At 38.9% G+C, this 60,948-nt stretch overlaps 1 protein-coding gene across 4 annotated transcripts; it reads left to right on the top strand.

The window, feature by feature from the left end:
- The first annotated feature begins 1,710 nt into the window (after positions 1 to 1,710).
- On the top strand, positions 1,711 to 47,576 carry si:dkey-40c11.2 (drebrin-like protein A). Of its 4 annotated transcripts, XM_021315809.2 has the most exons (19): positions 1,711 to 1,780; positions 1,864 to 2,079; positions 27,070 to 27,125; positions 27,282 to 27,394; positions 29,782 to 29,856; positions 38,236 to 38,379; positions 38,583 to 38,660; positions 38,795 to 38,946; positions 40,738 to 40,795; positions 41,057 to 41,131; positions 41,292 to 41,400; positions 41,542 to 42,006; positions 43,029 to 43,610; positions 43,688 to 43,786; positions 43,876 to 44,000; positions 46,284 to 46,335; positions 46,451 to 46,587; positions 46,752 to 46,797; positions 47,149 to 47,576. In XM_021315809.2, the coding sequence occupies exons 2-17, from the start codon at positions 1,988 to 1,990 to the stop codon at positions 46,585 to 46,587; spliced, it is 2,412 nt and encodes an 803-aa protein (XP_021171484.2). In that variant the 5' UTR covers positions 1,711 to 1,780; positions 1,864 to 1,987; the 3' UTR covers positions 46,752 to 46,797; positions 47,149 to 47,576. The 4 variants fall into 4 exon arrangements, with proteins under 4 accessions (XP_021171484.2, XP_021171485.2, XP_021171483.2 ...); XM_021315810.2 differs by lacking the exon at positions 46,752 to 46,797; XM_021315808.2 differs by having other exon boundaries at positions 46,752 to 47,576.
- Positions 47,577 to 60,948: the final 13,372 nt, after the last annotated feature.

Raw genomic sequence — 60,948 nt, 5'->3', positions numbered from 1 at the left:
TAAATACACTTTTTAAAACTGTATTCTTAAAACATTTTGAAAAAAATATATAACTGTCTTGTTGATTTAATACTTTTGCAAGACTGTATATGTGAAGTGAGTCTTTTTCTTGCAAGGGAGTCATTTCTTTTATGAGAGATTGCACGTGTGTCTTCGTCAATCCTATGTTGATCAGAGGATTACTCGGGCATTGTGAACTCTTTCCACATAGCTCTTAACCTGCATAATGGCTCATAATGAAAAAAAAGAGACAAATTTCTCATGAATAAAATAGGCGTGAGGCCTCAGAGTATAAAAACCTGTGACTTTTATCCTCTGCATCTTTCCTGGATTATCTAAGAATGGCAGCTAAGCAAATTAAAGAGCTCAGGAACGTTCACATAATCCACGATCCTAAACCCTTGTGCTAGTGACCCACTGCCAAATACAAGTGCATGAGTGCCCACAGTATGTGTGTGTAGCACAAATGGTGTCTATGAGTCTGTGTAAGTCCGTGTGACCGAAAGGCCCCCAGTTGCTCTTTAAAACTGAGACGGCTTGCTTTTTTTTTTTTCTTTGTAATAATCAGACCCAGTTCCCATGAAATTGGCCCTTCTGTGGCTTGTTGAGAGATAGACTGTTCTGTAATTTGCTTTTCTGCAGTCTGCCAAGGCCCACTGGGGGCCGTTTAACGGACAAAAAAAGGATAGAGAAGGCCTTTCACAATAACCAAATCTGCTGTCCTTACCACTGCCGCCTCTCTCAACAGCACACTGACACCCTCTACAAGGACGTTAAGCCAAAAAAGGTTCCCAGTGAAGAAGCTAGCTTTTCACAGCGTGTTGTGTCCAATCTGGTCGTTCAAATGTTATGACTACCAAATAAAATACAGTTTCTCCAATAATTATAATTGTATGTAAACCCATTCTTTTCTCCTCAGCCCAGGTATGAACCTTCTGGCATTGTCTCTTGTCCAGGAGTGGCTCAACAGCAGCAAAACTAAAATTGTAGCCCATGCCTTGGTTACATCTGTGTGTGGTGGCTCTTCAAACACTGACTCCAGCAGACAACATCTCCTCCAAGCTTTTAAACTGAATGTGCTCCACAGTCCTCTGCATATTAACCATGTCGCATGTAAAACGATTTTTTAAGACATATTTCTTTGGTTCACCAAATTCTCCATTAAGATGATTTGTTTAGAGCACCTTGTGCATGGCCAGCTTCTTTTGAACTGACCTGGGTTGTGGAAGGTGTCAATGACTCACTGCTGAACCACTGTTAACGTGTTAAAACTGTGTATGTCAGCATATCTAGGATATTCATTTGATACATTTTTTGTATATAAAGAAATTTTTTACTACTCTTATAATATTCTACTTTTCGGAGAGAACAGAACTATGTTTTTTTTTTAATACGAGTAAGCCATAATCCATCAAAATGAGCAAGAAAACGGTCTGTTATATATACTACTAATATGTAATAGCCTACACAAGTTTCAGTTTTGTTACGGGATTACTAAAATAAATACATTTACTTTTCGGTCATATAATTTTTTTGTTGTTGTACAATAGCCAAACATTTTATATATACTAAGAAGTGACTTTTACACAAGCTGCGTTTTATGAACCGAGAATACTCTCCGTTTACTGACATTGCGCTGGAACAGCTTTCCTCCAAATGACCCAGCGAGTGAAGTCATTATGCTTTCCACTCTCTCAACGGGAGGTGGGGCTTTCGGTGAAAACTTATTCCACCCAGCTGCACAAAGACCAGCGTGCAGTCGCCGTCTCCCCTCCAAGCTGTGAGTGCGCACACATCGCCCGCTCCGCGTTTTGGAACTACTTGCCTGAATCTGCATACTTTCTCTGTGCGTCTTTTTTCCAGGCCGAGCTCAAGCTATTCTGTGGCCGACTCCAACAGATTGCCCCCCTTCCCCAAACAAACCTCCCACCGGGACCCCGTGAACACTTGAAGCTGTGCGGGAGTGGTCCGGGATCTTGTTGCCACAATGAGCAGGCAAACGGTCAACCTTGACACCTACAGCCTGTCGCTGCTCACAGCCAAAGAGGACATCCTCAACCCCCGCTCCTCCACCAACTGGTAACACTTTTTAATGCGTTTAGTCTAAAAGCGAAGCTTTTTTTCCTCCTCTTTGCTAATTTCACGCCTTTGTTGAAACTTCCTTGCTCTTCACATTGTTTTATAGTGCCAGGGTTATGCGCAACGAGAGTGCGCACGCAGTTGCGTAATGGTGGGGTTTGATTTGAATTAATCCAGTCGGGGATGTAGAGGCCAACTCAGGGAGCTGCACGCAACCTCTGCTATATTTACTGGCACAGCGGTAGCAAACGTATGCAAAGCAGGTTCACAGCCATAAGGTGATGATGCACCGACGCTGGGGAGAGCCGCACCTGGCCCGTAGCCTGCTGGTGGCCTCACCCTCGCCCTGCGCTCTGGGGCTCCCGTCTCTCCAGTGGGAGTTCTCCTGGGATCGTGTTTCTGCTCGTGTGCTGATCTCTGACAGGGCTCGTTTTTCAGGGAGAGACTCTTTAAATTTGCAGATAACCCTGCATGCGTAAAGAAACAATCATGCAAACTAACACACGACACTGGTTACACTGTAGGTAATTTATTTAGGGTGAAATGTTCAGTTAGTTGAATTCAAAAAATAGTAACGGACCTAGATAACCTATTTTCCTTATTTTGCTAGTTTATCATTCTAAGTTGTAACCTGACCACCTGGTGGTTTGCTCGAGCTTTTCTCTCTGTCTCTTTGTCACAAAGTTCAGTTTGTCCACTGTGGCAACATATCCATCTTTCCAAACAAAAGCAGTCTGTTTCTCTGTGCATTTTCTTCCTTTCTACACTTCATTTATTAGGAGCTAGGTCGTTTTCAGGTACAAACTGGTGATCTCTAGCTATAATCAGTAGGAATGTTAAAAACATATATACATTCCTTAACAGGTAGACCTTGGTAGGACTGTGTTGGGCCACCTTTAGGTGTTACAACAGCCGTAATTTCTCTTGGTTTGCATTCAACTATGTGTAGGAAATGCTTCTCATCTTTATTTGGCATCAAGAAGGTTTTTCCGCAGTACATCCAGGACATTTGTCTCCAGTCCCACCCCATCCCAGAGGTGCTCTGTTGGGTTGAGTGCTGGTAACTTTGAGGCAATTGATGTACAGTGAAGTAATAGCCATCTGCAAGAACTTTGTTTGAGGCGATTTGGTCTTTGTTACATGGTGCGTTATCCTTTGGTTATCCTTTGAAAATGGTGGCCATAAAGGGATGGACATGGTCAATAACATTACTCTGGTAGGCTCCAGCATTAAAACATTACACAACCAAGAGGCCTAAGGTGTGTCATGAAAATAGCCCCCACACCATTATACTATTTATACATTTTGAGCTCACACAACATTGAAGTTTTTTCCAATTTATTGAAGTCCAATTTTGGCTAACTTGTTCAAATTATAGCATCAGGTTCGTTCATAGCTGACAGAAGTGGCACCTGGTTTGGCTTTCAGCCGCTGCTGGTCATTTGCTTCATAGTTTGAAGTGTTGCATTTTCAGAGATGGCATTCTTGATACCTCTGTTGTAATGACTAATTATTTGAAATGCTTTTGCTTTTCCAAATTCTCAAGCTAGTAATTTCTCCTCTGACCTCTCCCATCAATGAGGCATTTTCTTACACATCTGCCACTCCCTAGATATTAAGCTGTTGAGAACATGCTCTGTAAACGCAAGAGATAATTATGTGTGAAAATCCCAAGAGATTTGAACAGTTTCTGAACTACTCCAAACTGCCTGTTGTGCACCAACCACTCTTGCATGTTCAGAGACACCTCAACCCGCTTTCTTTCCCATTTTGATATATATATATATATATATATATATATATATATATATATATATATATATATATGTAAAGACAAAATGTAACAATAGATTATTACATCAGACCAATAAAAAACGATTTTAATGTGGGCTCAATGAAAGGTATGTTTAATACATACCTTTTTCCAAAAGATAAGCTGGAAAAATATATTTCAGTTTATTGAATGTGACTGTATATACGCTGCAAAAAAGGAACTAAAAGTAAGTAAAATTTTGACTTTAAATTAGTGTATTTGTCCTTGATTTTAGCAGGTAAGATGATCTGCCAATCAAATAAATTTTTTGACCCCTAATATAAGATAATTAGATATACTGCACTTGATATAAGATGATGGAGAGGAGTTGTTCCTATTTTAAGTCTTATTTCACTGGCAGATCATTTAAACTTGCCTGCTCAAATCAAGGACAAATACACTAATTTCAAGAATATTTTACATACTTTTAGTTCCCATTTTGCAGTGTAAGGGTGGGTCTAAGCTGATGACCTCATGTGCAACTGTAGGAGTAAATCTGATGTGTTTCTTCACCAACTCTTCTTTTCTGACTTAGCTATTAAGTATGATTAATTTGAATTCAGGAAATGAGTTTCCTTATGAAAAGCCAGTCACTTCATACTGGTTCCCTGCACTGAGCCAGTATTTCCATGTTTCAGGGTGTTTTTTTCTGCATAGATGGCAAAGAAATAGGAAAACAAATTCCTTAACATCTACTTGGTAATGTTTAGAAGGCTGCATAAGCGAGGTTTGACAGGGATTTGTTAATGTCTGAGCTCCATCCTCTCTTTCTGTGTGCTTTGGAAGGATTTTCAGATTGAGCTAATATGTATTTTTTTTTTTTATCTGCACATGTGTATCTGGAGACGCTGAGGAGTTTGTTTAGAGCAGGGTGGGAGGCACGGTTCACTGAATGATCCCGCCCCCCCACCGTGTGACCTTGGGGTCCTTGTGTGCTTTATCTAATGACCTTGTCTTCTGAATGGGAAACAGGGCTTTTGTGAGCAAGGCTCCCAAAAAAGAGGAGCGTTTTCAATGCATCCTTCACTCACAACTCCATGCTCTGGGTACGGCTTTGAAGGTCTCCGCCTGTTCTCTTTGAACGCCAAGAAGTTTGTTCCTTCTGGGCTGGAAACGTGCACCCTGTGCATATGTTATGTGTTTGTTTGCGAAATAAGAGGAAAGAATAAAAATGATCTGCAAACAATAAAATAAAAAAAGTGATTCTATGATCCTTTGTGCAGGAAACCACCACAGTTGTGCGCACCAGAGATTTTATCATTAGGAGCATTTTAGATGTAAGACAAAGTTAAATGCAACAAAGAAGCATACATTACCAGGAGAGTCCCAGTGAGAACTGCTAAACCGAGTCCTGCAACAGCTTAGCCAAACATGTAATAGCAAAAGGGTGGGAGCGTGCAGACAGATTACAGTATAGTTTCAATATTTAAAAGCATTTTACATGAGAGATCTTATCTAACAATGCTTTAGAATGGCTAATTAGTATATTGAGATTGAGGACCTTGTGGGCTGGGGCAGAGTTCTTCAAAGGCGTCTTTTCTGCAGGACACTTTGATACTGTGTGCCAAGTTTGTGGAAAGTTTTTTTTTTTTCCCCAGTAGAGATTACTGCAGTCAGGCACAGACACATAAAGTAAATATGGGATTTCATTGCAGTAACACTCAGTAACTCGGCTTTGACAGTTTATTCCTAAAGCGAACAATGCAGGTCCGCTTTGTTTCTGATGGAATAACAGCTCTGCTGTAACTACTGTACACATTTTTTAACTCACCCATTTTTCTATAACGTGCTCACACAGACACATAGTTTCACTTTTATGCCAATAATTTATTTGATACGTTCATTCAAGGTCCACTCTTTCAATCCATCTGTTCTCTTCCTGTTCCTTTTTGGTCTTTTAAGTAAGTCGTATGTTTTATTAGATTTGTACTTGGAAGACAGAGTCCAAAGCCAGAAACTTGGAAAGTTGAATATTGCCAAACACTTCTATATTAAATCTATGGCTGCGGTATGTATAGAACCTAGTCTCACTTGCAGGAATCAACTGCTTATTTGCACTCCTGATGGTCTGTTTCACACTGAAACACTCAAAAGTTTTGAGCAATATCTCATTGTGAACATGTGACTTCAGCGCTTCAGTGCGTACTGTGGAATAGCATTGTTGTTGGCTTGTAAAGCTAATAGTAGTTAGCCTGGTCACTGACTATGCAAATGCACATCCTACTGGAAGGTGCATGGTTTGCATGTAATGTTATTACGCGATCAGAGTTCTGATTTCCAGGACAGCTTGAATGCAGCCGTAACGCTGACTAAATCATCCAAGCAAAAAGCAGAAAACACTTAGAAACAGGAGTGATAAATCAGAGTCGCGCCTAGCCTATAACAGACAACCTGGCAAAAGAACAAGCTATAGTTGCATCTGTGGGCACTTTGTTAGAGACAGCCTATTAAGAAATGAATACCTTACAAAATAAGAATAACATAAGAAGAGGGATGTTTTAAAACTGTTAACAGCAAATTAACAGTACTTGATGAAGCAGAAATATAAATCCAGGAAAGACAAATTAGTTGCAGTGCCTGTAGGTGCAGATTACCTTGCCTTACCTTGCCTTACCTTATGTGTACGTTGTAAGAGGGTTTTCTAGCTTGAATGGCTTTGGTGATCATGGTTAAATTGGTGGATAAGCAAATCATTCTCCTGAAAATAGTCAGGTACAATGACTGAAATACATATTTTCAGAAAAAACAACTGGTACCTGAAGTCCAACTGGAAAGGTTCAGAAAGAAAGATAGTCTAGAGTTGGTTATTTAAAACTATGGAACTAGGTGTGGCTCAAGACTTTCCTACAATTCTTTAGCTCTAGAATAGGGGAACATATTTCCCATTTACGTTCAGTAACGGACATCATTTATTGAAGGGGTTTTGCTGGAGAAGATATTGCTAGATGGAACAAGATTGACTGATCTTTCACACAATGTGCTTTCTCTGAAATGTCTTTCTTTACTCTATAATGCTTTCTTTTTTTGTTGTTGTTGATGTACAGTACTTTTAATCGTCTTGTTACTGAAACATGCGTTGTAAATAAACATGCCTTACCTAAATGCTTACAATTGATTAAGAAGGATCTAGCACTTAATCTGTGAAGCCTTTCAATCTGAACGTTATTGAGGGTTCAATGCAGTACATGCTATTATTACATAGAAATAAGACTATTGCATTCATTACAAAATCACCTCAAGCAGCCCTGACAACGTTAAAGAGTTTGACAATATATATATATATACTCTCCATCACCATGAACTCCTGAAGTAAATTACCCTTTTAAATTGTTAGAGCCTCTATTTCAGACCTGGGGTGTGTGTGTGTTGCTGCTACTTGCCAGAATTTCCACAGGCTCATGCATGATTAATTGATACCTCAATAGTCCTTAGGTTTAAGGTTACCTGCTACGTAAAATACGCCTGTGGGCATAAAGAGAGAATAGTAGGGAGGAAGACAAAATGTGTGTGTCTGCTTAGGCATCTGCTCATAATTATAATGTAGGAAACAATCAAAACGGCTTCAGTTTGAACTTCTTTTCCCAGGCTCTGCTTTTTTGTTCTGTCCTGTACCTATTCACAAAGACTGATTTGTTAATAAGTCATATTAATGTCATCTTTTGATATGTAGCCTATTATGTAATCCTAATGTGAAGCTGCATAAAATCTTGCTGATAACCTTGCTGCAAGCAGGTGAGAAAGTTTTAAAGTTCGATTTCCCCATTTTGTCAAGATAATGCTTCTAAAGCTGAGCACATTGTCCTTCTAAGGGAACTAGATTGACTGATATTTCACACAAATAGCAGCATAGTGTAAACGTGGCTTACTGGAAATGGGAAGTTAAAAAGTGTACACCTTGAACCAATGCCCAGTCCACTCGCTGATTTTGACTCCCTCCATGTTTGCTTCTTACACAACGCCTGGCACCGGCGGCCTAGCCTCGTGAGACCATCCTGATCTCGCGAGCTTTCAAGGTTTCACTCGCAGATCAGTCTGGATACTCTCCGTTGAAGAAAATTTGGAGCCGTTCACCAAACGAACGTCCAATCAGCGTTGGCTTTGAGGCGGGTTGAGGTGTGACGCAACGGGAAGCGCGTCAGTTCAGTCTTAACAGCATGGCGGCTTCAGCCGATGAAACTAGCGTTAGCGTGGCTATCGAGCAAGTTTTATCGGAATTACAGAGTATTTCTTTGCTGAGCTAACGAGCCTTTACCTGCAGCAGCAAGAGTAGCTTGGCTTGTGGTTGTGTTTTCGTCGTCGCTCTGTTACGAGCGACGACGAATCTGATTGGTTCATTTGGCCCGTCTATCACCAACATAGGCCAATCAGCTAACCAGTATTTTCGCCCCTTCCCAAAATTACTTCAACGGAAGGTTTCCAGATGGATATGCGGAGCAAATCTATCTGGCGGAGTGAGGTAACCGGCGGCCCACCTGACATTGATCACCACTTATTTGCAAAGAAAAGCTTGTTTTGCTTATCTCTTTTTTTACATTGAAACCCTTGCAAAACCAGTTTCTTCTTTATTGTTGACATTTGGTCATAATTGAGCCCAGTTAAGGCTTGTAAAATGAGTATACGCAGGCCTATATGCAAGAAAATGCCTTCGCCAAAAGCAGTGAATTCTAAGTAATCAGGCCACATTTCTCCAGTTTCAAAGAGTATAAAGCAAAGTACCGAACCAAGTGGGTTGCAACTTTTTCACAATCCTCAGAATGCCCTGCTGCCTGTGGGTGGCCCCTCTGAAATTATGATAATTTTGGTATAATGGCTGTTATACTGTGCTTCTCTGCTTAGCCAAAACTTGCAGTCCGATTTCATCACTTATCGCTTAACAACTGCTTTCTACTTGCCTAAATGTTGTTTAGATTAATTTAGTTGCCCACAACGGATCAGCAGAGTAATGGCACGCTTTGGGCATGATGAGACATGACTCCAGATGGTAATAGGGACTTTGTGATATGTGTGTGTAGTTTTTTTGCTTCTGTACCTTGTCTGGAAGACCACAAACAAAAGTGAGATTGCCACAGAAATACTTCAAAAGTAGAGAATTAAAACTTTGATGACTTTGTGGCACTCCCATGCTGTTATTTGTCACAATGTGACCCCCAAGGGCCAGAGTCCTGGATGTTTTAGACGTGCCCCTGGTCCAACATGGCAGATTCAAATGACATAATTAGCTCATCAGGCGTCTCGAATCAGGGAACATCTAAAATATACATGAGAGTGGCATCCGAGGCCTTAGTTTTTGACTTCATAGTTCGATGCAAAAAAGCACTTTATAACTCCTAGATTTAATGGTTCCTTATTGTATGTGTTGCTTAAGTAACCAGAATTGTAGTTGTTTTTTTTTGTTTAAAATGGAAATGAAAACTTCATGTTATGCACTTTTGTTGAAAAGCATTTTGTTGTTGTTGTTGTTGTTGAATGCTGTAACTCCTTGGTACTTTTGTTCAAAGTTATCATACCATGAGAATCTCATACCAGCCTGTGCCAAGTGGTTCCAGTCCTCTAAACCAATGTTCCATTAAATTCTCAAAAATCCCATAATATACAGAGTGCTTCAGCTGATTACAGTGCCAAAAGGAAATATTTCGTTGTTAGGCCAGTAGAAGCAGACACAACTAGATGTGTCATTACTTCCCATAGAAAAGGTTCTGTGGGAAGACTTTTTATTTGTTGAACTAGTTTTGTTTTTCCCTGGAGTGTAACAGTAGACAGAAATCCCATTTTGGTACGTATCAAAAGGTGAAACAAACCGTGGAACCAAATAACATTCTTACCCAGTGAAAAGTGGTTGATATGAAAATAAATATGTACTAATTTAATGTTGATTTAAAAAAAAGCAAAAAAAAAAAAAAAGCATGTTTTGAACATTGAACAGTACTGAACCACAGCAGTTCTTGTATTCAGCATTATCATCAGTAGAGAGGGCATCAGAATAAGCTTTGGATTAATAAGCTTGTACTGCCTTTTATAAAGCTGTTTACAATGTTGGTGAGAAGGATGTTTTTGTATTAATTCAATGAGCTGCTCCAATTCTTACACGTGCAGAAAAAAAGAAGAAAAAAAGACTCCTGTCGAGTTTATGACTTTGGCCCAGGCTGAAGTGTTGGCAATGTCTGAATGGCATACACAGCTAAATTTGTGCTTTAGCTTGTTTTCTTCTTCATACCAGTAATGCGCACACTTGTGTGGTGCCGTTTTGAGTGATACATTAACTTAATTGATCACTTGATAAGTACCTGATAGATGTAAAACATTGCTGACATAATGTTTATGTTTGATGTACATGTCTTTTTTCAATGTAATTCTAGTTAACTGGAGAAATCTAACACTCCAAAACACCAGATTGTAATTACATTGCATTTAGTTCCATACAATAAGGTACAAGTTGAGTGCAAGTTTAAAACAACAGTTTTTTTTTTTTTGTCAGGTGTCTGTGTGAAATTACCCCGATGGTCCATACCCAACATGTTTGTCACCATAATCACACCTCTAATTTTTTTTTTCTCTATCTAAGAGAGAATCTTCTTATGTGACCATCTGGTTTACTATAAGTGATTAAAACTAATTTGTAACTAATGTCATAACCTTCTCATTGTTACTGTAACATGTGTACAAAAAAGCTCTAGACACCTAAGTACATTAAAACTCATTTTCTAATGGTGCAGATGTTAGTGTGACTTCTTGTGTTGTTGCTAAGGATGCTCTTAAAAGTATTTATAATAGGCTAACCATTCTTCTTTTAGCCAACGCGTTGGTTCTGTTTTCATAAACTCTGAGCTGTAAATGACGTCACTTCCATGTTGACCACCATCTATTCAGAGGTCAGCAAATGGGAACTTAGAAATTCCTGACTTCTCTGTGTTAATCTACCCATCGTTTAGTGCACTTCCACGCGTGACGGCCTCCTGACTCCTGCTCTGATACAAAACCGGCATGTGATTCTGTCCTACCAAAATATTAAAGGTGTTAAACCAGCTTCTTTATGGGACCATACCTGGAAGTTTAGCTAATGCGAATCAGAGTTAAACAAACAATGAGGTGTTTTGTTTTTCAATACGTGTACAGCTTGTCATTCCTCACGGCTGAGTTTGACCCAAAGAGCCAGTGATCACAGATGTACAAGGATATCGTTCACTGCATCAGAAGCCAAAGCCTTGACAACAAAGAGTTTTAATGAATGTTGTGCAAGTAACCAAGTGCATGCTGAAACATTCTGTCATACTGTCAGTCAGTGCCAAGCACAACACAGCTATCATTCAGCGTTATTTAGCTTGTAATTGCACAATTACGAAACCATCACACACACACAGATACAGATACACACCCAGACAGACAAAGCACAAATCTAAAAGAGAAACACAATTTGTCTCGTTCTCATTGCTGTCCCGACAACACAGGTCATAATCCACTCTGCGTTTTTGGCTGCTTAAGCAATTGTTCCTGTGACTCCATGGTAATAGCACAGCTCCCTGGCTGCAGTTGTGAATTTCTAAGGGTTAACTGGCAATTCGAAGCAAAGTTACACTGAATGCATTCTCTAGGCTGAGAACTTTAGCTGCCTTTCTCCTTCCGTGTTTATACGCCTGGTTGGTGGGATTGAGGGGCTCCTGTTGTCCTGACGACCCCAGTGAGAAAGCTAAGTTGCCTGCCAGGAGAACGTGAATTAATTGACGGAGATGAGTGGAAAAGGAAGTGAAATTGGGCTTTAAGTGAATAGAGGAGGGGATTTCTTTGAGAAGGACAGAGGAATAACAAGACCAGCAGTGCCGAAAAAGAAAAATAATTCTACTAAAATGAAGAAGCTCATAAAACAGAAAAGTCGAAAATAGATTATTTTTACAGAACTCATGAGTGGAATAGCTGAAAAGATGAGGAATGAGGAAAAGATCAGTACAATGGGAAACGGTTGTAGAAAAGGAAAAAAAAAAGATACAAGTGCAAATTAGATACAAGTTTACACATGAAGGAAACGATTGGAGATAAGATGTCTTTTTTGCCTTTGCTTGGTCCATAATAAGGAGAGGGGGATGTTTGTGTTTAGCCAAGTCAGCATGAACAGGAAATGCCACAATGATCCCAGCAGACCATGATTTTAAGGGTTTTATCATCATTTTCCTCTCTTCTTTTCCTCCCATTGCCTTTGCTTTAATATGTACAAAAGCAAATTCAGACTCCATCGTCTCTCTCGTAACTTTTGGAACAAGCCTCCATGTCCACGCAGAGCCATAACAATTTACTAATATGTGTTATTTTCATAAAATCATTTGCCCCCGTTTACCACATATTCCTCCCACCCCTTTGATTCCTCCAATACACAGCAAGTGTTTCCCATTGAGATGCTATTGTGAGATGTGCTCCTCCTGGTAATGCCATTTATACCTGTCTACATCCCCTGGTGCTTTTCATAATTTTTCTCAGTGGGAACTCTGTTTTTAGTATCTTTTTTTCCATCCATCTATCGCTTGTTTTTAATATACCATTTTAAGCTCAGGCCCTCATGGCTGTAAACTTATACCAACGTCCTAAGCAGCAATTTCACATTGTTTTAAATGTAGAATGCTTACATCTTCTTTGACCAACGTGCGTGCACTGAAACATGGACTTTAGAGATGCACAAAGAAATTGGACATTGACCAAAACCGACCAAATTTTATGGTTGATCTGCTCTGACTGGTGAATATTTTTCTCTCTCATTAGTAGAACCCTATTCCCAAATGTTATGGTTAGTAGGTTTTAGTATTGGTGAGGCGTTTTAAGACAAAGTCAGAGGAATCACAGAAATACTAAAAGCTTTTTAGGTGGACATTATATTTTGTAGAACATGTTGACTCAGGCCCCATCCCCACGGAGATAAGATTAGAATCAAGAGAATCAAGAATATTTTTATTTGTCACAGCATTATACCGTGGCAAAATTTCCTATTGGCCACTCCGGTTCACAGTACTCATAATGAGGCAAGAACTGACAGACAAAAGGGCACTGAACAAGGGTTACTTTTTTTGTGTTCAGGGTGTTAGCATTAGGTGTATCTGCAACGGTATTTATTTTTAATTTTTTAATTAAGGCTGTTCCTCCACATGGATGTTCAAAACAGTGGTTTCATTTTTCCATGTGTTCATGCGAGCCGCATCTTTTCTTAATGCCGTTGTAACTTGGCCTTTCTCTGTAACACTCATGCGCCTTACTCTCACAAATAACAACAAAGATGGCGCCGTCCATTGTTGTGGTTTCGTTTTGGCTGTTAGTAGTGTCCTAGGACTTTTCTTTCTAACGAGCCCGCTCTACACATCTTGTCTCTTATGTGTGATCCCTGGGCGTGGTGCTGTATTTACTTTACATCCTAGTTCTCTGTGCTGCGCATTGGCCGGTGTTTTCTGCATGTTTCTTTGGCAGGGTCACAGTACCACTGATGGGCCCGGCAAACCCACTACAGCCTTTTCAGGGTTGTGCTTCGTCTTCTCACTTTTAATTGTTTATGGAAATGTACCGTGTTTGTCTACGTGTAGACAAGGCCTCACACTGTGACATCGAAAGAGAGAGAGAGCCAGATTTAAATCAGATAATAGGAAGGCTGAAGGTGTATCCACAAAGTTGTTGTGTGTGTGTGTTTTTTTTCTTCCATTGGAGTTTTCTAACTCTGTCATGAAACATGTTGGGTGTTGAAATGTTGACAGTCTGTTGAAAACCTCAGAATTAAGGTGTGTAAATCCAATTGGTTACTCCATGCAGGGTCAGTTGTTTTAACAATGCTGACCACATTTTACTACATTAGTCACTAATGTTGGCTGCTAACGATAATTTAAAATATCAACTCTTCAATTATGTGTTTGTGTTTTAAATGTGTTATACCCTGTTTTAATTTGCTGCTCTATAATTATTACCTGACTCCGCCAGATAGATTTGCTCCGCATATCCATCTGGAAACCTTCCGTTGAAGTAATTTTGGGAAGGGGCGAAAATACTGGTTAGCTGATTGGCCTATGTTGGTGATAGACGGGCCAAATGAACCAATCAGATTCGTTGTCACTCTGTTACGAGCGACGACGAAAACACAACCACAAGCCAAGCTACTCTTGCTGCTGCAGGTAAAGGCTCGTTAGCTCAGCAAAGAAATACTCTGTAATTCCGATAAAACTTGCTCGATAGCCACGCTAACGCTAGTTTCATCGGCTGAAGCCGCCATGTTGTTTAGACTGAACTGTCGCGCTCCTCGTTGCGTCACACCTCAACCCGCCTCAAAGCCAACTCTGATTGGACGTTCGTTTGGTGAACGGCTCCAAATTTTCTTTAACGGAGAGTAGCCAGACTGATCTGCGAGTGAAACCTTGAAAGCTCGCGAGATCAGGATGGTCTCACGAGGCTACTATAATTACCCACTCAATAGGGAAAAAAACTATTTCTAATGCTATTGCAACCTCTTCTTTCCTCTTAACGGAAAGAAGAGGTTGCCTCTACCAAATACATTTGGTAGAGGCAGGTAAAAGCTTTGCAAAAAGTGGAGACCAGAAATTCTGACCTGTGCATCTCTATCTTTCTGTTGAAGCCACTCTGGTTGCTAACATTTTGGTCACTTTACATACAAAGTAAGATAGAAATAGAGAAGGATACTGTTTCTATCAGTTTACTTTAAACTCGTTAGTCTAACTTGCTAAAGTCTAGAATTTTCAGCATTTCATGTTTTACATGCGTTTTCAGGTTATGCCTGAGATATCCACGAAATTCAGGCTTTCTCTAAAATAACACACCCTTATCTTTGGCGAGGGTTATGATTATATTAGATAGACAAGAATGGTAAGACTCTGCGTGTAATGGACGAGTGAGCTGCCCAGTTTGCACTGCGACCGTCAAGTTCTATCTGAGGATTATCTCAAGGCTGTAACACAAAACTGTTGTAACCCACTGTTGTCTATACTTTGGCTCCCCACCTGATAACGTAGTGCTTGCTTCTGTTTGCCTGTGTCATTAATCTTGTCATCAATGGTGTGTTTCTTCCGTGTTTCTTCTAATCTTGTTGTGAACAGTAGCCCACTTTTTTTCTCTCTTGCCCCCTTTTGTCTCCCCCTCACCATTTGTTTCCATCTGCCTTTGCAAAGGGAGGGCTGTTTTCTCTCACTGCTCCTTGGCAGTGATTTAATTACTTATTTGTTTACTTTGTCATATTCCAAACCTCTCTTGCTCCGTGTTCTGCTGAGAACAGAGATTTTCCTCCCTCCCCTCATCCTTCAGCATTCCAGCCAGTCCACTCTGCCCTTCAGCTCCTCACCCCCACTCTCTGATACTGTATGCAATCCATTGTTTACATTTGAACCAAGTTTTTCTTCAATTTACCGACTGTCACTTTTTGTTCTTTCATTTCCCCATCATGTCTGTCATGTCGCTGTCTATTTACTATTGCCTCGATGCCAAATAGTTTCAGCAGTCTGTAATAGTCTCCAGGGGAGTCTGATTTGTCCTCCACCCTGTCAACTTCTATACAGATCAGTCAGTGCTTCTCCCAGGGTGGATCTGAGCAAATGGTTCCTGGGATCAAAAAGCCAACCCACTTAAAGTATACTGGAACATGATTTGTCATCTGCAAGAGTTTTACTCTACCATCACTTGCTTTCTGTCAGCCTGAAAATGTTTCTAGACATTTTTTTTTTAGGTGTGCAGATGTGCCATGGTTCTTTTTCTTCTTTTTACCACTTTGTTTGGAAGTTGCTGTAGAGTTGCAAGTGTCCAAATAAGGTCAGTTGCTGTTCTCATTGTTGTTGGTCTAAGAAGCCCAACCTTTTTAGTTAATGGAAGAATGATGCTAATTCACATGGTACTAAAATACACATCAGAAGCAAGAAGCAGAAGAAGCACTCAGGGCTTCACTTAAATGTTACATTTTTATTTAGTCTTCTCTATTTTATAGATAGAAAAGGAGAAGTTTGTTGCCATGTTAGTAAGATTATTCCACATGGGTAGATGGGTCATAAAATAAAGATGAGTTATTTGTATATTAATTTCTGTGTGAAGCTAAACTCTACTGCACAGAAGATTTTACGCGCATTGCTTATCATGTATATTAATTGAAGTAATTTTGTTTTTTTATTAAAACAATGTCTGACAGTCACAAAGTTTAGATTTATATAAACTTTACTTAATTTTGAGTTGAAGGGATTCCCTATTATACCATTAAACCTTCCAAAACCACTTTTAAATAAGGATGCACCGATAAGAAATTTTTGGCTAATATCGATATCTGATATTAATATTGCTGTTATGTCCGATAACCGATATTTACCGATTTGTGTGCGCGTGTGTGTGTGTGTGTGTGTGTGTGTATATATATATATATATATATATATATATATATATATATATATATATATATATAATATCGCCCCAGTTTTATCGGACCAATACCAATTTGTTACAAAATGACTAACATTGGCCGATACTGATGCAAATGTCGATTTATTGTGCATCCCTACTTTTAAAGACATTTTAATTATATCCATAGTGATAGCCAGCAAGCCGTGCTTGCTTTTATTTACGCTTACCCTGTCCACTATAATCATGAATGTTTCATTAAAATCACCATTACATTTCAATGTAGTATCTGCAACGGGTGTTATTAATAAAAGTTAAAGTTTTATTCAGTGAAGCTCCAGTGTCATGGTTCCCAATTTTACTGTGCAGGACACCTGAATGAACTCTCCAAAACTCGTTTTGAGTTGAGGAGCTAACAAGTAGTTAATAGTTTTTTTTTGGGCACTCTCCTTCTGTGACCCACTCTCTTTTTTTTACGGAACGTGAAGCTGTGAAGCTTTTACATAAACACCATTATGACATCCAAGTTTCATCACTTAACATTAAACCAAAGAGAAAAACAAAACACTGTCAGTTTCAAGTGCAGGCTACAACAAAGCATTAGTTTTATGGTTTGAAGTGTTAATTTGTAATTTTGTGCATTTTCTAACAACAGAAAACAATAACAAAATGATAAAATCCTATCCAATATCTCTCTCTGCTGGACATTTAGTCTTTTTTAAGCATAATGGCTGCCCAAATAACCTGAGTATCTTGGGGCTATGTATTTTCAAGACTCCCTAATGTGTTAGGAATCCCTTAATCAATCCCATAAATCACTAAATTCACAGCTAAACAATATTATTTATCTATTAACTTTACCTATTTGGACCTTCACATATGCTTTTACTTTAAAGTCAACATTAATCTGAACAGATTTGTCAAACCAAATGAAAAACGTTCTCACTAACAAACACAGTGACAAGTATGCTTTATTTTAAATCATTTCATCACAGCTCTTGCTGTGCATTTCGGGGCATTGTCCTGCTGGGAGGTGAAGTCTGAAAACCTTTACACCTCTAGCAGATTTTTAAAGGATTAACCTGTATTTAGCTTCATCCATCTTCCCATCATAAACATCATAAGACAAACCACTTCCATAGAATCATGCTGTCAACACCATGTATCGCTGTTGGGATGTCAGGTTTGGAGGAATGTGCAGTGTTAAAGTCCATGTCATACATCTTCACATGTTTAAATGCAAGCTGCTGCGACCTTTCGAGCAGGTATCACACTGGAAGATAAACAGTTTTATTTACATCCTTTTAAGGGGTGATAATATGCCAGTTTATCCATTCTCTTTGCTCTGCTCTGCCAAGAAAAAAAGAACTCTAAAGTAAAAATATATATATATATTTCCGTGCATTCTATGCGTTCATGTCGCCCCAGAGAGATAAATAATCTGAATGAAGAATAAGAAAATAAAGCAGATCTTCTCACACATCATTTGAAAGTTCAGCAAAATGTTCTAATCTGACCAAAGCACCGTCTTCAATTTGTTAGTTGTGACCCGCACAAGCTTTCAAATGGACTTCTGAGGACTTTTTTTAAATAATGGTGTTCTTTTTGCTGCTCCTCCATTTTGGTCAGGCTCATTAAGACCTCGACTAATAATTGATTTGTCAACAAGTCCAAGCTATTTGTTTTATTACTTCCTACTTACTCAAAAGTCACAGCTCGTCCTGATAAAGCTCCACATGTCTCTGACTGTTGTAGGAATGTGTGAACCTTTGGGGCTGCTCTATAGAGACTGCATTAGTAACAAGCTCAGTGGCAGAGGAAAAATTACTTTTTCAGCAGTCAGCTCTTGCTAGACTTATTTTGCCCATGTTTGGACAGAGGAAATGAGGGAGCTGTGCTACAGGGACGTCTCGGGGCACCCCAGTGCAGCATAGACTCAGAGGTAGACTAAGAGACCAGCTAAAAATAGAAACAGGAGACAGGTCAACTTATAGCTGAGAGTAAACATTTGGGGAGCTAAAAGGGGTAAGGAGAAGAAAAAAAAAGCATTGATAAAGCATGGATTAGGCATTAAAAAGCCTGCATTGATGAAATTACTCATTTGAAACATTCAATAGTACTCTTTGGATAGTTGAAAGAACAAACGAAGATGAAGACCTTAACCAGGGCAGCGAGTTCTGATATTACGCTAAACCTCCTGCACTTTCTCAAATCTCTTCTTAAAGCACACTTTATCACATTCCAACAGCGTGCATAACCACAAATCTTCATCCCTATTGTTCGGAAGAATGATATGAATAGACGATCTCTGAGCTAAAGAGAGGGTTTTGTTAAGGAATTAGAATGCTTTATAAGATTGCATTCTAAGGAGAAAATGTGACTATTTAAGGTATAGTTTTATTTGTTGAAGGTCTAAGTGAGTTTGATAGGATTTAGAGAAGGAGAAAAAGGATACAATTTTGGTAAGGATCAGTCTGAGAAGAAAATCACAAATACCAGTACTTCTTACCACTAATCTTTTCTCAGAGCAGTAGGATACAAAAGGTATTCAACAATACAACAGTACTTCCTGTGTTTTACCACTGAAATTCCGACTGACTCAGAATTGCAGTAGATTTTCCTTTGTATGGGCTCATGCCTGTTTTCATAAACTGCTTGGGTACTGAGTCCTTTCCACACAGTGTATAACTATCAGTTTTCTAGGTGTGGGAAACAATGTAGAGATTTTATCTGGTCAGGATACATGCACAAGTTTATGCTTTAGATTATGCTGTAGGTTTTTTTTTTTTTTTGCACATCCATCACTTCCCTTAATGGTGGCCTCTTTCCCTACTTTTCAAATCTCTCCTCTTCCCTCTGAAGTCATAGCTGGCTGCAATAAGAAGTGGGCTGGAGTAGAGAGAGAAAGAAAGTCTGTTTTTCCCATCTGTTGCTCCCTCCATGTGTGTGGAGGGGGCTATCTGGTCCATTAGCTAGGGAGACTTTACAATTTCTGAAGCTGCTTATGGTACCGCGTGCAGTGATAAAACTAGCTGCTCAAACACCAAAGCTTACTTTGATTTATTGCACTCTGTAGTTCAACAGACACTATAATGGCAGATAAGTCTACAGCTATGGGGCAGTGTAAGGGTGCAGAAATAAAAACAGTAATGGACAAAAATTAAATCCCCTTGTTTTAACACTTCAAAATGGCTGATTCTCCATTTCTGTTGAAACTTATACAAATCTGTTAAATGCTTTGGATTAAAACTACTAGACACAATGCATCAACCCCACAATGTTCTTGGTGCAGGTAACAGTCATACTAATCTATTAATATTGTGAACATATGTGCATGCTAGAGCAAACACCTACCCTTTGGCTCTTAATGCAAACTAAAAAAAAGAGTAGCAGTTAACCTATGCCATGCAAACTGAAAAGCCTGGATGAGTTGATACAATTATTAGCTGTCACTTCCGATGTAAATACAACTGCAAACATATTTTTCCATTGGCCTTTCCATTGTCTTCTGCTTACACAAGTTTTTTAAGTCATGAAAGTGTAATGTCCAGCAGGAAGGCCCAGACGTTGCTTATCTTAACCAAAATCTTCACCTTAAATTGGGCACCTCAAGGTATTTCCAATCTGAGAAGGATAAATACTCATACCGGCCACTTTATTGGGTTGACGTTGCTAGTACCGAGTTGAACCACCATATACCTTTGAAAGTACCTTAATTCTTATTTGCCATAGTTTCAATATGCCATTGAAAAAAATCTTCAGAGATATTGGTCCAACAACACATTGTCACATTCAAGAAACTGGTTTTGAGCTTTGTTATGTGGTGCATTGTTCTGTAGTAAGAAGCCATCTGAACATGGGTGCACTGTGCTTATAAAGGGATAGAAAGGATCAGCAACAACAATCAGGTAGGAAGTGGCATTTAAATGATGCTTAACTGATGATAAGGGGCTCAAAGTATCACTATAGTTTCAAAACCACAACATTGTTATTGATACATTTCTTACGGATTAAAGCTCTCTTAATATAAACTAAAGGAAGTTTCCTCCAACTGTATGGATCAATTGCTCAGTGCTTTTCCCTAATTTACTTATTATGGCAGTCTACAGTAGGCCTGTATAACACATTTCTCTTGTTTACATAGCAGTAAAGGCCAATACATAATCTGCAAGAATTCATTTCCTTTCACCGGAGGCTGGAAGAATAAAGTTTTTTTTCTTACCAGGACATTTCATACTTAAGAACTCAAATAAAAAACTCCTAGTATAAGTCTTGATAGGTTTCACCCACTGAAGCGCACGACTTTCATGTTTCTCTGACACCACACAAAAAAAAATATCTGCCCATAATATGCATTAAGAACATTCTGCAAGAACATAATGATGTTTTTGTTTCTTTCACACCTGGAAGAGAAAACCCATTTCTCTGTTCTTTCTAAATATCTACAGGCCTTCAGTCCTCGGGTTGGAGACTAATGAAGTGGAAACTAAAGTAGTGGAGTCCATCATTGATATTAAAGCAATGCTTTTCTGAAGGTACAATTGGCATGTTAAGAGGCTAAAGCATCATGTGTGCAGCAAAGTGAATGCTGGTGAACCAAACCCATAGTCTGGCTAATTCACCAGCCAATACCCCCCTGTCAGACTCCCAGTGTTACCCTATAATAATACTCTGAGCACTACAGACATTTTTCAGAATCCTCTATATTCAGCAAGTGATTTTTATCCCACGCATTTGTTTTTGTAAACAATCTATTGACCTTTACCCATGGGGATAGATGATGGATGGATTGATCTATTAACCTAGCTTTACTAATTCCTGATTGAAGTAGATTTTAATTGCTATAAAAGACTTGCTGTAAAAAGACTTGAGACTGGGGCGGAAGTTTGCCTTCCTGTAGGAAAGCCCCCTGAACCATGCAGCCAATTGAGTGATTCAGATCAAAGCAAACATTTGTGTTATAATGAGCACGTTTAACAGGATCATTATAACCATTATTTTAAGTATTGAAAACAATACACACAGTAGCTTGATAGCTGTTCATTGAAAGACTGTTATTGTAGCTAAAATCATTGAACTTCTAACACTGTCGACCTTTAAAGCTCCCAGTGCAAAGATTATTGCCTTTGTAAAGTCTAGCTGGTAGAACAAAGAGTGCCCCCTCATGCAGTGTGTTCTCAACCTCATGCCTGCTGCCTGTGGGTGGAGAATTTGCTCATGCAGTCAGGACTCAGAGGAACAGTGACCTTTGCTTGTGCATGCTGACCTTTAGGAATAGTGTAGAACCAAGGATCCATAAATTAGGGCCAGTGCCTTAGTATGGGATGAATGGAACAATTGTTCAGTTTAAGAAAAAAAATCTAATGGACGTATTTATTCTCCATTTGATTGTTATCTTTTCCAACAGCTTTCTAATTTGACCCAACTGCATGTTGTAGGAAAAATTTGTTTCACTAAATTTATCCTTTAATGCAGGGGTCGGGAACCTTTTTGACTCAGAGAGCCATGAAAGCAAAAAATTTGGAAATTTATTTCAGTAAGAGCCAATAGGGTAGTTGACGCGTGACGTCACATGTGACGTCACGCGTCACGACGTCCGCGCTACTTCCGGGTCCCGCTTGTAGGCAAACACAGGACTGTTCTCGCATTCTATCATTACAAAACGGGTGAATTAGAGCGTGCTTTTAGTTAGTTTATTTTCGAAATGTAAACAGTGCCTACGACTTGTTGTGCTCCCGGTTGCACACAGAGGCATTCCAATTCGTTGGATGTACGTTTCTTTCGTTTACCGAAGGACGAACAAAGACAAAATAAATGGATATTTTCAATGAAGAAGGACCCAGGCACACGATCCCAGTCGACTGGGGGAGCCATCACACCCCGACAGAATGTGCAGTCTACACTTCATCTCCGGTAAATTCAACTTAATTTTGCACTGGTCATTGTTCTACTGAAAAAGCGGCGGAGGGGAGTTGGCGATCGCTAGACGGGGCCGGAAGAAGCAGAGCCGCAGACTGCAGCAGCCTGCTGCAGTCTGCGGCTCTGCTTTTCCCGGCGGCTGCATTACGCCCTGGTTTACGCGCGCTAGTACTTCTGTGTTTCCGCTGCAACGTTGCCGAAACCTTCACCCATTTTAATAAGACAAAAACACCTAAATAATCCTTTGTGAAATTTTTTTTTTAACCTACCGTGCGGGTCTTCCTCTCTGCTGATGAGCGGTCTGTGTCCGTGAACATCCATCCATTTTCCGACCCGCTTAATCCCTCATGGGGTTGCGGGGGTTTCTGGTGCCTATGTCGCGATATCAACCATCAACTTACTCTTAAAACGATCTTGTGATACGTTATCTAAAGAAGAAAAATACGTCGAGAACTTGTCGTTTCCTTTGCGCCCGCCTTCTGCGTTCCAGTCCGGCGCGCATGCGCGAAAAACCCGGATGAAAACAATAGCGGTGATATTTTGTTTTATCTGCGAGCCAGATGAAATTATCAAAAGAGCCATAACTGGCTCGCGAGCCATACGTTCCCGACCCCTGCTTTAATGGAAGAATTAAGCAACGTTCTTTTTTTATGGAAAATCCAAGTTAGTAAAATGAAGAAAAATATCTGCTGCTGTATTTTCAAAAATATTCAGGAGCCGTTTCAGAAAAACGTTTTTTCAGGACTATTAAAGTCATATTAAACATTAGAATTTTACCACTAAAGTACATTTATATAATGATAAATACATAATTTGTTTTGTCACATTTTGATGTGAATGTTTCTTTTTCACTTTATCATTTTGGATGTGTTTTACATCAGATTATTGTGTTATTCATATTTCACTTAATTATTTAAATTCTCAGTTTTTCCTTATCCCGGCCAGCCAGATTGATAATGTATATCATTCTAGTTCTGCAGATTATCAATCTGGGACTGCTCTCATTGAATGCGTTTGGGCAAAGGTTGGTTTTAGCCAATCACAGTTTCAAATTAAAATGTAAGCAGCAGATGTCATGAGAAACCACAAAAAGGTAGGCTAGTCAACACACTTCTTGCTGTTCTACTATCAAAACCGTGGTTTCTGATGAAACAGAGGTGACAGCAGCAACTACTTGTGTGTTTATGTTGCTTCAGCCGTGGGCTCAGCCGCTCTTGCTTTTGTTGTACCGGTATGTTCCGCCTTAAACCACAATACTGCAGCGTGATTGGCCCGAACCGTGTTCGGGTGCTGTTGTATCGTCGCCTCTCTCCCGTCATTCGGGTGGACGCACATTTTTCCTAATTGTTTATGACAATTTAGTGAGTTTGTCTTCATGTAAACAAGGCCTTAGTGCACTTTGCCCCTCAGCTGTGGCTCATTCAGTTAATTACACTCACTTTTACATCTCTTCACTAATTAATCTTATTTCTTTTTAACCTTACTGGATTCCCTCTCAATTCCTATCATGCTTACGTGCACTTAGTCCTTCTCTCCATTCATCTTTTACCTTCCTTGTTTATGTTAGTGTAGGATTCTGTTATTAAATTCTAATTATCCTCATGATTCTGCCTTCCTTCTGCCTGCATGTAGGTCCTTCACTAACACACAATTTGTGAAAAATAGAAATTATACTTGTATTTTACTCTTGATATTACACGTTGACACTGTTATATAATGTTTAACTTAAACTAAAAGTAAATGAAGATTTCAGCCACTGGAGACTGTGTGCGGTTTACTTTAAACTCCTCTGTTGTGGCATAAGTAAATCAAGACGATTTAGCAAAACTTACATGTTATTGGAAAACTTTAGAGAAGGTTTACACTGCTTTCATTTTAACCTGATGTTTAAAACATTTCCCTTTGCTTGGTAACATGATAGAGACCCAGCAAACACTTGTCTTAACAGAGCAATTAATATTAAATGAAGAATGTTGGCCTGCCCCCTCATGCAGTTGACCAGGATGCAGCCTGATGAATAGGGTGCACAATATGGTCACTGTGTCCTCAGCACACTCACTTACCCACTGACTTTTGGTGCGCTTTATTCAATGGGAAGAGAGAACAAAGGTGGTTTGTTTTATCAGGGAAAAACATAACGGAGTGATTTAGAGGCGCTTACGGAGTCAACGGGCCTGCTGACAGCTTGTATGCTAAACCTCCGTTTGCTGCTTGACATCAAAAACTGATCAAAAATTGAAAAGTTGTCTTTTTCTGCCGCGTACACAAATCCACACACCAACCAGGTACCTTTTACGTTTGACCTGCTGCAATAGCTCCTTATGGGCCCCCACTACCTAGCTCCAGATGTTATTGACACAGTCCTGTCAAGAAAGATTTACATCTATGAGCAAACATGGACACTGTCATGCAGACATGTGTCCAAAATTACACAAATATGTAATTTCATCGCACTTTATCCAGTTTAGTCTCACATTCAAAATTGCATTTTGCTTTTGATGTTCAAAGCAAAGCACACCAAGGAGCAGCAAGTTGATTTAAATGCTGAACAGGTGATTTCTATTTAATCAAAGCTCATGTTAGTTCTTCAGATCTTTTTCTTTTCTTTCTATCTTCTTTATCTCTAAAATCTGCCTTGGAGCTTGTACAACAAAACAAATTAATTATAGAGCTCTTAACTAAGCAATAGAGTTGTGTCTCAATGGTCTCATGAAAACACATCCTAAGTTGGGTTGCCACAGTGACAGTAGACTGACTTAAGGGTGTGGTAGGACAGGTTTTCACCTGCAAAATGCCTAAAACCTCAGAGCTTTAAGCAGCGTTGGTTTCATTTGTTTCACACTGTTGAAGCTTGGGGATAGCACTCTGAATGCTGGTTATTGTTCTGCAAAGTACCTTTCTGTCAACCCAGGTAGTATAAAATGAGTCATGGAGTCATGAGTCAAGAAAATTACAGGAAGAAATTAAAAAATGTCATCCGATCCGTCATTGTTTAACCAAAAAAACAAATTAATATTTGCACTACAAGAAAGTTTCTGTTTCATGTTGTTTGCACCTCTAGTAAAACGTATGCTTAGTGTTGTGTGTATCATTATGGTGCCTTGAACATTTGTACATTTTTGTCAAATTACAACCTGACAAACTTTAAAGTTTGATTTCAATGTTCTATGATAGACCAACAAAACTTAGTACAAAATTATGATATGAATGGAAAATGAGACATGATGTTAAATGCTAAATTTTGTACAAATGAAAATCTGAAAAGTGTTGTAAGCATTTTGAATGAGCCACCCTGAGTCAGTGCTTTGTAGAACCTTGTATTACTGCAATTACATCTGCAAGTCTTATGCTTCTATCAGCTTTGAACATCCAGAGACTGAAACCTATGCCAATTCTCCTTTGGAAAGAATCCAACCGCAGTTTAAGTCTAAAGTCTAGATTTAGATCTAGATGTTGTGCCATTCTAACAAATTAATATGCATTGATATAATGCATATTATATCAATGCATATTATATCCCTTGCACAGAAGCCTTGCTTGTATGTCTAGGGTTGCTGTCCTCCTGGAAGATCGAGCCAGTCAAAATTTGTTTTCATTTGCTTCATCTGTCTTTCCATTAACTCTGATTAGCTTTCCTGCTATATTCAGGCTAAACACCCAATCCCCACAGTTACATGTGGAAGTGGCAGCATCATGCCCTGCATATGATTTTCTGATCAGAGTTGATGGAAAGGTTGGTGCCATGTAAGCCAAATAGTTTAACCTAAGTCTGAACTGAACAGAGCACCTACATCCAGATGTTTGAGGCATAGCATACATTGGTTGTGGCAAAATTTTAATGAGAGTTCTTAAGTATTTCTTTAAAAAATAGCAAAAATAGGCAATTTAGAGTAACAGTCATGTGTTTTGGCCGTGGGAGGAAGCTGGAGTACCTGAAGGGAACCCATGTATGCACAGGGAGAATGTGCAAACTCTATGCAGAAAGACTCCAGTTCAAACCCAAGACTTTCTTGCTGCAAGAAAACAGTACTACCAACTGCACCTCTGTGCAGCTTTGGATTTGTATAGTGCACAACTAATAATTATTTTTTCAACAGATTCTCCTACTTGAGCAGGGTTACAATGGACTTCAAAGCTGCTTCTCTGATTAATGCTGGTCTTGCTTGGTCTGCCAGCTTTGGTGGCAGACCAAAGCTGGCAGACCAGTTTTGGTCTGCCAGTGGCTGGCTTACGGTGTAGGTTGATGAATGAGTCCAGGGAGGGTGTGATTCGGTGTGGAAAGAGCTGTGGTTGGTATTCTGAGTGGTAGCTTGTATAATGCTTCTCAGTAGATGCTTGGTGGTGAAAGATATAGGAGAGTGGATTGGCAGGCAGTGGCTCAGCAGAGTGATGAGTTCTTGTCGGCACAGGAGTGTGGACGAACAGAAGTTCCAGAAAGGCTCCTGAACACACAGCTAGGCAGGCTACCGTGGTTTCTCTCGGGAACACAGCTGTAGCTGGGTGAAGATCCAGCACCATAGCCATCTGCAATGGAAAACCATGGAAGAGTAACAGGACAGGCTTGGTTGCAAAGCAAGTAACTCACCAAGGCTTTGACACCTTCCCCTTGGGTCCTGCTCCCTTTTATGTGCAATTACCGCTGATTAGGGACACCTGTGAGTGCAGCCTGCCAGTCGCACCCTGCAGAGAGAGGCACCAAAAACCTCGAAACAAATCTTTGTGCTAAGTGTACCTGACAAGGGGGGCACATACAAAATAACTCATCGACTCAACGTACAATGTTGAACATTAAAGTTGTGGATGTCTCTTCTCATAGGCACCAAGAAATGACGCAGGGTTTAGATTCTGAATAAATCTAAGTCATAGTTCTTTGTAGTAAACTGGCATGTATTCTTTTTTTATGTTTGCAGGGCACTATTTACATATGAAGGGGTTACCGACAAGCTCAAACTGGCAGACTCCGGAGGTAGAGTGAAATGTTAATATTTCAAGTGATTAAAAAAATTGTATTTAGTGCTGCAAAATAATAGAACTTACACCTTCTTTCTTACAGGCAGTATATTTTGAAAGCCAGGGTGAACTAAATTGTTTTGCCTTCTTTAAACCTCTGCTTCCATTTCAGCGGGCGGTGTGGTAGAGCTGGCAGAAAAGTTTCATATCTCAAAACCTCAATATGGACTGTGCAAAGTGGGAGGTATGGATGGAGAAGCTCTGCGGATTGCTATGATAATCTGGGTGAGTGGCATCAACTGTCTTAAAACACACGCTAGTACAAATGAAAGCAAGACATGTACATGATTTTCACACATAGAGCTGAATTTATTTTTCTTTCAGTTTGGACAGGGACATTTGGAACCATTTCAAAGCTCCTACATAATACAGATACTCTACACACAAAAGGAAAAACCTGTTTAATTGTAAAACATGATTTTCCACAGAACCCCATGGTAGTTTGTGAAAATTGCTTGCCACTGTTATGTTCAGGCTATGTTTAAGGTTAACGTTGACGGTGACTGTAAAGATTAGCTTTTCTGAAGCAGCAAATTAATTAGTTGCACCGTTTAGACATTTGGGATGTTAATATTCTTCATTGATTAGTTATTGTAGGAGCAGAGCTAACATCACATCGAGTTTGTAAAACATATCTGGGTTTTACAGAATTAAAACTAAAACATTTTGATGTAAAATGTTAATGTTATAGTATGTATAGCATCGTATGTCAGCAATTTGCAGAACTAATAAGGTTAGCATTGCTAACCGTGTCATTAATCTGTGTTTATTCCCTGGAGGATGTGCAGCGGTTTCCAAAGTCAGTTTCTCAGGGGCCAGCGTCCTGCATGTAATAGGTGTTGTCTGGGTTCAACACAACTGAACCTAATGAGTGCTTAATTAGTAGGCCTGTGCAGACCTTAATGACAGACTGAGAACGAAAAATCATTCATTTGAATCAGACCTTTTATTTTTTTTGGAGCAGGGGCAGATCTAAAACAGACAGGAGACTGGCCCTCGGGGACTGGAGTTGGACATGCAGGATGAGGATCTATAGCCTTGCATTTACTACCAATATTTCCAAATCCAGAATTGAAATACAGAAAGTTCAAAAGAATAAAAACCTAACATTTCTATTACATGGTCCAGTTTTTGTCTGTAGACATGCTCACGTTTACAGCAGTGTTGTAGTCAAGTCACTATGCCTCGAGTCCGAGTCCAGGTTCGAGTCACCAGTGTTCAAGTCCGAGTCAAGTCCAAGTCATTAAAAAAAAAATCCGAGTCGAGTCCGAGTCGAGTCACTATTGACGTGTGATGTATGACATGAAGCAGTAACATTCCATTGCACTAATAACTCTTTCGCTGTAGTTACCCTTGGTTTTACTCGGTAAAACTACCGCTTTTTCCAAGTCTAAGACGTCTCCTAACCATGGTTTTTAAACATTGTTGTTATGGAACGTGCAACAGCGACTCGAGGTACGCTGATAGGCCGCATATGAAGGATGTTAAAGCCGCAAGCGGCGTCGATCGGCCCTCGCAGCCAAACGCACTCCAGCCTATTGGCCACCGCCGCGGCTCCAGGCGGCCGGCGGGGTTCGCGCACCGCCGCGGTGCCGGCCGGCGGGCGGGGTCCGCCCGCCACCGCAGATGCTGTTACGCATTTTCCTCGCTCGTCCACCGGGCGATTCCCACAAACGCGTTCGGCAGCCCTCCCCCATGACTCACAACAAATCTGGTGTGGATCGGTCGATGCAGCGAGGAGATACAGCCGTTGGATAATGATAATGCATTTGGCCACCGGACCGGACTAAATTGTTCGGCCGGCCTGGAAAATTTATACCGATTCCTGGACGGTGACTACAAACAGAAAAAAAAAACGGCCGATGACGCTATGAACGCCGAGCAGGAGAAAAACAACGACTTACCTTCCTATCAACTTGACCAGTTTTCCAGTCTTTCCGAGCCCTCGACACTCAAGCTGAACGTTGGTATGTTGTTCCACAGTTCTACCAGTAAAATGGGCGCCTGGAATCCTCTTGTGAAAGTTTAACAGCTGTAAAGTCGGTCATATAGTTGTATCTGTTGCATGTGTAACGGCTGGTTGCTACGTGCGCTCTCACACTGTTTGCCCTTCCTTAGCGGCAAGGGGCGTTGCTCATGAGATGGTGACGTCACGTGCGCGGTACGACATTTAGATATTAAAATCATACACCAAATAATATTCTAATGACATATTAAAATTATAGCCTAATGATATAAAAAAAGTCGAGTCTTTTTCTCAATTTCCGAGTCAGAATGATCTGAATGTAGGAGTCCGAGTCCAAGTTCGAGTCATCAGTGCTCAAGTCCAAGTCAAGTCACGAGTCTCTAAATTTAGCTAATGACTCGGACTCGAGTTCGAGTCTCGGACTCGAGTACTACAACACTGGTTTACAGTAAAACTTTAATCTTTCAAACACCATATAAATAAAATGTAACAGACGCTAATCTGTCATCTGGGCAAAGGTATGATGTGTTTTGGTTTTATTATGAACCCGACTGTGCCTCAGTCGGTCTTCTCTTGCCTTTTTTTTTTTGTCTCCTAGAGGCTTATGATATGAATCTAATTGCATACATCCTGTGTTTGTCTGCAGGTTGGGCAAAATGTGGATGACTACAGGAGAAACGAATGTGCCAACCACATTCCGGCCATCAAACACTTCTTTAAGGTATTCTGTCTCAAGTTAAGATGATTAATAATTCATCACCAACATAACAAACTGTTTGCACCTTATTTCTACAGAAAAGTCAAATTCTGCTTTACCCTTGGACTCTGCGCTTCACTCTAAAAATGCTATATTTATACCCAGTAGTTTACTTAGTATTGTTTTGAGAGCTTCCTGTTCTCAGTCCCCTTCCTGCTCTGTTGGTGTCCTGGTGCTGTCTCTGTTCTACCGCAACCGGAAGGAGTCTGTTAAGTCTGAAGCTAAAAGTTCGGGGGGAGCCCTGAAGTCACAGAACAAATTCATGAACTCACTTGTTTCTTAAGGGATAAACTTTGCCCTTTGTCTTCTTATTGTTTCAGTCCAAGCAAGAGGTTTTTTTTTAACTGTTGCCTGGATATTTCTGGTTTCCATATAAAGACATATCCCTATCAACAGCAGAGGCATCTGTGGAATGTTTTTTTATGTGACAAGGAAAAGGATTTTGAGATCCATAAAAAATCTCCCGAAACCCCATTGTGAAAATGTGTGCACAATTTGGGCCCCTGTACATGTTAATTTTGAGATTTTTTTTAAAACAAATTCTAGAACAGTTATTGCACTTTAAACCTAGGAAGGACCTAAAAAAAGTCAGCCCTGTTTCTGTGAGAAAAATATGACCTCTGACCTCAGCAAATACTCACATTTGTACTTGGGTCACAACAACACTAGAAACCTGTGCTCACTGCTTTAAGTCCTTTAGCGATTGTTCTCAGTGAACACCGTAAAACTAGAGTTTAGTACATAAATGAGCATTTTCTGGTTTCCCTGTTAAAATTAGTAAGATTATGTCTTTCTGAATCCGACTTTCAGAAAACATACTTTGCAGAAGAGTTCATAGCCATGCATATGGGTTCCATTTGCAAAAATTATCCTGACTTCCACACTGCGGTGGTGACGGATAGCTGAAGAATCCTGTTTTTTTTCCCCTCTGATCTAACATGGCATTTTCTCATTCTGTGGACCACTGAAAAATTATTCTCACTTTTCTCAAATAAAAAGCACTAATGACAAATTATTTAAACATAAAGGAAACATGCCCAACTACAGAAGACACTCCATTAAAATTGTTTCTGATAACTAGTGCTGATGCACAATGAGAACTTTTATTATTTTGTCTGTTTTAGTCCATAGGAACTCAACTTTGCTGTCATCACACCAATTTATGAAAGTTATATTTGCACTAATATGTGCATTTGGAGTTTTGAGGATATTTAAAGGATACTATAAATTATATATTTTTTGTATCTCTATGGCACACACCTACAAAAAATGTGATTTAAAGATATATAATCAAATTAACCCAGTTTGTACCAGTGCAATCCCTTCATAAAGACGGATTGAGATTCTGTTACATGCAGTTCAGTTTGATTATCATGATAATACAAAACAATCAATTAAACTGACTGTATCAAGCCAATCAGTAAAATGTTACTTTCTAAAGAAGCCCAGCCAGTTGTGTTCATTTAACTTTGCTGCAATCCTTCATTCTGAGCAAGCAATGTAGGGAAGGTGTAAAGGAATAAGTCCCTTTAAGAGGGAGAAATTCCCCGTGGAAGCTGGCTGAGTATGAGTGGCCATCTGCTGCGACCGACTTGGGTTAAGACAACAGAGCAGACAGATTGGCCTAAACAAAGTTTTTATTGGGGTTATTACTTTACTCATATTCTAGTTCTGTTAAACTCAATAACTGGACATTAAACTGACAAAGAAATGTTTAATTTAATATGAATAAGATAAAAAAATAAAGTTTTAGCAATCGTGTTTTAGTATTCAGTTCTACTTTTACTGTTAGATTGGTAATGTAGCAGAACAAAACTGTTTTATGATTCATAAAAAATTATTTCTTCACTTTAAATATATATATTCCTGTTTAGAAAATGTACTTGAATGAAATCTCAACAAGCTTTATTGCCATGCAAAAACATGGCAGCATCTCTTTTCACATTGACTTTTACACATTGCTTTTGCTGTAGTTACTTCTTTGATTTGTCTGACTGTTGATCTAAAATGAAGCCCATATGCATCAAACATGCATAACCTCACGGCCACTGTGAGGTTATGGGAATAACTCTGACAACTTCTAACAGCTGAAGTTATGAAGAGATTTAAAGCTTCACCTGTTAGTGAGCAGGGTATGTTGGATAGCAAGTGAACATTTTGTCCTCAAAGACTTAGAAACAGGAAATGGAGGCATGAGATAAGGATTTGAAAACGTTGGATAAGCATCAAATTGTGATGTCCAGACAATGAGGTCAGAGAATAAAAAAAAAAAAATGCAGTTCTTCTACACAGTTTCTAGTCTACAGTGACAAGCATTAAATGAGCAATAAGTGATTTTGGGCACAGAGCTTGAGTGCTGTCTGTAGACCAAAACAAGATGTGTATCAAGCCATGTCTCTCTGTCTCCACTCCAACACTTGGCACCCATTTCTCTTTCTCACCCATCGCCTCATGTGAGCCTATGTGCAAAGGATAAAAATGCAGCAAAACAGCATCTCCCTTCAGAGAAACATGTGAAGAAGTACCTCATAACTTTATAATGCTGTGAGCAAGATAACGTTTTGATCTGATGGGCATGCTCTCTGCCATTTTGTACCTGGCGGTGGCATTTTAGGAGGCAGCTGTCCTCATGCACATATGTTTACACACATGTGCAGCCGGCCTGGCTGTGTAAACAGACTGGAGAACAACTCAAATATATACTTTGTGATGCTTAACCATAGTCCATCTAAAAATATACCTTTAGTTCTGCACAAAACTATTAACACGTACTCCTTACCAGAGCACTGTTGCAGACCATTTACAACCTTTCGGCAAGATGGTGCTCCCTGAACAAACAGAGCCCCGCCTCTCGACTTACAATACTTTCTGCAAATTCTGCTTGGAGCCAGATACCACAGCATCCCTGCAGAGATCTAAAGTCCACGTCACGATGAATCAGGGCTCTTTTGGCCTCAAGACCAACACAATATTTTGTTGTTAGTCATGATGTTACGTGGGAACACTATTCAATGAAATGCAACAACTTGAAACAAGAGGAGGCCAGTATTGATGAGTGGTTTGGTATACTAACAGCACAGTGTCCTGGAAGAATGACTCTTAGTTTGGATTTCCAGCTCTGGAACATTACAGAAAATTGACATATACATAATACACACTAGAAAGGGTCATGCTGGCTCTTAAAAGTATCAGTACCACTGATTGTAAACATGGTAAATGCCATTTACATACATTAACATGCTTGAAAATTCATGGGCCACATATATGGCTTGGGAAAGTATAAGGATGTAATTCAGTAGTTTTAGGATTAAACCAACATGATATACATGCTGCATACAGCATCTGCAAAAACATAAACGGAGATCATCCCTTTAAAAAAAAACATCTGCTTCAAGGCTAAATTCCCTCCTGGCCTTGCGTTGACATGCAAACTAAACCTAGAAGATAAGTTTCATAACATTGATTAATGATATAATTGAAGGCTCAGCCAATATTTTCTTAGAATCTTTTCAGTCACTGCCTGAGAGTTCTTCATATTTTCTTTGTGATTACTTTAATACTTTCCTCCATTTTCCTCCCTCCTCTTTTTCTCTTGACTTAGGTTTTTTTGGCTATCTGTGCTGCATGTCTCGGCTGGCAGTGAATGGGTTTTGTCGAGGCGAGTCTGCAGCTGCTGATTTGGTTCTGTTACAAATTGAAGTCTGCAGTTGCAATGCCTTATGAAAACTAAATCTGAATAGAGAGCAGGGATTCACATTGTTATGGGTTTCGCCTAAGAAAACTTGGATCAGTGAGGCTTGGAACTCGAGTCTGCATGGGATATATGGAGATTAGACTGTAAGAAAACGGGAATGGAGAGTTTGATTAAAAACTGACTGTCTTATGTGCTGTAGATGATATGAAGAGAGATGTTCAGGTCAAAGCAGTGAACCCTGAGGCCATGCAGCTTATTCATCTGTTATGTGGTGCACAATTGAGACCAGGCATTTCAGTTTCAGCTCTTTTTGATTCCATATGTGGCTCATTTTTGGATTCTGACTTCTAAATCTAAAAAAAAAAAAAAAAGGTTGGTTGATTTAATTTATCATAGTATAGGTGCTTTTCGTTTCTTGCTTTAGTCATATAAAAACTTATAACCAGTGAGCATATTACCATGCAAAAGTATTGAGACCAAATTGTAATGCATTGTTTTGGGATTATCACACAATGTAGCACATACCTGTGAGGTGGAAGGGTACATAGTTCTCAATTGTTTTGTACAAAAAATAATCAAAAGTGCGGTGTTTGTCTCTTAAACAAATCCTTACCATCCCTTAAATAAACCCTTTACTTATTAAATAGATTCCACTTGTGTTAAATAATCAGAGTTTAAATACAGTGTTTCTGTAAAGTCCTTCGAGTTTTTTTTTTTTTCTTTAGTCAACAAATGATATTGTCCACCTAAACTGACCTGTCATTTAAACTGACAGGTCGGGCAAAGAGAATGTTAATCACAGAAGCAGTGTAGGGTCCTATTGTAACTCTGGAGGAGCTGCTGAGATTTATGGTTAAATTATTTCTTGCCTACAATCTTTTGCCAGGAAAACTGTCAATTGTAGATAACACTCCAGACTTTAATTAAAGTAGCAAGAAAAAAGCTACATGTCCCACTGGCAGTTTTCCACAACAAAATGTGAGGGACACAACACAGATGTGGAGGAAACTGCTCTGGTCAAACGAAACAAAAAAGCAGCCTTTTTGACCTACATGGAAAATGTGTGGAAGATACCTAACATTTGGCATTACTGGACACACCCTCTCCACTGTGAAACATAGCAGTAGTGGCATTATGCTGTGGGCATGCTGTTTCTCAATGGGAACAGGGAAACTGGTCAGGGTTGATGGGAAGATAGGATCTTGGAAGAAAAGATGAAGCTGTAACCGCAGGGTCAGGTGGTTCTGCAGAGTACTGGGAATGAATGCATATACACACTTTTATGATCATATTTGAAAAAAAATTTGAAAGATTTCCATCGTTTTTGTTTAAAATTGATGGTTATGCACCACTTTCTTTTTGTCTATATTACATAAAATCACAATCAGGTACACTGAAGAGTTTGGTTGTAACATCACAAAATGTGAACATAGTTCAACGGATGTGGACGCTATTTCAAGACACTGGCTAATCCTGTTGAGATGCAATAAAATAGTTTTTAGGAATTCTATCAGTGAGATTTATAACTCATCCATCTGCCATCTTAGACAAAGTTCTGCTGGGAAAAATTGAGTTTTCCCACATATACTTCTTCAACTGAGCTGAGTAGGGCAGTTTGGCTCTAGAGCAGAAAGACAGTTTGTGTGGAATAGAGTCCAATTATAGCTAAAATCTTGTCACAGCACCTTGGACTCATTTTCTTCCCAGGCAGGTTCCAGTCGTATAAGATTAGGACTTTTCATTGTCACAGGTCATCAATGCCAAATACCCTTATATGATTATTCCTCATCCATCATGCAGCTTCACCATATTTCAAGATCTTATGGTGAAACTATCCATTGACATGCATATTCTTTTCTCTAGCCCAGTTCACTGTTTAAATATTCAACTTTAGATAAAACCTATCAAGATCTGCACTTGGATTTTAATCTGAAAATGTTTAAAGATTGTGAGGAATTTAAATTTTCATTCATGAAGCAGTGGACATCATATGGTTTATTCACTTCAGCTTGCATTAATGGATTTTAAAAGCACAGAGATGGTCAAACTAACTGTGTATTTACATCATGTCCAGTGATTACATTTATATTATGGTTGCCAAGAACATTTTACAGTTTCACCGTTACGGATGCGTCAAAATAAATTGGATTGCTGAAAAGTTAATTTATTTCAGTATGTCAACTCACCAAGCGAAACACATTACATAGATTATAAACACTGACATGTATTCTCAAACCCGTTTCTGATTTAAAATGAAAATATCCCAGACCATTAAAATAATTTAATACAGAAATATGGGCTTAAAGAAAAGCCTGTTTAGTAACTGCTTAAAGGTTGTCTTGAAAAGGTACTCTTAATTTGACAAACAAGTGTGATCGGATGGCATATCCATAACTAGGCAAGGCGACTTTATTTGCATAGCACATTTCAGTACAAAAACAATGCAACATGCTTCACATGATTAAAATATAGGAAACTAAAACAGAATAAAAGCAAGCTGGAATAAAATGTAGAAACAAAATAAAACACTGAAAAATAGAAACTAAAACCAAATATCAAAACAGTTGGACTACAAAGTTGAACTAATGATGTTTCAGTCAAACACTTTAACTGGAACAGTCAAAGGCAATCCTAAACAAATGTTTTTAATCTTGATTTAAAAGAATTCTTTTAAAATTACTAGGACACACCTGTTTGTAACCTTGTGCACTGCACACATTGGATATTTTTATTTTCTGTATGTGATGCCACCATTCAGTAACTTATTAAGACAAATACCTGATTTAGCTCATTTTTACTTTGTATCCCATGAGCATTTGTTACAAACCAAGGTTGTTGAGTTGGACCCAATAACGGACGTTGACCAAGAGAGATGTTTACAGTGTTTATTGCAAAATGTGGTGTGGAAGGTTGGAGTTAGAGGACAATGTCCGTTCTGTAACTGGATTCTAGGAAAAACACAAGATTATAAAGGACAGTCGGCAGGTATGGGCAATGAGCTGATCAGCTGAAGAGCTGCAGCGCTGCAGATGCAGGACGTGTTGCAAGAAGCATGAATACAGCAAAGCATGATAGAACTGTGACAGGACAGCCCCGTTTTCTTTTGAACTTTAGGATTATGTAGAGTTATTTTCATAATCTGTTAGTCTTAAATGTCCCTTTGTGATTCTGTCACATCTCAGAGGATTTATGTATATGTTTCTATACTACATCTAAATTAAAAACTGCATTATGAAAAGGGTTTTTAATAGAGTAATTTATTCCTCAGCAAATAAATAAAATTCTACCTGATTCTTGTTTTTGAACGTTTGAGTAGATTGAGTTTTTGACTGTGTCTTTATTCCATCCTGGAAAAAAAAGACGGCTTCAATAAAAATCAAGACAAGATTCTTTTCCAAGAGTGTAGGTCATCGTCTCATCATCATCTCATAAAATCCCATCACACATATGCAAATATCTCTCTTGTCTGAGTGTTGTGACCAAGACTTACCATTTCTGTCACATCCTGCCCTTACTGAATTACTCAGAATAAAATGTGGAGCCTTGTCAGTAATTGGACAAAAAAAAATATATCTTTTTCTTCCCTGGCTTATCAAAACTGATCCCTGCACAACTGCATCGGAAGCCGTTATTGCAGACGTTTTTTTTGACCGTCCTTTTTCTCACTGTCAGCTCTGTAGACTCCTTGTCTGGTCCAGGAGGCAAGTCTGTGCAGTTGGCATTGACAGCAAGATTGATACGGATTGCACACTATAGTGACGCTTATTATAAGGCACATTGAAAGCTCTGTTGTGTCAGTGTCAGTGTTGTCACTCCGATAAAGCTGTGCTTTCCTGTAGGAGGCTGACAGGCACGACCCTCGTGAACAAGCCTGGAATTATTATCGCAGGGAAATGATTCTAAGGTCCCGGGCGCACACAGATGCCTGCAAGCAAACAAAGACGTGATCTTTAAATGTCTGCATGCTCTCAGTTTTGGTCTGTCAATAGATTTTGCTTTAAATCACACGTCTTCTCCAAATATCCACAAAGATTGAAGCCATCGGCAGTGAATATTACGCACTTAACACAATGACAGCTTGTTCTTGCTCTATGTTTTAGTAGGGAAGAAACTTTAGAATGTAAAACTGCTTCCACACTATAAATAATCTGAGAGATTTGTCTTTAAATTAATAAGATTTAAAAAGAAATATGACTCAAAATACATTTCAAAAAGCTTGAGCAGACAGAAAAAGGTTTATCTTTTTTTTTTTTTTTTTTTTTTTTTTTTTTAGGGAATGCTACCTTAACTATTTTCTCGATATTTCTGGCCCCTGAACTTCTCGTTTCCCTTCACTCCCAATTTGCAATCCATAACTCAAGCATCACATTCTTGTTCTCGTGCTTAGGCCTTTGCTGTGTTTTGCTTGCCCGTACTGTCCTTACAGCTGGGGGAGTTACACAACTGTTTGGCTCCAAGTTTTCATAACTCAAAGTTATAATTAATATCAGACTGAGGGAAAAACCACAAGTAGGATGCTGCGGATTAACAGCATTGTGTCTACGGGTGTGTGAACAGAGGCTCTGCAAAGCACCATGTGATAATGGATTAAAATCACGTCTGTCTTACTCCTGTCGTTTTGTCTTCATTCTTTGCCCTCCGTGCTTCAGGAAGCACATGTTTTCATACGAGCAGAAAAGCCAGAGGACGTGACAGAGGAGAGGTTAAAAGCTGAGCTGAACAAGAGTCAAAGTCAAGCTCCCACACAGTGGGTGAGGAGGAGCTCCAGGTCTGCAGACAAAGAGGAAATTGTGGTAAGTCTTCCGTACTACATCATCTGTCCACCAGATGGAGACATATCATCTCATTTACACGTTAAATGTCTTTTCAGACTGAAAGCCAGTTTCCACAAATACTTTACTTTTGCCTCCAGCTTGCATGTTACATTAAACCAAACCTTTTTGGTGTTGCTCTCGTTATTTCTGTTTATTTTTTTAATCATTTTTATTTTTTTCAGGGTACAAACTACAGAAAAACCAATGCCGCAATGGAGATGAGACTAATTAACAGAGACTCCTTCTGGGCACGTGCAGAAGTATGTCAAAAATATTATGCAAATATGTACTTTTGTTTAATTTAATTTAAAAAAAGGACAGACTGAAAACATAAAAAATGAAATACATAAATACAGTTAAAATACGTGTTGTCTTGTTATCATCTGTGTGTCAGCGGGAAGAGGAAGAACGTAAGGCGGAGGAGAGAAGAAGGGCTGCAGAGGAGAGACGGCGCCTTGAAAGAGAGCGAATTCTCAAGGATCGAAGGGATGAGGAAGAGAGAGACAGAAAAATGAACGAAAAGCTTCAGATGATTGAGGAGCAGAGGTTTGAACGCTACATGCAGTGCTGTTCTGAACTCAGTTGACATAGGTTAAAACTTAAATATTTCCTGCTATTACAAATAAAGTGATTCTCATTGACATAGTTTTATGTTTAGCTGTCAGAAGGTGAAATGAGTGAATTTCTGATTTAAAAAAGAATGTCCCTTTTTAAGACAAGCTGTTTAATTGCAAGCACTTCCAATGCACTACATGATTGGTGTCCCTTTTTTGGTAAAATCCTTTAATGTTTAAACGTTTACACACCACAGGGGACGGCATTGTGTCTCACATAAATTAAGGACATCTGTGCTGTTAGTTAAATCAAGCATCGAGAGCCACTGGGCACAGACATATTCCTACACATAGGCTACAAATGTTTTATTCCTCATATCAAGGCACTCCTGAACCAGAGAAAACATCAGAGACGTCTGACCCTGACTAATGAGAAAAAGACCTGGACTGCTGCTGAGTGGTCCAAAGTCCTCTTTTCGGATGAAAGCAACGTTTGCACTGTATTTCAACATCAAGGGAGTAAGAGTGGAGAAGCACAGACTCCACGTCGCTTGAAGTCCAGTGTGAAGTATCCAGTCAGTTATGAGTTGGGGTACTGGTGTTGGTCCACTGGCTTTTGTGATGTCAGCTTCTCCTGACAAGTTTTGTTTATGCTGATTTCAATTTCAGCAGGACCTGGTGCCTGCACACACAGCCATAGGTACCAAAAGCTAGTTCAGTGACCATGTTGGTATTGTTCTTGATCAACCAGCAAACCTGACCTAAAAAAATAGAATTTGTGTGCTGTTAGAGGAAGATGAGAGACACCAGACACAGTAAAGCAGCAAGCCTGGCCTCCATTGCACCTCTGCAGCTCCACAGGCTGGCTGCCTCTATGCCACGCTTCATTGATGTAGTAGTACATGCAACAGGAGGCCAAACCAAGTACTGAGTGCATAGAAATTAATATAAGAATCCTGAAATTTCATATATATCCCTTTCTATGATATATGATATTTAACATTTATTTTACACAAAAGATTGTTTTATCATTAATCACCAAAATTACAATAGATAAAAGTTTTGAAATTTGTCAGTCTGAGTAATGAATCTATATAATGAGTTTCAATTTCTGAAAAGAGTGAAAAACAATATTGAACATTTTCACGATTTTCATATTTGTTTGAGATAAACCTGTATGGTAAGGGTGCAGTTTCATCCCCCTGTTTGTCTTTGTTGTACCTGCAAAATCAAAAACCTAAACTCACTTCCTACCTTTCAAGAACAACAGAGAACATATGCAGAAACAGCTTAGCATAATCTAGTTTTTGAGGACAAACCTGCAGTTTATATTGTGAACTTTAAAGCATGGTTAGAGGCATATAGCTAGGCATGCATCTCATACAGCAGTCACCAAGCACTTACCTTTCAGGGTAAACATTGGACCTGTTTTTTTTTTTTTTTTTTTGCATAAAGATGCTGTGGGTTCCTTTAAATTTTTCTTTGTTTACGGAGCATGTATTTTTTTTTTAAAAAAAAGACTGCCATTTAATCACACCAGAGAGAGCTGTTAAAAAAATTAAGTTCCAAGTTCTTTAAAAAAGTTAACCCCACTCATGAACATCCTCGACCGAATGTATTCACACACAACACCGATAATACATTTATATTTAAGTGCTTTTGCTGGTAGTTTTTGGAACTGTTGAAAGAAACAAAGTATAGTGAAGAACACAGTAAATGTAGTGTGTTGGATGTTTGGAAAACGTTTTTTTTTTATGCCTTTACATTTAAATTATTTTTACAGACGAAAAAAGAGGGAAGAAGAAGAAGAAGAGCAGCGCAAAAAGGAGAAATTAAAATGGGTGAGTTGAAAATGTTTCTCTAAGAGTTTTCTCACGTCAGACAATATTTCAGTCTTATGAGTTTGTGGTATGATTGCAGAGGAACAGTTAAAGCATGCTGATAAAGGAAATACCGAGGCTTGATTTTTAATTTAAAACTTTTCCCAGTGAAACATCTTAAACTGTTGTGCAGCCTATCTCAGAAAGTAAATGTGTAAAAAGTCATTGATATTTTTGCGATAACATCTACACGTCATTCTTGCTGTGTTTTCTGACCATCAGGAGGAGCAACAGAAGGAGCGTGAGGAGGATATGAGGGCTCCTCTTAGAAGAAGTGAATCCATAGAAAAAGCTGCTGTAAGTTATTCCAACTAAATTATACTTTGTTAAATGACTCCTATGTAGCTGACTTTCATAGGAAGCCATGTTTATTCTTAGAGGGCTTAGACCTTTTCTCATTTCAGAAACTGGTCAGTCAGTACTATAAAAGTCTTGCTGTACATTTCATGACCTACAGGAGGCAGCAGCATTAGTGTCCCAGCGCTCCATGAACCCCAGAGAGTTCTTCAGACAACTGTCATCGTCATCATCACTGAGTCCCACCAGTCCTGGATCTTCACGCGGTGGTATGATTTTATTTATTTTTTGTCTTAAAAGTCCAGAATTGGTTTCTTAAACACAGCAATCTGTCCTGCTTTGGGAATTTCTTCTTTGCATGCCCAGCATGTGTTCGTTTTACCACTGATAACCATTTTGTTTCCTTACAGGAAAACCGTTCAGACGGTACCAGCGCAGCCTGACAGACACAGCGTTCATCTTTTCAAAAGCAGAAGACAGTGCAGCGTCCTCTCCACACACTTCTCCCCTGGTCTCCCCGTTCTCAAGAGCTCCTCCCTCCCCAGTTTTCCGGGCCACGTGTCCTCCCAGAAGCCCAGATTTTTACCCTGTCACATCCCCATCGAAGCCCAGAGCCCCCATGTCTCCACCCCCGTCACCCGTTCGGCCTGTCCTCCCAGTTTCAGCGTTGCCCAGTTTTCCACAAAGTGGCAACCAGGTTCAGGCTGCAGACGAACCGAAAGCTTCAGAACCGACGGAACCTTCTGCTCCCCCAGCTTCCCCAACCCTCTTAGATTCTGCATCCCCCAGTTTGGTAAATGAAAACATGTCTCTGCAGCAAACTTTTAACTTTGAGCCTTCACAGGTTCTAACAGACCGTCCTCAGCAGAACGCAGGTAAGGCTGGATGGCAAACCAAGAACATACTAAACAAATTTGTAGCAACATTTCAGAGCATCTATGTATGTTAAGAAACAGCTTTCTTACTCGTCACACGTTTCCACATTTTATCACATTACAACCACCAACTTTGACCAGCTTCCCCATGCTTGCTGAAATAAAGCCTTCCCACAGCATGATACCCTGCGTCTCATGGTGGGGGTGGAGCGTTCAGGGTGCTGTGTTTATGGTAAAATTTAAATGGGGCTTCTTGCGGCTTTCTTTCAACAACAGCCATCTTCTTCGCCATTTAGCTTCTGATTAATGTTCTCCTCGCCCAGCCGGCCAGTTGTCCTGGTAGGTTTGCAGAAGTCAAACACTCAATCAAGACACAAAGTGTGGAAATATTATGTCTGTGTTGTGTTATGTTATCTGTGTCTGTCTATAAAAATTTTCACCGTGGTAAGAAATGGTGACACTAAAGGTTCTCGATTCTTGATTCTGCCGTTTTACATTGTGTCTTTTACAACCTAACCCTACATTGAATTTCTTCACTTTATCGCTGACTGGTTTGGTATTCTACTTGGTTTTCATGATGGTGTTTGTTCACTGATGTTCTTTTACAAACCTGAGAGGCCTTCACAGTACCTCTGGATTCACGCTGAGATTAAATTACACACAGGTAGACTCTATTTACTAACTAGACGAACTTTAAAGACAATTGGTTGTAGAGGATTTTATTTAGTGGGGTCAAAATGGGCCGAATACAAATAGACGCCTCACTATTCATAAAAGGTTTGAAAACCATGTTATTGTTCTGCCACTTCCGGTTTTTACAGCATAAAATACAAATAAAATGCAATGTTTGTGGTTGTAATATGACAAAATATACTTTTGCACGGTACTGTAATTGCAACTTATTCTTAGTCATAACAAGCTCTCTGCCGCAGAAACGCACAACACACAGTGGTACATTAAATAACAAATACTCAAGTGATGTTGCTTTTCAATTTTAATTGTATAATTGCTGCAATTAACAGACTTCATCGCACCAAGTCTTGTAAACACCAAGCTGGTCTCAGACGCTGGCTTTAAAGTACAAGCCGTACTGGTGGAAGCAGATGAGGAAGAGGAGGAGGATGGAGCTGAAACACAACCAGAGTTGGGTCCCGTCACCACTGAACCCGCACGGATCCAGACAGCGGAGGTAAATAAAGAAGAAATACAAGAGGTGAAGGAAGATGAGAAGGAGGAGCAAAAAGAGGTGGACATGGAGAAAGAGCTTGAAGAAGAGGGTGAGGGTGGTGAACCTGAGGTAGAGGGGAAAGAAGAGATGCAGCAAGAGGAGGAAGACAAGGAAGAGCAGCAGGTACAGGAGGATAAAGAAGAGCAGCAGAAGGAGGAGGATGAGGAGGAGCAGCAGGAGGAAGATGATATGGAGAAGGACCTTGAGCAGGATATGGAGGAGGCGACAGTGGGATCAAAACAGGAAACTGACCCTTCATCCCCGGTGGAACAAGCAGAGATGTTTGAAGAGGAGGCAGAAGATGAAGAGGAGAACATTCATTCAGGAGACAGCCAGACTCCTGTTGAGATTTCAGGGGAAGAGAAAGCAGGCACAGGTAGTTCTTGGGTCCCAACATTATACATAATTCCAAATAATTCCAGCTCAGTTCTAATTTTCTTATTACCATTACAGACACTGAACCAGTTTGTCAAGATATCATAAATGAGACTTTACGTCCATCAACCAATGGGATGACAAATGGTGATTGCACAGAGGAACAAAATGGCACAGGTTTAAGCCTTTTTTCATTAATAAATTTTCTTTTCAGCTACAGCTCTAATTAAGCAGTTCTGAGCAGCTTCCTCTCTGTTTTCCATCAGTGAGTCCAACAGACACAGACTGCAGCACCCCTGAGTCTCCTGTCTGCTACAGAGTTCACACCACAACAGAAGATGGAGACGTCACTGAGGATAAGGAGCAGCAGATCACAAAAAATGGACAAGAGGTGTTTTTTCCTCCCAAATATAATATTTTTCCTCATATCAACTTTGTTACAGTCATCGGTACGTTTCAAACAGCCAGAAAGTGCACCAAATACTGCTATTAAATACATAATAAAAATATTTATAAAAGTAAAAGTATGGCAACTTCTTAAAAACTTAAAAACTTTCTAGAAAGATACTCTCTCCTTAAAATTGTTCTAATAAGAAATGTATATTATGTGCACACATAATATACATTATGCATATTCTGGAAGAAGGACTTCCAGAATTTTCCAGAAGTTTAGTCCTTTATCTTTATTTTAAAATGTAAATGACTACGCATTCTGTAATGGGGCACCTTTAAATCTGTAATCTCGACAAACTAGAAACTAGAAGGAAGGATGGGGTGTGGAAAAGGACACAGGGAAAGAACTAAGGATGGACGAAAGGAATGTCACCAGGAAAGAAGGATAGAAGGAAGAAGAACACAAGAACAGATGGAAAAAAGGAAATAAAGGAGGGAGGACAAAAAGAATGGAAGATTATCACAGAAAGGACAGGAAGAAGGCAGCAAGGAGTGTTAAGAAAAAACATACATGTTGTATAAATGATTTTTTTTCTTCAGTTTTGACAAAAAAAGATGGCTAGAGTTATCAGACTGAATGGTTGTATCATTATACATCTAATAATTAAGCCTATTTTACACATAAAACAGCCAGATGCTCTACGCCAAAAACAGCTGTGCGGTTGTACATTTTGTTCAGTGATGTATTCGTCCTTGCCAGGTGGCAGTAAAATAAAGACGCATTTCTTTATGATATCAGAACAAAGTGGCATGAAAAATAGTTCATTAAGAGCAGCAAGGAAGTGTGATTTACAGAGATAGAAGTAGTTATTTAATGCCCTTCTAAATTGTTACGTTTACAGCTTTACAGTAAACGGAACCGTCCATAATATTTATAGTAGGTTCGTTTTAACTAAGAGATTTGTGCAAACTTCCTGAAAAAATTTCATTAAACCATTAGCACTTTTAGAATTGAGAAATACTTATAGTATTTGACCCTCAAGCAAAACTTCACTTAGTACTTGGCAGTAAAAGCCTTGCCAGCAGGGACAGAGGTCAGATGTTGCTTGCTGTTGAACTCCAGTTTACAGCATATCTCAAGAGGGATTTTGGTCCTCAATTCTTGTTAGATACTCCAGATGGTTTTTAATTTTGAACTCAAAAGTTTCAGTTCCCTCCGCAGAATTTGTGTATAACATTGAGGTCTGGAGACTGGATATGCCAAGACATTCATGTGGTTCTTGTTGAGCCACTCTTTTGTTGTGTCGGCCATTTGTTTCGGGCCCTTGTAATGCTGGAAGACCCATCCATGACCAATCTTCAGGGTTCTGACTGAGGCCGGACGTTTCTCAACAGGTATTCTAGGGTACATGGCTAAAATGGTACTTAAGGCACTACAGCCTCATTCATCCAATCGCACCCCCTAACGCACACACATTCATACACTGAATAGACTAGTGCACATTAACACTTGACAGGGAGAAGCTGGATTGGAACCCGCAACTTTCCCATTGGAAGATGATACCAAACCACATTGGCTCCGGTTCTTATGCCCTCATCAAGTGAAATCTTTCTGTGCCCTTAGCAGAGAAACAGCCTGAATCCATTACGTTTCCACCACAATGTAGGGAGGTGTGCTTGGGTTCAGATTCAGCGAGTCTAGGCAACCAAACACACAAATCGAGTTGATGTCAGAGGGCTCAATCTTGGTCTCATCTGACCATGTCACACTCTCGCCAACCTTCTCTGGATCATTCAGGTGTTCATTATCTTGTACTTCTTTTTTTTTTTTCTTGTTCCAGCAGCAGTTTTTTTTCTCACCAAGCTTCTTTCTAAAGGACTTTTCTTCCTCTATAGAATTGCACAGGTCTTGACACTTCTTTGCTCTAGGCCCCAGTGGTTTAGAAATCTGAATGGAGAAAAGAGATTATATTATGCATAACTGGTCTGTGCAGGTCAGGATTCCTAGCAGTTTGTAGGGGAAAAAATATTTATCAAAGGCAAATATATTAATAGCTCTTATTAATTTTTTAATTCAGATTTCTGAAGCAAGACAACTTAAAAATTCAGCCAGGGATCATTTTCAGCACTCCTTACTAGAACATCTGTGACAGTATTCTTGGGATTGATATAATTTTTTCTTTTGAACGCATCCTGTTAGCTGAACTTGAAATGCAACATTTCATGATTATAGCCTGTTTAGTTTTTTTTCTTTTGGACTAAATTTTCCTGTCCACCCCAGGATTTAGGCGAGCGGAGTATGTGCGTCCGAGCTCTGTATGACTACCAGGCAGGTAAGCTGCCATTTGGAGGATAATTACCACACATGTGCGCATAAAGTGCCTCCGTTTTGCAGTAATTACACTGTGATTATCTGCTCCTCACCATGTTATCTTGTGGTTCCCACAGAGGACGAAACCGAGATCTCCTTTGAGCCCGGTGACATCATCAGGGACGTGGAGACGGTGGACAAAGCCTGGTGGAGGGGGTGGAGTAAAGACGGCCGTCAGGGTTTATTCCCCGCTAATTACGTGGAGACCATATAGGCAGGCAGAGACGCACTATACGTACATCTACACACACATACATGCTATCCCCCGACACACACGCGCACACACACACATACACTCAGGGACACCTTCTCCTCTCTTGTTTCTGCATGTTTTTACCTTAATCCTCCCCCTGAAACTTTATGCTCTCTTTTCTGTAGGAGGAATAAAGAAACATGAGGCGCCTTGTTCCGAAGAAAGCATAAAGTAAAGTTTGACTCTTTATTTTGATGTTTTTTTTGGAGGAAAAACACAAGTATGCAGAAATTACCCAGCCTTATTTTTTATGGATAAAATAGTAAAGACCTTTTCCTGGACCAAAATAACTTTTTATTTTTTTTTTTCGAGATGCAGTGGAAATGTAAGTCGGGAGGAGAAATAGGGGGGCGCAGATGATGGCAAACTTGCTTTTCTTCTAAGTAACACAAACATGTTTTAACTGCAGTGCTCCTTTTTGATCCACACATATAACAAGTATACCTCTGCTCACCATTTGTACCCATATACCAGGTACAATCTTTGTAATCATCATCGTGTGTCTCTTCCATTATTTTGCAGCTCTGCATTTGCTACTGACGTTCACACGCCGCAGGTTAATTAACCAAACCAGAGCAAGAAACAGAACAAATGATGAAAAGTCTGTGGAAAATGATGTTGAATTTCACTCCTGACGTTAAAAAAAAACTTTATGGGTTGTATTTTTTCCTATGTTAACGTCCTGTATTTCATTTTGTCCTTTGTTTGGTTTCCCAGTGTTTAACAATTTCATGCAATTTCCGTCAACACATTTCCAGTTAAATCATCTGTATCGTCACAATTCACAACAATGTATATAAAAATGTATAAAAACATAAATGATTACCTTCTTTTCTACTCCTAGTTCATATGTTTATATGTTCTATGCTTGTTACAATGGCATTTCTTTTTGTATTTACCCAAACTTACAAATATACAGCTTTTATGCACTTAAACCACTTCAAAACGTTTGTTTGTCTCTTTTTACCTTTATGGGTTTAAACAAATAAGCAAAATCTGCAATTGAATAGTGTTTAATGTCAATTTTTTTTACATCAATTAATTCATTTTTTTTTAAAAACTTTCTATACTAATGAGGTTGTTTTAAACATCAACAGAGCCTTCACTTCTGTATATTTATAGGAAAAACATTTTTTTATAATGTTACAACAAATGTCCTATCTGGCATTTAACAACAAATTAAATAAGACCCATCACAATACAACAGTTACAAGAGTTAATGTAAATTGAATTAGAAATTTCATCAAACCAAAGAAGTGACCCCCCCCCCTCTTTTAATAGAAACAACTAAAGAAAGGTGAATAAAAATGCCTCATTTTAGTCTTTATAATTTACTGCAGACTTTTGATATTATTGTAAAAGTGTGAACTTGCAAAGAGATACTGTTATTAACAGAAAGGTTCCATATAGGTTAAAAATCTCTTTAAAGAGTCCTAATCAAGATTGGCATTAGCAGTATAGTTAAGTTCCATAGTTACACAAAAGTTACACTAATAACAATCATAAGTATATAGAATATATTTTAAGTCCAATGTAAGGAAAACCTACATAGAACATACATACTTGTACAAAGTATAGTACAATTACCCTGGTGTCTTCATCGATGATTCATGAACCAGTTCCATTCCATTTCCCTCCGTAGTGGTCATAGAGTAGCTCCTTTACTTGGAAAACGCAATAAGTTTAGTCTTATCTGCATTATGGACGAGCTTCCTTTGTAATAATGAATTCTGGATAACTTCAAAGGCTTTCTGCTGTGAGTCAATAGCTGTATGTAACATCTTTAAATATGAAAACATGATTTCATCTCCTCTCACACTATTTCCGTTCTTGTCTGGTTGTGTATTAAAAATGCTTCATGCTGATCAAATAGTAAGAAAAAAAAATCACAAAAAACATGTATCTTGTGATTATGGGTTTCCAGTTTGACTAGTACGTGGATACTGGGATTGGAAGGATTCATAGTGTTATTACTATGACAGGGTAGATTACAATATGTTAATTTTGCTGTAACATATTTTTTACTGTTTAAAGCACAATTAAGCATTTGCAAACTGAATTTCAGTGCTATACACGTGTTGTTTCAAGAGATTATCAGTTATTAGTGGGCCCTTGTTGCAATATTTGAGTAGCAGTTGTGTAAATACTGTAGTACTGGTGCACACATGCGTTATACATGGGATTTTGCAACATTACCAAAAAAATCTGGTAGCCTCTTTTAGCTGGTTATCTAATCACATATGTTAAAATGCATACCTTTAATGCATTGGAATGCGATACTGGAGCATTATTTACTCAACATATTACTTCCTACACCATTTAAAATTATGTATTGGGTCAAAATGAAATAATTGTGCCAAAGAATAGCACATTTTCAATTTAAGAGGTTAATCAAAGTGTAACGACTGTACTAGCAATAGCTGGCATTTCAAACACAAAGTTTTATATATGTATATGTAGTATTTACCATTTGTTTGAGAATTGAATGTCAGCCCCTATTGTTTAGATTCTAAGCTACTGAAATACAAGTGATATTTTCCCTTGACTGTGTATAGTAAGAGGTGCAATTGAAACAGGAAATTATAGGATTTCTGACATTGAACAAAGTAGACATAAAAAAAGTATGGGAGCTCCATAGAATCAGTTACGTAGAAAAACTACAATAAAAGGTACGGAACAAATGAAATAAAAAGCATTTTCTAATCTCTTTGATCTTTATGGTTAGACCTTGTGTTTTAATCAACTTCACATTTGATGTTATCTAAAGCAATACACTAGTGAAAACGCCACTGGTGTCAGAGCTACACTCAGCTGTATTTGGCTGTGATGTCGCTACAGACAGCACACACAGCATCAAAAAGGGAGATCTGGTTACGTTGATGGTTGTCATGGTGTTATCAGAGCTTTAAGTGGGTCGGTAGGGAGCGGTACGCTGTACCGGCACTTCTAAAGTTTACCCCTCTCCCCGGCTGTGATCATTTTCTAACCCTGGTTTCAAGAGGGCTCAAAGAGGACCCACACTGGAGCAAAGCTGAATGATAACTCTGAACAGTCCTTCACCACCCAAGTACACGGAGGTCGGACTCAGCTGGCGTTTGTGCATCCAACAGGGAACCTTCTGCTACACAAACGGCTCGGCAAGATCAGAGGCGGTGCTAGCCATTTGGAGACCATGAGCACAAATGGTGTGTAGTGCCCCCCATGTGGAAATTAACAAAAGTACATGATTTGCCTCTTTATTTCCAAAATAACTTCTGAAAATTAATGTGTTGTAAATAGTTGCAACAAATAAGAGGAGAAATTAAAATCCTGAAAAAGCATTAACTAATTTTGTATCAACAATGGTCCATATACTTCCCCTTAAGATAACTATGTTTTCCCTATCAAGGAGGCAAATAGTCAAAGACAGTAGATTTTAAGTGGGATTAAAATGAGAAAAAAAGGAAAATGGAACAATAGGCAGTGTAATACAGAAGTAGGACTCCTCCTATAAAGTGCTCTTGGAATAAGACTTATCTTTTTGTCCTGTTTTCACATGTATTTGACGAAAACCGCTAAAAACATAAATGTGTGACATTCCAGAGGAAACTGAACAATGTGATCATGACATGTTTTGTTTTACCGAGAAAGATTGATTAGGAGGAGCTCATTAAAACCAAAGATCCTCAAAGTCTGCAGAACTTCTGCAAATCATTTCAGATTAACAGACACAGCATTAACACTGCTGTTCAGAGTAAATCATTTTGAATTAAGGAAGATGTAACAGGCTGAACATGTTCATGAACATGTTCATTCTCATGTCTTTCTTACGTTTGCATTTATAATTTTTCATGTTTCTAATTTGTTCAAAGACATTTAGTGTTGCTTTGGTAAAAAAAAAAAAGCTGCATGTGAAATGATAGTTTGCTACTTTTATGTCTACAAAATAAAATAAAATAAAAAATATATATATTTTGCAAGGTTTTTTTCAACATTCACGTTGCCCACCTTTTTTCCATTAATCAACTCCTGACTTTGTAAGAGTATCACCTGTAGCAAAGGTACCTTTTTCACTACTCAATTACATATTGGGCTCATGGAGGAGAGACCGGAGAGATGTCCTTCTTTTTCTTGAGCTAGTATTTTCGTATAGCTTATATATAATAGGATGCTTTAAAAATTTGATTTTAAATATGTAGTTATTATGATTACTATAACTGTGATTCTGGCTAGACCGCATAAAAGAGTACCGGCACTTTTTTTTACCCTCACTTAAGCACTGGGTCTTATCATAGTATCTTTGTAAGTAGCAAAACTTCATCAGCAACCTCTGTGTTGGACTGGAATCAGCTGACATTTACCCAGCGTAAATCAGCCGTGTGCCAGGTATTCACTGATTAGTTTATCACCTGTTTTACTACCGTTTTTAGGCTGACGTAATGGCAATAGAATACTAATACACTATTTAAGGTTCGGAGGGAGGAGTTTTATGTTATACGATGCAGTAGATAAGACCAAAGCAAGCCTTTATTTTTGTTTTGGGTGTGACTTACAAGAAAATGTAAGTGTTTTAGAAATGTGCTCACAAGCTACAATAAAAAAAAGCATAATGATATGGACAAAACAGACCAATATAAATTGACTGAACAAAACTAAATCAGATTTAGTTATTGCTGCGATTACCCTATGCATTGATTCTCACAGAGGGAATCAGCTCATATGTGTAATACTCCGCTGGCACCTATAGGTGGAGACATCGCCTTTTCCAACTGCTGACATTATTGGGAGGAAGCTGCCTGAATTGAGCAGATTCCTCAGGACAAAAGGCAAAATATTTTGACAGGCAGAGAGGAGGCTCATTGTTAGACACATTTCAGGAGCAGGATATCCTGACATTCCCAAAGCTAAAAATTGCTAATGCTTCTAAACCTTAAACAGGATTTTCCCCTGAGGTAATGATGATTGATTGGATATGACATTAATGTTTCTTAACCGTGCACCTTTAATACTTCCAGGGCGGCTAGGTTACGCTCTTGTAGTGCCAGTTCAATAATAGTTTTTGGCAGACGCACCTCTGTTCTGGAATAGAGAGGTAATGTTTGACATGGGTCTCATCCTGCTTGAACTGATGCCTGTTGACAGATTGACTAAATTCTATCCAGGAGACTATTCTGTCAAAGTTATCCCAGAAGGTTAATCATCAGCGAGATGTGAGAAAAAATGATGAGCCTCTTATGAAATTTTAATTGGTTAGTGTGGAGAAGTCTGGGAAAACCTCAAATGAGCAAGATTGAGAGATAAAAAAAGTATAGCGATTAAAGTTTTGAAGTAGCAGCGTAAAGGGAAAATTCATAAAGGTTAAGACAACAGTCATGGCAATTTAATTATTTATTTGCGTCTGAAACTCAAAAACAGAGAGGCAGACGGCCTAAACAGTTATTTCCTCCTTTTTCTTATTTTGTTGGGTACTTGTTCCGATAGTTATCCTCACAACTCAAGAGATCCCTTGTCTCTTCTAATTAAGGAGACTGATAGGGAGGCACCAGCTAATGTGCCAGTCGATGTTCCCTGCCCCTTTCCTTTTGTCTTAAGGCTGTTCTTTCCGTTGGTGACCCTCATCAGTAACAAAAACCCTTCGACTGTGGCATTAAACCAACAGAGGAGTCCCCTTGACATTCCCCTTTATCTCTTCTTTTACTGACAGACACTATCTGACCGGCGGAGGGCTGACAAGTGTGGGATGGCCGAGGTGACATGGCGGTAGGGAAGTGCCACTCATTGTGGTGTTATCAGCTCAATGCCAATGACAGAAAGCTAATCAGACCTGGCTGCTGATGGCTTGTGGCTCATTGGCTGGGTTTGGAGCTGTAAAGCAGATTCTGCCATTCTGCAGAGACACTTACAAGGAAGGATGGGCTGAGAACACGGTGCATGCATTGTGGAACACACACCAAACTGCTGATGCCCACCATTCTGAGAGCGCTGTTTTAGGAAGCTCCTGCCTGTCATAGTCAAACTTCTATCTTCCAACTTTTGTGATTAAGTATCTGTTTAGAAGAGGTGTAATTTTATATAGGGCAAAAACCCCAGCACTATCTTTACTTACAGCAGCTTCAGTTTGTACAAGTGAGAATTGCCGTGCCAGTGATGGCATACTTCATTGTAGATAGTGATACTTAGATTCCAGTATATTTCAGTGTATGATCAGTTCAAGTCTCTGTTTCTCTTTGGCTTCCTTTCAATGGAGGTTACAGTTTAGATCACAAATGGCAGTTTGGACACAACTGTGTGTTTCCCAGTCCCCAATGCACTTCAAAACAGGGTTTGGAACAAATGGAGCAGCCTTACATTAAGCTTCTGCAATAGCCCTGACCTCAGCCTTGTTGAAAATTAATGGATTAATCTTAAATGCCATGCTGGGAAAACAACCAGTTCAAATGAGCTTTACCACTTCTGCCAAAAACAGGGATCAAAAATCCAACTAGGACTGATGCCAATTCATTGTTCATAATAGATTTTTTTTTTTGATTTACAACTTGGACATTTATCAATTATTTAAATTTGGAGGTACATACGTACACACATATACATACATATATAAATATATACATACATATATAAATATATATATATATATATATATATATATATATATATATATATATATATATATATATATATATATATATATATATATATAAAACATTTGTGCGTGCATGCGTGTAAGCGTGTGTGTGTGTGTGTGTGTGTGTTGTTTTTACACCCTGGAAAAAACTACTTCTAGTCGATCACAAAAAAGCCAGAAATTAAAATGACAATCTTGATATTGCAGAGCTTAGGTAAACATTTGACTGACATTTTGCTGTGTTTTTACTGTATAGTCTCGGATGGAAACATGACAGACTCAATTACCTCTTCTGTGTTTTAAGACTGCTGTTAAGAAAGCAAAAACTCTGACTCTTAAAATAGTAGTTTTGTACTCTGGCTCTTGGCTCTATAAGACAAATGTTTATTGGTACTGAACATGTTATTCAGCAGAAGCGACTACAGTCTATCAAAACTAAATCCAGTTCTGATGCTTGTGAGACTATTTCAAAGCAACATTATTTATCTAGGAAGAATTTAGTTTAAACTGTTATCCAACATAAATCAGCTTTAGCTCAGAGATAATTCCATCTGGTTTTAAGTGTTGATAAACCCTTTGCATTTAAGCATGTCTTTTGTTCTTGACATAGTCATTCTCCTTTTTTTTAAGATAATCTTCAAAACTGCAGAAGCAGATAACGCTTCGGAAGCTACGGATGGCTCTCGGCAAGATTTTACTGTCAGCATTGAAACCGGCCCATTAACTTCTGAAGCCCTCTTTGGCAAAGCTCCATATCCTTTTCCATTGCTTTCAAAGGGCTATTTTTCCACAGCCAGTCTCAAACAACCCTAACAATGAATAGAGGATAAGAACATCTCACTGTCTTTAAGCAAAATAATGCAAAAGGGATTTTTTTTTTTTTTTAAAAAGTCACCCTCTTTTTTCTTACCAGTTTCTAGTGAGGGGTAGTTGGCAGCATTATCTCTTCTGGATTTTTCTTGACATCATTCCCAAGAGGTGGTTTCATCTTCTACAATACCAGTTCAACACTTGCCAACATGTGGCGTTGTGATCCAATCACAGAGACCTTCTTTTCTCCTACAGTTTGTAAATGGTTAAGTCTGCCAGTCTATTGTGAAGGAATCTTCAAAGCGCTTGGAAACCACATGGGAACACGGGTAGCTGTTAATTAATACAATAGAATCTGCGAATGCTTTATTTTCCTGTTTCTAAAGATGAAAAAGGGGGAGTGGGGGACGCATGTCTAAATCCCTTACTTAATGTTCAAGATGTTATCCCAGACAAAGGAAAGCTGTTGGTTCACAGGAAATTATTAGTATTTTTTTCTGATTAACTCTTGTGAGGCAGAAAAAGAATTTCCTCTTCCCCTGTTTCATATTTATTTAATGAAAACTTGTAAAGATCATTTATGTGTCCAATCAGGAGTAGTATATTACATCTGTGTTTAAAGTAATTTATTACTGAATATTTAATAAAATATTGGTCATAACTGAAAAGAAAATAAACAAACAAAAATGATTGTAAAGATACCGGATTTGTCTTATGAGGTTCTATTAAAAGGTTACAAGCAGTTAATTTATCTCCTGTAGCCAACTCTGTGGTATCTTATTATAAATCCACATCAGTCTGTCTCAGTGGCTGAAGCTAATGGCTGGTCAAAGAGGGGCCAAGATTAAAGTGGGCTCATACCAACTTCAAAACAACTCAAATAATAATAAAAAAAAACATTAACGAGGTTGGCTTCCCATTTCATTAGCATATTTCATGAGGTGTTATCATGTTTGTGTTGGGAGGTCATTTACACATAAGTCGATTATTGTTTACATGGGAAATGGAAATGGTAGAAGGCGTTGTGCCCTTAGGAATCTCTCTAGTGCAACGTACTGTGAACGGTAGATGTAAAAGTGTTTCTTTTCAGAGTAACTACTTACAAAATATGTAAACACCACAATAGTAATTGCTGTTTTCTAAAGATCTATCTAGTTGCATGTTTATTATCAGCTATTATATATAGAGACTCTCTACTTTAAAGTATGACAGAAAGTAGTTGGCTAACAAAGACTACAAATGATCAGTTACACAGGCTTGTAAGAAATCCCCCCCCCCCCTTCACCTCTTTTTAACTCTATGTGTGCCAGCTTTTTGGTACCCAGCAGGAAAAAAGACAGGAGTAGATAAATTGTTAAGAATTGCAAGAGTACCATGACTGGCTAACCATACCGTTTTTCCGTCAGTGCTATAGTAAAGGGCTATCTCACAGTTTTTAAATGGGGACATATGCTTTTCAGTTGTACCTTTTCACATTGAAATCATCCAGTTGTGGTCTATATAAAGTGGAACTACAGCACTTTTGTCATGTTCCCCCTTTTTGCCCCTGTTCAGAGGGGTGTCTGACACCCCCAGGTTGCAGAGCGCTCCACTTCACCCTGATTGGCCATTTTTGAAGTATGCTGGGAGTCGGTGTAACAAACAAACAATGAATTATATACTTCGGCATCCCTCAGCTTGGACTACAAAATCGCGCAGAGAAAAAGAAAATGGCAAATTTGCGAGACTGGTAAGCTGGAAGTCCATGACCTTGTTCAGCGGTTTTGCAGCAAATGCTGTAATGATACATTTAAAAAAAAAAATAATAGAAAACAGAGAAAAAACTGAACAGCCTGAACTATATGGCCCAAAAGTAATACAAACATATCCATGCAGCTCCTGGAGACACTACATTTACATTTTCTGCATTCCTAGAGACTCGAAATACACAACAAAATGTGTCTGATGTCTATAAAAGTGGATTTTGTGTGTTATGTCCCCTTTTAGGAGTCTTGACCGCAGTCATAAAGCCATGGTTCAAAATCTAATTCTGAACCTGATAGTTCTAAACTAGTCAAATTCTACTAAGTTAGATTCCTAATCCAAGCTGATTCTTATCAGATGTGGGTAGTGTATCCAAATAGTGCACAAATGTAAGAGTAGCATTACTCCGATATATTTGTACTTAAGTAGAAGTAAAAAGTAGTCATCCAAAAAATTATTCAAGTAGGAGTAAAAATGTGTGCGGTAAAAAGGTGACTCGAGTTTAATCACAATGTGATTTAATTTCTGGAAACTATGGAACAAGGAACACATTTGCAAATCACACTTTTTAACAACATAAACCTTCTAAATCAGTCAGTCAAACTTTATTTTTAGAACACTTTTTGTACAATCAAGTCTGAAGTCAATACTCTCTAGAACAATTAAGCTCATAAACAAAAACAAGTCTCACTTTAAAACAAACTGCATGTGTGTCTGTGTGTGGTACATGTTTGGGTAAAGCATGCTTGATTTTCATTCAGTGACTAACTTGAGCTTGAGGTGGGTAGAGTACCCAGAAATTAAGAGTAGCGTTACCCAAAAATAATACTACTGAAGTAAAACTTAAAAGTACAGACCAGTAAATCTTTTCTGAGAATATTTTTTTCCCCAAAAAGCAGCTCAAGTAAATGTAACAAGTTACTACCCACTACTGGTTCTGATTTCAAGCTGTGAGATTAAGCATATCTTTGTTCAATCCTTTTTTAGCATTAGGACCACTTTATAAATACACAAGCATAAAACACAATGGACTATTCAACCTTGGAATAAAATATTCTGAACTGAATACAGAATAGTTGATGATGCATCGTCACAACCTTTGTGATTCAATTGAAAAAACTTTATTAATCCCAAAGGGAAATTAAACACTAATATAACTCATAGGGTTGTTGTAAAGTTGGTGATGACTAGAGGTGTAAATCATCAGCTTTATTACAATACAATATTAAATTAATTTGTTTTGATGATACACGATTTCCGATCAATGCGATCAATTTATCAATTTATCATCTAACATAAGATTTTACATTAATAAAAACTCACAAAAACAGACAAATATGATTTGACCATTTTATTTCTAAGCAGGCATTTAAATTAAAAAGAACATTCTTCTAATTTTAAAATAATAATAGTAATATTATTATTATAAAAGATCACATGTTCATTTTAGTCTCATGCCTTGTGAATTTTAAAATGAAGGTGCATCAAAATGGATCGACATTTTAATTTTGCATCAATGTAATTGGATTGTCAATCATTTGATCGATATGTCGGTGTGGATGGATGTGTTGTTACACCCCTAGTGATGACTGCAGGCAGGATCTCCTGTAGCCATCTGTCTTACAGTAGATCTGGAGAAACCTCCAAGAGAAGACACCGTTGTTGTAGCATGGTCTGACGAAGATGATTAGGGTTAACCTTAATGTTCTTCATATTATGAAGAATCCCTCTTTGCACAATTATCGCCAGAGGTTCTAGAGGGGGTCCTCAGAACAGTGCTGGCCTTCTTTACAAGCTTCTTCATAAGTAACAGTCTGAAACATTTTTTTTATTCTAACACCCATTTCTCTTTCATAACAATGTATCTGACCAGAAATTTGTTTTTTTTCTCCACAACTCGTTGGTGTTTCACAGGAAAGGGCATACGTGGCGGTACGGTTGTTAGCTGTGTTGCCTTGCAGCAAGAAGGATCTGGGTTTGAAGAAAGAGGCATACAAATCGACTTTGGGCAAAGGGCTACATCCTCTATAGATTAGCAGGCTGTGACAAAGACCACTGGAAATAGGCCTCTGCTATCCTGTAAGCATAAGCGAGTATAGACTATGGATGGGTTGTCACAAAGGAAGATAACTCGTGTCACATGGCCTCTTAGCCCCATTTGTTGTGTAATTAATAATCATTTTCTGTGTAAATAACCACCCAATACTGGTGTGATATCAGGTGTGATATCTGTTTGTTATATCTGCTTCGATCTTGTCCCCTCCCTTAGCTTCAGCTCGTGGGTCCATCTTACCTGGGTTTATACCAAGCAAAACACCAAGAGAGTTATCTATTGCAGGTAAGATATTGACTGTCAATAAGATTTTAAACAGAACCTTAGTTGAAAAATTCTGAACTTATCTCTTTAAGATTTTTTTTAATGTTACTAATCCACTGGATACAATTTTTTAGGGTTAGATAGTGATTACGCATACTCTAAATTTAGTCGAAAAAAGTATGTTTGCCTTTCAACTGGGGATTCTTTGTAGGCTGATAACTTCTGAAGAAGTCATCACCCAACATCATGTAAATGTGATTACAACCCTGGAGCTCAGCAATGGGCTGAGCTGTCTTATACCCTAAAGCCTAACATGGCTGAAAGTCCTTCTCTTCTTGGTGACACACACACACACAGACACACACACACACGCTGTGTGTTTGCAGAGACGTTGCCTGCGGCGCCACAATCACTGCCAGATGCCGTGACTTTCTCTCATACAATTCATTTTGTAAGGATCTCTGAAGGAATGATGTTGACTGTAGCATTTGAGGGAGACAAATGTGCACGAGCGAATGTGTGTGCGCATCTGAGCAGAGAGATATGCCGGTGGAAGTGTGAGAAAAGGACACATATAAGATCAGATAGAGTTGAGACTAATTCACAGCCTGGCTGGAGGGCACCGAACGGGATAATGTGAGACTTCTTTTCGCATGCCATTTAGGCTGAGCCCACGGGGACAGAGTGTTAATATTTTTGGCCGGACAACGTGATTCAGGCTCACAATGCGCAGTTGTGAGAACAAAGTGCAGCTGTTACAATGGTAAAACAAATAACCTACTTAAACAATCACTTATCTTCATCAATATTACCAGTTCATTTTATCCTGCATAAGGGATATGGACCACAGCTTGGTCATTCTCACTATTGTTTCAATGACTGGGTTGCTAATCATGCAGATTTAGAGTGGGACAGACATGTAGTGCCAGACCTTGGCAGCCCAGGCACCTTGCCTGCCCCAAGGGGACATAGATGATGGCAAGCAAACAGCTAATAATTAATGCCATGATTACACAGGCTGGAACAACAGTTGCAGATAAACCTTAACAGAACCAAGAGCACCCGGCCACCACCAGAGGATAAAAGTAAGTTACAGCAGGGAAATTAATCACCGAACATGGGATGAGATTACTATATTTCTAATGTACCTGTTGACAGTAAATTCACATCAAAACCATCCCTCGTCTACAGCTGCTTTTCTGTGCAGGGTCGCAGGAGCAGGTGCCTATGTCCAGCTGTCATTGGGCAGGAGACGGGGTACTCTCTGGAAATGTCACCAGTCCATCAAGGAGACATACGTGACAGAAAAACACACATACTCCTCAGGGCTATCTAGAGAGATCAAATAACCAAACAGTGATGATAATTCACACATACAATGAAGACACAAATGTGTGTGTATACTAATAGGAATGACAGATAGAATAAGCTTTTAGCTCACTTAATGTAATTTGTTCAATACTGTTTTTTTTTTGGTAATACCAACTTTAAGATATCGCATGTTTGGAATTTCAACTGTTTTTGGATTCTCTGCCTTTTTGCTGAGCGAAAAGCATCTACAAGTCTCAGTAAACAGATGTATCTTATTTTCAGTAACTAAATTTACACTTAATTTGACACATAACCTAATTGGTTCTGATTTCTTTGTATGTGATGATTACCTGCGTTATCAGATGTAAACTTCATGTTAATAAGTCCATTGGAAATATATTTATGTAATATATATTTATTGAGGTTTTTAGAGCAGATACCTTTGCACTGTTCACTATAGCATAAATGTAAAGAACCCCCGTCTTTTTTTCTCACAACATGAACAATTTAAACAGAGCAGGTCACACAATTACAAACAAACATAAAAATGGAAGAGAAGGAAGGGAGGCTCCATGTCGTCCCCTTGTGTAATTGTGAAGTTCATGCCTGTGGGCTCAAATTTGTCCAGCAGTGGTTTCCATATCATGATAAATCCCTCTCTATTATCCCATAGTGTGTAGGTTAACCTTTCTAGCGGGATAATTCTCAAAAGCTCCTTATACCAGTCACTTGATGTAGGGGCATCCTTTGATATCCAGAAGTTGAGGATGACCTTTCTTGCAACATCCAGGCATATTCCCATCATTTTAGTCTTCTGGATGTCCCTTGCACTGTCCCCTTTAGCTCCCAAAATCCAGTGAAGGGACAATAATTTCAGGTCATATCCCGTCATAGAATCCAGAAATATGTATCTTCAGAAAATATTGTTGAATACTTGTTTTCCTCTCTGTAAAGCTTCACATTTTTTTTACATCAATATCTAGTAAATGCAGTCAAACAAAAAAAAAAAAAAACAGTCAGAAAATGTGAAAACTCCATTGTAGCACTAGAGCAAATGAAAGGCAATTTATAATAGTTCAATTCTATTCACTCTGTGGTAAATGGAACACCAGCTCCTATAGAGCGGTTCGGCTCCTGCGAGACATGTAAAGTAAATAAATCCAGCCTGCTAACCAGCCACTAAACCCCATCTGCCATGTGTACAACTGATACTATAATTCTAAGGCTAAAACGACCATAAAATGTGTTCAGGCTGTAACAATACTGACTGGAAGCACCCTTGAGAGTGTGGATGAAACCTACCATCCTTTAGCCATTACCTAAGCCACACAGTAGGATAACACCATAAAAACGTCACGCTCACCCTCATTAGCAGGTGGGATGGAGTTCTTTTGATTTGTGTGGCTGTGCAATTGCTTCCATATGGGCACCCCTTCATTTTTTAATATAGCAAGCATCGCGTTACTCCCGGATGAAGTGATTGTACTTTTGCTAAAAACCACAAACGCTTTTTGTACATATCCAGGATCACCTACCC

Source organism: Fundulus heteroclitus, chromosome 12 (assembly GCF_011125445.2).
Source record: "Fundulus heteroclitus isolate FHET01 chromosome 12, MU-UCD_Fhet_4.1, whole genome shotgun sequence".
Taxonomy (NCBI): Eukaryota; Metazoa; Chordata; class Actinopteri; order Cyprinodontiformes; family Fundulidae; genus Fundulus; species Fundulus heteroclitus.
The sequence above is the reverse complement of the archived record's forward strand: the minus strand, read 5'-3'. Positions and strand labels throughout refer to the sequence as shown.

Bases quoted from the DNA above. Each gene is read 5' to 3' on its own strand.
- si:dkey-40c11.2 (XM_021315810.2), top strand. From the start codon at position 1,988: ATGAGCAGGCAAACGGTCAACCTTGACACCTACAGCCTGTCGCTGCTC. The intron at 27,126-27,281 runs GTAGAGTGAAAT...CTTCCATTTCAG, and splicing joins CAAACTGGCAGACTCCGGAG to CGGGCGGTGTGGTAGAGCTG. The intron at 43,611-43,687 runs GTAGTTCTTGGG...TTACCATTACAG, and splicing joins GGAAGAGAAAGCAGGCACAG to ACACTGAACCAGTTTGTCAA.